Source organism: Triturus cristatus, chromosome 12 (assembly GCF_964204655.1).
Source record: "Triturus cristatus chromosome 12, aTriCri1.1, whole genome shotgun sequence".
Lineage (NCBI taxonomy): Eukaryota > Metazoa > Chordata > Amphibia > Caudata > Salamandridae > Triturus > Triturus cristatus.
The window spans coordinates 759,020,238-759,092,326 of NC_140595.1; positions in this window are offsets into that span (position 1 = coordinate 759,020,238).

Sequence of the window (72,089 nt, forward strand, 5' to 3'; positions counted from 1 at the left end):
TTCCTGAACCCTAGTTGTACACAATTTATTATAGCACTACTCCTTTAGAACTGAAACATTCTTGGAAATAGCCCCATATCTTTGATCTCCAAACATAGCCAACAGTATGTCCATTAGCATGCAGTCAATATCACAGTGGTTCCATGTATCAGATAAAGGGGTTCTGCCCCAATCCACTCAATACTGATTTACACTCTGGATAACCACACCAAATAGAACACCAACATTAATGCAGAAAGGTCCATGTTTCCCAGTTGTTATTCCTAGCAACACCAGATCATTCAACACCTCCTTAAATGACCACAGAACTCCATGGTCCGATTCACAAAAGTAACATACACATTTGAGTAATTTACAATTTTGAATATGTTTACTTCTTTTCGGCTAGTCCTAAAATCTGAGGATTCAGATTTGTGAACAGCCAGAAATGAGTAAACTTACTCAAAAGTATAAATTACTTAAAAGGGTAAGTTGCCTTTGTGTCTCAGTCCCACACATTGTATTCACGCGGGTAAGCTGAAAAATGTATGAATGTTATCTACACTATGGGGCAGATTTACAAGCCCCTTGTGCCGCCGGTGCATCACATTGCATGACGCACCAGTGGCGCAGCCTGCTGAGTGATATTTACAAGCACAGGTAAAGTCACCCTGCGTGATATAACCTGTGCTTGTAAATATCGCCCCTGTTCACGCAAAACGTTTGTGTTAGGTGCGTGAGATGTGTGTTGTTGTGGGTGTTCCCACGCAACACCCATGTCCACTGATGTATTTCCAGATTTACGAGATATCGTAAATCTGGAAATGTGTCAGAATGCTACGCCTCCTAGGGATGGCATAGCGAGGTGCAACGTGGAGAAATGTTTTCATTTTTCCTCGCTTTTTTCCTCTTTCAATGCATGATACATTCTACAGCACACATTGGAAGAGAAAATTACCTCAATTTATTGTTTTTGTGCAGGAAGGTGCCTCTTCCTGCACAAAAACAATCTCCCCACGATGCAAGCATCTAGGGTGCCTGCGCCGGTGCATGGCAGCAGTTTCTGCACCAGTGCAGGGGAAAGCACATAGATACAACATATTGTTGTAAATATCTTGCATCCCTGTGCTTCGAAACTAACGTAGAGCGGCGCAACAAAATGACTAGGGGCACCGCGCTGCGTTAGTTTCATGTAGATCTGCCCCTATGTTCCTTACATCTAGGACACAGACAGGGGGGCTCATGATTCTGAATTGTTCTATGAACCAGAGACCCATCAAACCTGTCTGTGGTGAAAACATGTTTTCCTTGGTAAAATCCAGCTGTACAGCACAGAGTAAAAATAATTGTATTTTTCCAAACAACTACCAGCTCTGCAATGTGCAACCTTTGCAGCCAGAGCTTCCATGCTAGGTCAATGCTGAGATGTTTCAAGTCTATAAATCTTTCATTTATTCTTGCACCTAAAACCTTGGTGTGAACATGGATACATTTATCTTTACTGTTTGTATAGTATGTTACATCCCAGAGTACCATGCACCAAACCTCCATGGGTGTTTTAAGGTTCTAAAACCTTAGGAGGGCAGCATTGAGTTCAATGCAATCCTAAGTTTCAACATCATCTAAGGAGGCCCAAGTACATTGGGGAAGCAGGGTACAGCATCACTTGACAAAAGAGTTACTTTTAATGAGCCATACAAAGAACACAAATATGACAGCAAAACCTTTGTTTTTAAAATGAGTACCTTTATTAAACTTGCCAAGGAGACAGCTGTATGTGCATCTCTTCCAGCTAGTAGGCCTTTAGAAGTAGAACTCCAGAGCTCATATGGAACTGCTCACTTGCATCCTTCAGATAGGTTTTTGTAACTGAAGTGGGCAGCAGATTGCAGGTGAGTAGCTGTAGAGAGATGAAACGTCTTTTGCTTAAAAAAATAGCACCTGATGTGGAGTACTGAAGTGAGGGATGCCATGAGGAAATATGCTGGCTTGATGGATTTATTGTAAACTATGGAGCATGTTGCAAAGACACAGGTTGCCTGGAGGGCTCCTATTGCAACATGAGTTTGCACATATTAACTAAAAGGGAACAAAGTAAGAAAGTACAGTAAAGATGCTTTGGAGTATATTTGGATATCGTGTCTGATATATTTTCTCCAGTGTGTGTGTTGTCTAGTTGTCGTATGTGTGGTGCTGTCCTGTGATATGTGTTCACCCTGCATTATTCCAGTAATTCCACAGTAAATTCTGGTTCACAATTGCTAGAGTAGGTTGTGGACCAAAGCCAAGTGGATTGTAAGTCCACTGCTATCATTTTCTGATATGTCCAGGGGATCTAAATAGAAAAGGGGCATGAACAAAGGTATGTGGAATTAGAATGGAAGACTGTCATTGAAAAGTGCTGAGCTACATCCTTCAGATGGGGTTCTGTAACTGAAGGAGGCAGCAACTTGGTGATGTGGAACTTCCCTGCCTGTGTTTCCTTTTGAGGACTATTGATTTGCCATTTCTAGAGAGATCTTTTCTAATATATCTTGAAAAAAAAAGTATGCATATTTACGATAGTGAATTACAGATTGGCCAGTCTTATTTCATAAAATCGCTCGGATAAGCATTTTAACAGTAACGGGCTAAAGACAAGCTTGGCTCCAAATAGAACAAAGAAATAGAAGGAAACATTTAACAGAGACTCAGTCAAGTATGTTCTTGTCGTCTTAGAAACATTTAGAGAGAGCTCAATAAAGCATAAACAGTAATTTAAAATAGGGTATTTTGTAAATTTGGCAATGCCCATCTAATATAGAATTCTATATAATATAATGTTATATTTGGTATTTTGGGTATCCTAGACTGTGGTAAAATTAATTTAACAAAAAATCAGAAACATCTTTTATTTATACTTATACTGATAGCAAGACGTGAAATTTGTCTAAAATGGATACTTCCCGTCCCTCCAATGATTCATGAATGGGTGGGGTCGGTACATAAATTTTGGTCTTTGGATAAATCTAGAGGAGTATGCAAACATACCGAGCATTGAGATCTATGGGACAATCTTAGATGGTAGGGTAGGAAGGGCCGGCCAATGATTCAACACCGCGATCAAAACCGCTGGCTCATAGATGCAGGAACCAACATTTTTGATCTATGGAATCGGTGGTATTGAAGCAAGGCCTCTAATTCTACTCCAAGGGTGCCTACACTGAAGAGGACCTGATTGCACTTTATTTACCAAGATCGCATAAATGAGGACAAAAGAAAAATAAAAAAAAAATAGTAATAATGAAAGTTTTGTTAACTATGAAATTCCTGTTGACTGTCGAACCTCATCTCCTTTAGCTACATCAATTACAATTGGTCTACATTTGAAATCAGCTTCAGTGATTTCAAATATATAAGACGAAATGTGACATATGGCTATTGTCGACAAACAGGACACATCTGCTCTGTTTTATTTTGTTCTTTCTTGTATTGTGCCTCAGATTCTACAAGCTGCTTTCAATGCAAATGGGACCAGTGGCCTAATAGCAGACAGGACCAATGCATCCCAATGATCAAGGAATTCCTTTCCTTCCAGGATCCTTTAGGAGTCATCCTGGCATCAATCAGCATCTTCTTATCAACAGTCCCTATCGCCATCTTGGGGCTCTTTCACCATCGCAGGAACACACCTATAGTAAAAGCCAACAACCGGTCCATCAGCTACGTGCTACTCCTGTGCCTCTCACTTTGTTTGCTGTGTGCCTTGAGTTTCATAGGTTACCCCACCCATGTGAAGTGTCTCCTCCGTCAAGCAGTCTTTGGAATCATTTTTTCTCTGTGTATCTCTTATGTATTAGCAAAGACCATCATGGTAGTTATTGCTTTTAAAGCAACCAAACCAAACAGTGATATCAGGCGATGGGGTGGGCACCAGGTGGTGTACAAGGTCATCAGTGCCTGTTTACTCCTTCAGGTTTGTCTGTGCATCTCATGGTTATGTATCTCTCCTCCTTTCTCACAATTCAACACAAATACTGAACCTGGAAAGATAATAATTGAATGCAACGAGGGGTCTTCCATTGCTTTCTGGTGCATGCTGGGATATCTGGGGCTTCTGGCCTCCATCTGCTTTATAGTAGCATTCCTGGCAAGACAACTTCCGGATAGCTTTAATGAGGCAAAATTTATTACATTCAGCATGCTCGCCTTCCTCAGCGTATGGTTGTCATTCATCCCGTCCTACTTAAGCACCAAGGGCAAGTACATGGTGGCCATGGAGATTTTCGCCATCTTGACATCTAGCGCTGCGCTGTTATTTTGCATTTTTTTGCCTAAGTGTTACATCCTCCTTCTGAGGCCAGAGATGAACTCCAAGCAGTACTTAATGGGCAGGCAATCGGGTGACAAGAATAAAGCCAAATCCTCTTAGGATCCACAGTTTAATTTAGTCCAAACCAATGTTCCTGCTATTAGATGTGCTGCCATAATTTGGAATCAGTTTTGAAAAAAACATAAAGCATAGTTAAGCACACTTAGGCCATCACGTCAGTATGAGTGGTCTATAATCCCCAATGTAACTTCTAACAGGCCTGTTACTGGCCCTATTGGAAATCATGAAGGTGCAAACTAACTATGGGCCTGCTATGTATACCCTAGGGATTTTGTCTGCTGAAAACAGACATCTATGGGGAAAACGTCCGGGGTAATGGGGAATTACCAGGGAAATCTGAGCCATTATTTCTCAAAGGAGTCTCAGGGTACAACTTGAAATCCCTGGTAATTTTACACCCCCTTTGTTGATAGGACTCCAGCATCCTTAACCTCAGGGCATGCAATTAACATCCCATGCACATTTATAATGAGAATCTTACTGTTTTCTATTTAGTGTTTATATTTGCACAGTGACATGATGCATTAAGCTGTAAGGCAATTGGCTGCAAAACAATTTGATTTGATCATTTTAGACTTAAAATGGTCAGCCCTACCAACTATCAACATGAACATAAGGGTTCAGAAAGAGGAGGTAATAAAGTGTAAGGAAACCACACTTATGGTGACTTCATCTTATAAATGTATAAACAAATGTCAAATTGAACAAGAATATATTTCTTTAACAGTTAATATTTGCTGAGTGTTGCACTAATGCTCAGTCTTGGATAGCAATTTAAAATTCAATAATTGTTACCTGATGAGGGGAGAAAGCCAGTATTTCAGGAACAATGAAAATATACTGGGCCAGGCCAAAACATGTAAAAGTGAAATTTGAAATGTACATTTTCTCCTGATTAAACTTTCACATTTTCTTTAATTCATAAATACTCCCAGAAGTACGCCTGGAAGGCTGTGTCATTCACAGGTTACCAGACCTATTATGTTGAATGTCATTTGACATTTACTGTGGGCTCCTGAGGGAAACATTGCTCCTGGTGCAAAAAAACCCTTCTCTACACCAAGGTGTATGAAAATGCCCCTTTTTGCATAATCATACCCTTTTTTATTAACTTATGCTGTTGGTATTTTGTACTCTGAACACTGGGACCCTACTAACCAGGACCTAGTGCATGTGCTTTGACAAATAACTTGTCAAATTGGTCGTAAATCCTAATAGGCACTTTTAACTTGACTATATGTCTCTAGTATGTGGTATTTAGTATCAGAGTATAACTTCACTTTGGGTAAACATAGAACCACGATTCGAGGACTAAATTCAATAGAAATTCAAAATCCAATCTAATTGTCAAGTCAGGTTTTTCACCCCTTTGCTGCTAGCCCCCGTGCTAAGCCTTTTTTGGCTATTTGTGGTAGCTTGTGTTTAGGCCCGCATAGATTTTGGTCCACACAAGGTATCCATGCCAAATTTCCGTTGTTCTTTTCCAACGTCCTGGGGATTCTAAAGGTACCCAGGATATGTGGATTGCCCTGGAGGAGGCTGAGAAATTAGCCAAAATACAGCCACATTTTGGGTTTTTGTGGAAAAATTGGAAAAAATGCTGCAGAAGAAAGAGTCTGTTTTTTCCCTTCAAAAGGCATGAACAAAGGGTTTGTGGTGCTAAAATCACCCTCTTCCCAGCTTTTCAGGAACAGGCAGACTTGAGTCGTGACAACCTAATTTTTCAACACAGTTTTGGCATTTTACTGGAACATAGCCCATTTCTATTTTTTGTGCCTTCAACTTCCTTCCAGTTAGTGGTAGAAATGTTATGTTTTATTGTGTTAATTCATTTTCTAAAGTGCTTTAATACCCAAGGGTGTCTTCTGCACAGGGATGTTATAGTTAGGCTCAGATTTGGGTCTGAAACTAATGGTGGATCCCGGAAAGTTATACATTTTTGAAAGGTAGACACAATTCTTAATTCAGGAAGGGTTCATTTGTATAGATCCTTCAAGGTTTTCCTATAGAAAGTAACTGTTGAAATGAGAAAATATTGAAATTGAGTTGGAAAAAAAACAGCCATTTATGTCTAAGTTTTCATGTGTAACTTCTTTTAAGTATGGCAGATTTTCAAAAGCAGCATACTGTTACGTCAGCAAGACCTTTCCGGTTGCAGGGAAATATAGGACTTGTAGGTTTAAGAAGTCGAGGTACCCAGAGTCAATATCTGAGCTGTGCCTTGCAATGGTTTTTAATTGTGTACCGCGTATAGAGAAATTAATTGGGTAAAATATAAAGGGTGGAAAATAGGTATCAAGGAAACCTATGTATTTCCGAAATGTGCAGAAGACATGGAGTTTAGAAGCCGTGGTTATTTGCACATATATGAATTTGTGGGTAACCATACTAACATGTGAATTACAAGGCATTTCTCAAAATTACTTCTTTCTTACACAATGTCTTACATTTGGAAGTTGCAAATGCAGAGTAAGACAATTGGTAATAATACTACTAATATCTACTACTCTGTGTTCCCCTAAGTCTCCCAATAAATAAATAAATAGTGCTACCTTACTTCTGTGGTTAGGCCTGGTGCTCGCAACAGTAAATGGCCCGAAACACAACATGGATGTAATGCAATTTTCCATTGAAAACTGAACTTTTTTCCCATGTGGGTAGCTCTAAATTTGGACCCCAGCTTAGACGATACCTATGGAAACCTAACCAACCTACATGTTTTTAAAAATAGACACCTAGGGGTATCCAGGGTGGGCTGACTTGCATGATTTTCACCACATTTGTTACCCAGAATCCGTTGCAACCCTTACACTTTGACAAACAAAAATAATTTTCCTGTTCTATGATGGAATGTTCTGTAATCTGTTGGGAGCCATAAACTTCCATCCACCTGGCATTACCCCAAGTCTCCTGACAAAAACAGTACCTCACTGGTGTGGGGGAGGCCCAGTGTCTGTGATAGGAAATGGCCCAAAATGCAACATGAAAGCATTGCATTTTTCAACCAAAAACCCAGTCTTTTATTCCCAATGTGGGCAGTTCTAGATTTTGAACCCTAGCTCAGCCGGCACCTATGGAAACCTACCCAATCTGTACACTTTTGAAAACTAGACTCCTACGGGTATCCAGGGTGTGCTAACTTGCATTGCTCTCACCAGTTTTTTTTACCAGAATCCCCTGAAAAGCTCAAACTTTGCTTAAAAAACAAATTTTCTTTGCATTTCTGTGAGGACAAGTCCTGGAATCTGCGTGCGTCTACGTCATCAGATTGCAGACAGGGGGTTGGTGGTGGCAGCAGAAAATCTTCCGCTGCCATCCCTGGTGGTTGGTTCAAAGGAGCAACCAGCCAAGGGAAGTGCCAGTGCTACCCCTTGGGTAAGAGCAAAGTCGGGATGGTCCCATTAACTGCACATGCCCACAGTGGCTGAGGACAGAACCATTTTGTCCTCAGCACACAAAGGGTTAATTACTCTTTTGAAAATGCCACTTTTAGATGATTGTGTACATGACAGAGCCCTTCATTTACACTCATATTACTGATGCACTGCTAAGAGCGGGAACAACTCCCTCCAATGTATAATTTTCATCCTGGTATTCCATAGTACTCTTCGTAATCAACGTATTTATGTATCAACCTTTGCTAACAGTTTCATCCTATTCTTCACCACAACGGAGACAGCTGGGTTCAATCTGTATTTTTTATTCAACGTTTCCAATACTTGCTGTATGCCATTCTAGGCTTTGTACAACAGTACGTTCAAATTGACCTCCATATGAAGTGAGCACACCATGTAGTGTCCCAATGCATTTCGAGCCCGGAGGGCTCTTCGTCAGGGGATTCTGAAACATGTAAAATGAACAGTTTTGACTCATCCAGATAATAGTAACACACGTAAAGTATCAAACTTAAAGAAACTTAAAAAATGGTGCTGTACATAAGAATACACTGTATTTGAAATACTCTCCCATTATCCACGTCACTGTAATTCACAAATGCTATTTACAAGCTGTCACCAAATAAATCCGAAACCCCGTGCTCTCCGTGACTCACACATATATTCCACCCCATTCCTCTCCCTTCTGTCCTTCAATCTCCTCCATTATCTTTCTACCTCAATGTTACTGCCCCCACTCCTACGCCTAATCCCTCATTATTGGTGTGCATGCTGACGCTGTTGTTACATCTTTCCAATCCCTCTACCTTTGCATCATTAATTTCCCTCATAATGTTTTTCTCGCTTCATCTACATTAGTGCTCGTCTTCCCTCTTACTATCCCTCACTAATTTCGTACAGCCACCCACATCAATCTCACTTACTTCGGCATCTCTCTTCAAAGAAACTCCGTCCTCATGCTTCCTCATAATTCCACGAAACAAATCCAAATGCTCTTCACTCGCATTAACCTAAGTACCTGCCAGACGTGCTTGTTAACTACCCACGTGACACCATCACCCTCGCTGCACTCCCAATGTGATCGCGAAATTACTACCGAAAACTCTACCTCAAAAACTCTAATCCCCACAATGCATTTCCCTACCCCACAGTGATGTTGGAATATCACTATCCACTTTTACTGTTCCCGCTCTTAGCAGTGCACCAGTAATATGAGCGTAAATGAAGGGCTCTGTCATGTACACTTTACAGTATTTGCGGTTCACGGGCGATCCGCATTTACTGGTTGCACGCACGTTTCAGTTAAGTCAGCAAGTTTAGTTTCGCTTTAAGGGAAGGAGTGCATCCTCATCAAAAAAGTTTTCTCTACTAAAAGTTTTCACTTTTAGATGATTGACATTTTTCTGCCTACAGCCTGTAGTATAGTTTTCAGAGATAATACCCAATTGTCACCTGGCAGCCTGGTAGGAAGTGTGAATAGCTCACAGGAAAGAGGTAAACCGGCCTCCTCTGGGAGGCACCTCCTGACAGGATAGAATAGGGGATTTGCCCACCAACGGTAAAAGCTTCAAAGGACATACCCTGTCGCAGGCATATGTAACTCACACCTAGGCCTATCCCAGCCATTATCCAAGTAGCCAGAGTGACAACATTCCCAGTGGGGGAAAACGCTGTTACAGAACTGGTTTGCAGGGGGAGCTCTTCATTTCCCTAGATACACATCAGGTTTGTGCCCAGAGCTCTAACAAGGGGAAAGAAAGGTTCTGCCATGTTAGATTTTGGCAGAGCAGGTCAGTGTGGGATTGTTTAGGGCGAAAATTCTAGGAAATTATATCAAATTGGGTAGAGATATCCCTGGGAACTCTTTCCTTACTAACCAGTGTGTTTTCCTCATGCACAAGCTTGTGCCAATCAGAAAAGTGTGACCCCTAGGTACCTTCTTCAGAACACCTCTTGACCCGTGAAAGACAGGAGAAGGACTGCACCTGCTGTTGAACCCTTGGAGGGAAATTCCAATGGTTGATCCTGCTCCCCACTTGTACCCAGGACTGAGAAGTGGACTCCAAGAGCTAGTTGGCTAGCCTTCTGTTAAGCTAAAGGAAAACAAACGCCTGAAGAAGCTCAATGAAAACATTTTCCTGGGCTCGATCTTTGGAATTTGTCTGCTTGCAGTGTTCTCACCTTTGGTATGGAGAGCCTTCAACTTCATACCAACACAAAATCCCAATGAGGTCCTGCACTGTAGTTGGTGACGAGAGATGAGTCCCTCTTTGGATCCATCTGGCTCTCCAATCTACAATCTGACTCATCTACTAGGATCAACTTTTGGCTTTGTTCTGGTCTTGCGCAACCAGAAACCTTCAGTTGAACATCTAAAACTTTGAAACATTATATCTCTGGTTCACTTTACACCCTTGGAGTTTTCCGCGGTCAACAATGACCACCCCAGCTTTCAAGCCAGCCTGAACGTTCGACTGGGGAGTAGGACTTTGTAAGTCTGCTGTCAACTAACTATTCTTCAGATCCAGCCTGCAACCCGACCCTTTCGATGACACTGTCAACAATAATATTTGTCCAAGAAAAAGACTAAGGGGCAGATTTACAAGCCCCCTGTGCCAGCAGTACGTCACTTTTTGTTACACACTGGTGGAGTATTTTACTGCTCCATATTTACAAGGGCAGGAAAAGCCACCCTGCATGGCTTTTCCTGTCCTTGTAAATATGGCCCCTTTACACGCTGCACTTTGCATGAAAGGGGCGTTCCATGGCTGTTGCTGTGGGTGTTCCCACGCAACACCCATGGAACCAGATATATTTCCAGATTTATGAGGAATCATAAATCTGGAAATGCGTCTGAATGGTACGCCTACCCAGGGGAGGTGAAGGGAGGCGCAGCAAGGAGAAATGTTTTCATTTCTCCTCGTTTTTTCCTCTTTCAATGCGTGCTGCATTCTAAAGCATGGATTGAAAGAGAAAAATGACTGTAATGATTTTTTTTGTGCAGGAAGGTGCCCCTTCCTGCACAAAAACAATCTCCCCATGATGCAGGCATCCTTGCATCATGGTGCAAGGGTGCCTGCACCGGCACATGGCAGCTGTTTGTGCGCCAGAGCATGGGAGAGCACAGGAATGCAACATATTATTGTAAATATGTTGCATTCCTGTGCTTTGGAACTTCCTCGTAAATCAGCCCCTAAGGGCCTAAGTACGAGTTAGGCAGTGCAGCCCTGGGTCCGCCGCGCCACCACACCGCCAATCACGTGATCGGGCCACCTGCCAGATTATGCGTATTTCTCATGTCTGGTGGGCTTTTTTTTCTTAAGTTGCCACGGCAGAGCCCTGAAAATGGGCACCGCAATGGGCACACTAAAAATAGTTCTTAGATGGCATGGACTGTAAAGTCCATGCCATGCAGGAACTGGAATGCATGCCCACAGGGGGGCACATATTGTGCCCACCTGCATGCACACCATGGCACAGAGGCACAAGTGGAACCTGTAGGGCCCCCTTTGAATCCTCTCCGCCACGGTTTCCATGGAGGAGGAACCGCCATGAAAACCGTGGTGAAAAGGAAACTCGTAATATACTTGGCAGGACCACTGTGGTCCGTCCAACCATATTGCAGCCTCTTGATTACCGCAACACCGAAAGGGAATTATAATAGGGCGGTTGGAAGTCTGCAACCACATCGACCTCACAAGTCTGGAGTCTGGCGGTCCGTGGACCACCACATTTGTAATTAGGCCCCAAGTCAGAAGGTAAATGTTCCACTGGACCAAACCTGGTAACAGTAGCCAACCTGCTCTCCATCGCAGTCATCTTTAACTTCTGACTTTGACCAGGTCTAGTTCAACCAGATGTGGTTGGCATTTTGCGCTTTTTGGTGCCATTAACATACAAAATCATATCACCAGTTCTCCATATCTGGTTTCTGTCATTTTGGTGTTCATTAATAATTTCTCTATTTTTATAAACTGGAGTGGTAATTTTATTGTGTTGTGGTTTCTACTTATGGAATGTTTGGGAACTGATAAATGTGGTACACATTTCTCCTAAGTTAAGACTGCAGGCTCTGTGCTACAGCTACCAAAGGTTGTGCTCAGTTTTAGAATATTGAGACCTAACTGGACCTAGAAAGGAATAGTAAGGAATAGTGCCATTATTACTTGCAGAAGACTGCAATCCACTTCAACTAATAATCCACTTTCTCACAGCAGGTATCTGTGTCTTGAGTGAAGGGGCTTACATTTCTATGATATATATTTTTAGGTAAAGTTAAAAGACTGGGAATTTAGAACGGCTTTCGACTGACCTGGCTCAAGTACATAGCACACGTGGCTATCTGTTTGTTTCAGATGGGTATTTCTTTATTGACAGACATGGCATTTTCTGTTATTTTTAGCCACAGGTAATAAGAGAGGGAACGTGTCAAAGAATTTCAAACTTCTTACCTGAAGCTATGCTATTCTGGTTTGTGGAAGGCATAGAACCTATCACATGTGAGTTACAATTCTCTCAAGAGACTCTTACTAACTGGCTTTTGTGGGCTGAGTAAGCTTCCCTAAAATGTGGGCTCTGCAGACAAGTGTCATTTGTTCTTGTGACCACTACAGTGAATTATTTAAGTTAGGATAAACAATCTGCAATAAAAGACTCTGAAAATGTGACTTCTGGAAGTATTGTTACCGGGGTTAGAAACTGAAACAATAAGAGTTGTTTCAAGAAAATTCTCTGACAAACAGCATTTAGGTCCAACTTTGTGTCCACTTGTTCCAACAACTGGAAAAACATAAACTCAGTGATGACTCACCTCTTCAGCCAGCCATTGCCAAAACTAGAGTGCTTCCAATTTTTATCATCCTAGACTTGACATCTCTGTGAATTAGAAATACAATGTAACACATTTAGGCATTATCAGAAGAGCTGTCACCTTTCTACCATGCTTGTCTGACAATCCATCATGGTGGTGACACTTACATGGACCGCAACATTTCTGAGTCTTTCTCTGTTGTGTGAGTTCTGAACTCAACAATTACCTGCACCCACCTTGATTGTACATGTGGATTTCAATTCCATGAACCACTTTTAGATTTCAATGCTGATAATCATTGCCAAATTGTACATGTAACCACAATAATTCACACTAGCCACACTAATCTTCTAAACATCGGCTGATCATTGCGTGTGTTTTCTTTTAGCTTTACCACACTCATGGCATTTGCTGTAATAAAAATCAACTACCAGGCCTTGGGTCTTGGTATCAGTGCTTGAGGTAAAAGTGTGGTTCAGGAATTTACTTTAGATTTGCAATTGTATGCCTTTTTTAAAGATGAAAAATCATGCTTGGATACCAAAAGCTACAAAGGCAAGTACCATTTCCATCACCATATCAACCAATATGATACCTAAGGTGAGATCCATACTTTCACACAAAGGGTGTATTGTGCAGCACCATATACTGATAATACACCTTCATTCAAAGCAATGTTTCTTCATTGCACCCAGACACAGTTTGAGTGCGTATATATTTATTTGAAAGTTCTTTAGATGTTATCTTATGTGTTAGAAGGCATTAAGTCATTTAGTCCCTTAATATATCTAGTTAATTAAAGTGATGTAACAACTCCGGTTAAATGTATATGGTTTAATGCTTCATGGCTTGACATTTCCTGCATGCTGGCATATGACAGACCTAATTTAGTGTATATCTATTTTTCTCACCCATTAGCACCTCATGGGAATTATTAATGATTTTTATACTCGCAGTAGGGCAGGGAGTTTATATGAAAGGGCTTCAAGAATGAGTTAGAAGCAAGAGCTTTCCATGAACCCTGTATGCCCCAAAGGATACAGCACTTTGGCCGTTTCAGACAGCTAACTGTGCTAACCACTCTCAAAAACAATGCTTGGCTCCTTGACTGATCAATCACACAAGATACACGCTTGTCACTATTAAAACACATAAGGCCGGATTTAGATCTTGGTGGTCTGACCATCATCCTGCCGCAGTGGCAGGACTGAGTACTCCACCGAGCTGACGGTCTTCTGCCCACAGTATCTAGAAGTATATGCAATACACAGAAGACCGTGGTAAACTGCATGCTGCCGCAATCTTGATGGCCGGGTCCCACCGGGCAAATTTGGATGTTCCTGTTAAGCTGGCAGTGTCGTGGCGGTGGAATACTCATGGGGGGTGACCATGGTTGTGAGGAGATAGCTAGGAAACATTTTGTTAAATATGTAAAATACATATATGTTGTGAATTTGTACATATGTGTATGTAGGTTATGTGTAGTGAGCATATTTTGTACATTCTGCATTTCACCACTAGTCATCCCATTCTACCAACTCAAAGTAGGAGGGATTCCTGCCAGAATTCATTTTGAAACATCCTAATCTGGAGGGCAGGAATCCAGGCTGGAGTCCTGCCACCACCTGCTGCAGTCCATCCCGCCATTGGGGTGGGAAGCAAAGTCCTGGCAGAGTTGGCGGGACTGCAGAAGTGTTCTGTCCCATTGCCAGCTGGCTTCTAAAGTGGGCGGGCGGATCGCCAGGGCGGCAGATGGAAAGACCCCAAAAAAAGACCACTCTGTTGAGGTCCTGCCAACATCTAAATCAGGCCAATAGTCTTGGTGGATTCTGATAATTAGGGGTGATTCAATTAAATCACATGTGCAACAACTTACTCAAATTGAAAAACCTCACAAAATTTCTTTCAAGTCAGCAGCCCTTCGGTAAACACAAACACAACCTAAAAAGTCTTCCGTTCTATGGATGAGTGGCAGATTGTGCTGCATATACACAAATTGAATCTGCAATATATATCAGTTAAATTAATAAACAAAACACACAACACATATTTAGTATGATTGGCAACAGTAGGTAGTCAATAATGAAAAATATGTTACAGTGACTCAAATAAGTTCTTCGGTACTTACTATTCTAAAAGAAGATGCAGGTTCTCTTTGAAAAGAGCCGCTATTAACTGAGCTATATAAGAGTTAGGAAGGACACTTCAAACTCTCGCGGCACTATGGGTCTGATTTATAGTTTGTCGGAGAGGGTACTCTCTTGCAACGATAATGGAGTACCCTCTTTGACAAACTGAAGGGTTGTCTGCCTCATTTAGAGTTGGGTAGACTTTCAGTATGTTGATGGTGGAGACTACTATATATCCACAACTGACATACACCTCTGGCAGCCTGTCTTGCCCAAAAGAGTAAGGGCCATCGGAGGTTTGGCCATGTGTCTGCCTGTCCTATTTCGAGTGGGTGGACAAATGACTGATTATTCCCTGTCTGTTGCCACTACAAACAAACTGGGGGCAAGGCATAGCGAAAACTGTAAAATGACACCCACGCCATAGGAGAAAAATCTCATGAAAACTGGGTCATCTTTTCAGTTCACACGCATCCATGTTTCTTCACACAGCCGTTTGTCACGATTTTTTGATACCTGCACACACGGTTTTCACCCTAACCATGCATGCTGCTCATGATTTTAATGCATTCTAATCTCTCTCTCGGTTTATCGTTTTTATATAGTCTTACTATCAACATGTGTGATTAACGTACGTGTTTCTCCAAACACTTTAATTTCTTTTCCCTGCATGTTTTTATTCTAAGACTCTTTTGCTGTTCATACAGATGTGCAATTGTTTAAACACATGGTGTTATCCAGGTTTCACCCAACTCATTGATTTACATTTGTTATAGATTTATGTCCCTTGATGAAGGTCTGTAATGAACCGCAATGCATTGGGCAAGGTTCACTGAAATAATGGATTGATGTTTTGAACATTCATTGGAATAATTCCTTGCAATATGAATAAATAATATAACAAGATTAAGGAATCAACATATAGTCTTGTGGCTATTTTATTCAACATACAAAGGATTGTGTACTGATCCTACAAATGTATACCCTATACAGGCTTCTTGCTGTGCTCAGGGCGACATCCCCTATCTTAGGAGACGCTACTTGCAGTTCATTTTTTTTATTTTCACAAAGAAAATCCAGCTTCTGGAAAGTTTGCCGCATGGCTCCATTGTGCTGACTGAGCGATTTGTGAGACTTTCAATGCATTTACAGGAACCGCTGTGATGGCGGTTCCTGTAAACGCAAGATGTGTCCTCTGGGCCTGCAGACATCTCAAAAGTTGGCAGGATGGGTACCCCCTCAAAATGACTGAGTACTTTATTCCATTGCCCTAGCTGAGTAAATTCCTGTCTGTCAAACTCTAAACCAGGCTCTTACTTTCTCTTGGACCTGACTTAACAACCTTGTTATCATTGCACTAACAAAGTTGCCTCATACACACTCTTAAAATTGAGTCAGGGATTTCCCACTAATTCTAGAGGAGCCTGGGTTCAGTTTACACATAGCAAACAGTAGTTTGCAAGGATACATCTGCATGGAACTGTTCTGTAATTCAAGGTACTTTTGCCCCATGTGTCTGGTCTGGTAAGTGATCGACAAAGACCCCAAGGGTGAATCTGGCATACACACCAACATATGAACCAAGACGAGGTAACAAAAAGTAATTTAGTTAAGGTGTGAAAACAGCACTCATATTTATAAACTTTTGTTTGTGTCTATGAAGTGCTTATGCGGAGTACGCAGTAAAACAATCAGTAGGAGTGAAAGTACAAGAGCCAAAATTATGTGTTCCTTGTTGAAACCGAGTCTTGGCATAGAGTCAAAGAATGGTCAGTACAAACTGAGGATTAATTTCTGTCACTGATGTCAATGTTTCGAATCTGTAACTTAAGGCACGCTGTCCTTGTCTCTCTTTAGGACAAAGCACACTAGAGTACATACTAAGTAGAAAAAAGTGGTAATGTGAGATTTTCACATGAACAAATCTAAAAGGAGCCAGAACTGTGGGGACTGAATTTACTCATATCAGGAATGTATCCAACAGTCAACATCACTACATAGATGAAGCAACCTAATTGGATGTATTAATTAAACACAAAGAAAGTAACTATAATCTTCCTTTTGTAAACATCAACCTTCAGAAAAGCATTACTACTATACAGAAGCCATCGCCTATGATGACTCAGAGATATGAGGGTGGTTTGTACTACATTAATGGATCTACACCTGACAGTAGGATGAACTGGCGAAAGTCTCTCAGTAATAAAATGAACTAGAGGGACACAAGGTGCACTGCAATAATGCAGCATGGTGGCAACATTTTTGGGGATGCCGATGAAGGTCTCAGGACCTGAGCATTGTGCTCTATTGCACAGACAAGGATTCTGATGTGTTATTTGGATTGGATTGTAATTGCATTTATATAGTGCTCACTACCCCTGACGAGGCGTTGTGGGTGATTCCATGGTGCAAGGGCTGCAGCAGTATGAGCTCAGGAGGGAGCTGTGCTCTTCCTCAATGCTCGGATTTCGCCATCATGGAGGTAAGAGAGGGGACTTGTTTTGGAGGCTGTAAACGCGGATCTTGCGTACATCAAGCCTAAAGTCATTGTTGCCAGGACCAGCACAAACAGCATTTACATCACGGTAACGGGGTGGGGTCGGTGTTGAAGCCATTGCGAGCTCATTTACTCGCTACAGCTGCAAGCTGAGCTCACTGCAGTGTGCTTCCTCAAGGTAATAGCCCCTCCCATTGTGGCTAAAGGAAGCCAGGAGAACCAGCTGCTGAAAGTGGCTCTCACCAAACTCCCCAGCATGCAGACTTTGAATCTGGATGTGGGCTTTTTTCACTCAAACAGGACCATCTCCTAACTTTTTGGACTTCCTGCACCTGATCCCTAAAGCCTGCAAACGTGAGATGTCCATGCACCTGCTGGAGGAAGCACTGCTCTTGTTATGTTATGTTATGTTATGTTATGTTATGTTATGTTAGGAGCTTTTATATTGCGCACAGCTGCCCCAGCTAAGGGGCGTCCTGGCGCATGACCGGTAAAACACAACTAACACTGAAATAGGAAGTAGAAGAGGGAGCCGAAAAAAGGGAACAGAGTTTAGAACAAGAGGGTTTTTATAGCTTTCCGAAACAGAAAAAGGTCATCCATCGTGCGAATCTCAAGCGGAAGCGAGTTTACCCGAAAAGCTCGACCGCCAACTCGACTGAGCTTAAACCTCGGAACTACAGCCAGCGCTTGGCCCATTGATCTTAAAGAACGGGTCGGAATGTAGCAGGTCAAAAGACTCGAAAGGATCTGGGGGGCTAATCCCCTCATAATCTTGAAAGCCAGGCATAAGACTTTAAAATGAATTCTAGACTTAACCGGCAACCAGTGTAACGATCGGAGAGTGCTTGAGACCGAGCAAGACCTAGGCAAACCAACTACGGCTCTTGCTGCAGCATTTTGAACCCGCTGAAGGCGGATGATTTCTGCCTGGTTTGTCCCTATCAGGAGCGCGGTGGCATAGTCCAGACGAGATATGACTGTTGCCTGAACCACCAGCTGCCTGGTAGGGGGGTCAAAAAACTTCAGGATAGGTCTTAGGCCCCGAAGGACCCCAAAACAGCAGGCTGCAGTTTTCTTGGTGTGCCCAACAAAGCTCAGAGTGGAGTCCAACCACACTCCCAAATTTCTAAACTCCGTAACCGGAGTTGGAGACGGCCCAAGTTCCGGAGGCCACCATCTCTCCCCCCAGAGTTCCTTACCCCTCCCCACCACCATAACCTCAGTCTTCTTAGCGTTGAGCTGGAGAGAGTTGGCATTCAACCAGCTTGCCACCGCTCTCAGACCATTCTGGAACCTAGGGGCATCCAAGTCCGCATCCCCGCTGATAGTAACCGCCAGCTGAGTGTCGTCTGCATATGAGACCATATACATGCCCCACTGCTTGGCGACATCAGCCAGCGGTCTCACGTAAATATTGAATAACGTGGGACTCAGCGAGGAACCCTGCGGCACCCCTAGGTCCAGGGGATGGAATTTGGACTGATACGGTGGTGTAGCAACGCAGAAAGACCGGTCGTCAAGAAAGGAACTGAACCACTGTAGGGCTAACCCACCAATGCCAATCTCCTCCAGGCGATGTAAAAGGATGCGGTGAGAAACAGTATCGAAGGCGGCGCTCAGATCTAATAATACTAGCGCCGCCGTCTGTCCCCCATCCAGCACCGAGCGCAAATGTTCAACCATGGCAAGGAGGGCTGTCTCCGTGCTGTGCCCAGCCCGGAACCCATTCTGGGTAGCATCCAGAATGTTAGCACGGGTGAGATGGTCGGCGAGAGCCTGGTTGACGTGAGCCTCCACCAATTTTGCCGGCCAAGGAAGCAGAGAGATGGGCCGGTAGCTCTCCAACCTTAAAGGATCCAAAGATGGTTTCTTCAGGATAGGAGAGACTACTGCACGCTTCCATTTAGCTGGAACGATGCCCGTAGCCAGCGAGATGTTAATCAAAGAACAAATCGTGGAACGACCCACAAAAGACTGATCCCTGAAAAGGGCAGATCTTACCGGGTCCAAAGGAGATCCAGATTTGACCTTCTGGGCCAGTTTATCAAAAACCTCAGGGAGGAGCAGAGGAAAAGAATCCAAAGTATGAGGAGCGGGAATAATATCCAAAGCCTCCGGGGGTGACCCCGTGCAACGAAAGGCCTGATAAATGCCCTGCACTTTCTCCAAGAAGAAGGATGCTAAAGCCTCACAATGAGAGATAGAGGCTATAGCTGGAGAGGAAATTCTTTTTGACAGAAGATCTTTAAGGGCCTTGAATATGGTTTTAGACGGGTTCTTGCTGTTGCGGAATTCCAGAGAGTAGAACGCCGCACTAGCTCTGCAGATGGCACGGTGATAAATCTTAATGGAGGCCAGATACACCGCTTTCTTAGCCGTATCATAAGACCTCCGCCATTCTCTCTCGGCCCGCCTACAATTCCCTTTCAAAGCACGTAAAGCGCTGTCGTACCAGGGATTCGACCTTCTGGGGCTCAATTTACTTATAGTAATTGGAATCAAAGAGTCGAGCGCCCTGGTAATCCATTGACAGAACCGGTCATAACCCATTTCAGCGTCATCCAGGGGTCCTAGCGGATCGATAGCCAGAAGATGATACAGTTCCTCTAGCCTAAGTTTACTCCAATGCCTTCTAGGGACTGATCTGACCAGAGGAGTAGGGGGACTATCAGGCAAGGAGGCCCGAATATCCACAAGGAAATGATCAGTCCATCCTACGGGTGAGATAGAAGAGACTGTGGCTTCAGTTAGATTCGTAAAAAAGGGGTCCAGTATATGGCCCCCTATATGGGTGGATTGTGCTACTTTTTGAACCAACTGAAGGGCCTCGAGATCCGCTAGGAAAGTCAAGACAGCCGGGGAGCTCTGATTATCAAAGTGGAGATTAAGATCTCCCAGAATCGAAAAATTGGCACAACCACAAACCAAGGAACTTACGGCGTCGGGGAAAGCTTCTCTAAACGCAGCATCGTTGCCTGGAGGTCGATATACCATCATCCCTGAAATCGAAAATTGTGGGCTGATCCTGATCTTGAAGGAGGCGCTTTCGCACCCAGCGATACTTAAAACATTCCAGCTGCAGGGGAAACTAGATTTGACAGCAAGGGCAATACCCCCTCCTCTAGTAGATCGATTAAGAGTGAAGATTGAATATTCAGGGGGGAAAGCCAGATTGATAATAGCTGCATCGTCCTCCTGCAGCCAAGTTTCCGTGATGGCGAATACATCAGGGGTCTCATCCTGCAAAAGGTCCAAGATGTCTTGGTGGTGTTGCACCAAGGACCTAACATTCAGGCTGAATATTCGAAGAGTACGCTCCGAACCTTTACTTCTGGCGACGAAAGATGAAGGCTTCTGCCGGGTATGAGCCGGAGAGGCAAGAGCCCATCTTTTGCAGGCACACCAATATGGGCCACTTAGAGGGTGGATATTTACCTGATCACATTTAGGAATGGACAGTCCAATGGTCCGCAACGTCTCGTTGGTGTATGCGATCATCGCGGCACATGAACTGAAAGTGCAGATAAAGCAACCCGCTGCGCCCCGTGCGGCCTAAGCGCTGACGGGCGCAGACGGGCAGGACTCTGGCACGACTCCGGCTAAGCGACGGCGTCCCACTGCGCGATCCCGCTGCGCGGGAGAGAGCGACTTTAAGTAGGCGTCCTGCGAGGCTAAGCGAGCGTAATTACGCTCAAAATGGCGCCCGCCGGAGGAAGCAGTGCCCAAGCCAAGATGGCACCCAACCCGAACAACCCTCGAGACCCGGACCCACCAAAACGGCGGTGAATTTCCTCAATTATATGCGGTAAGAGGGAGGGAGAATGCCTAACCGGATCCCAGTTAAAACCAGGGAAAAATATATAAAAATAAAGGAAATACAAAACAGGAATATATTAAAATATTAAAGCGCTAGCAGCAACGCAAGCGTAGGTAGGCTGTGCAAGTACCTTGTCTGGCAGTCCGCGATGGAAAAAACCACCTTAAGTAGGCGTCCCGCGAGGCTAAGCGAGCGTAATCACGCTCAAAATGGCGCCCGCCGGAGGAAGCAGTGCCCATGCCAAGATGGCGCCCAACCCGAACAACCCTCGAGACCCGGACCCACCAAAACGGCGGTGAATTTCCTCAATTATATGCGGTAAGAGGGAGGGAGAATGCCTAACCGGATCCCAGTTAAAACCAGGGAAAAATAAATAAAAATAAAGGAAATACAAAACAGGAATATATTAAAATATTAAAGCGCTAGCAGCAACGCAAGCGTAGGTAGGCTGTGCAAGTACCTTGTCTGGCAGTCCGCGATGGAAAAACCGCCTTCAGTAGGCGTCCCGCGAGGCTAAGCGAGCGTAATCACGCTCAAAATGGCGCCCGCCGGAGGAAGCAGTGCCCAAGCCAAGATGGCGCCCAACCCGAACAACCCTCGAGACCCGGACCCACCAAAACGGCGGTGAATTTCCTCAATTATATGCGGTAAGAGGGAGGGAGAATGCCTAACCGGATATCAGTTAAAACCAGGGAAAAATAAATAAAAATAAAGGAAATACAAAACAGGAATATATTAAAATATTAAAGCGCTAGCAGCAACGCAAGCGTAGGTAGGCTGTGCAAGTACCTTGTCTGTTGTCTTGTTTGACACCATTGTATTTCACTCTCCCTTCTCTCTATGTCTGTGGATTGCCTTAGGTTCTGATGTTTAGTACATAACCTAACTCTGTTATGTTTACACTCTATATCTGGTTTGCTCTCAAATGATATATACATGGCATGCATCTCCTTCAAATCTTCTTCTGAGGATTGACTTCTGTTTTGATATTTAGCACAGTTATTGGTTCTGTTACACTTCATACATCAGAGTGTTATCAATCCTTGCAATTCTGCCTTGCATCGCCCTTCAGTCTCCCCTTACTCCACCCTCTTCTCTCTTCTGTTTCTCATATGCTCTTATGCACGTGATGGAGCGGGTAATGCAAAGTTTTGTATACCTCCTCTATTCTCCATGAAAATACTAATTAAATAATCTATTAACTATATTATTATTAAATGAGTTTGCATGTTTATTAACCAACATTATTAATATCGAAATTACACGTGGGATTTGCATTTGCATGGCTAAATTAACCTATATAACTAAAATCTGTACGCATCTTGACCGTAGTATATGTGGTAAATAGAATACTGCATGATATATGTTGCTTTTGTAATGTTGCCCAAGAGGAGGAACGAAAGGGTGAATATAATGGTTTTAAATGTTGCTATACGCTAGATAAATACAAGCACATAGAGGGATTAGTAAGGGGTTAACATTAGATTCATTATTTCTATGTATTAATTACACTTTTGTGTTTGTTTCGCTTAAATTAGCATTTGGGCCTAAATCCAAGATGGCCGCTGACACCACACGACGAAGTGGCCACTGTCCCACGAGGCGCGGAGTGAGCTGCACATGCGCAAGAAATCTCCTAAACCTCATCACAACCTTTATGCACCATGTACTCGAACAAGGACAGAGTGGGACAACAGCCAAGACTAGAGAACAATTGACCTTACAATAAACCGGAACAAGCTGACTTTGGGACTATCTCATGACATCACCCCTCGAACTGAACTGAAAACTTAAACTGACATCGGACGATCTCAACCAGCCAATCACGACTGTCCTAAATTATTAAATTGTATCATCTTTACTTTTTGTATTATAAAAGGGGGTAGTAGAATAGAGAAAAAACCACGTTACCATGACACCACGTTGTCGCATTGCTGTTTGCTTCCTATTTTCCACGTTTTCCTGAATCCTTGAAGGTCTGCATGCTGCCCGATCATCTGATGACTGCGAACGTTTCCTAAATCTACGGGCAATGATAGATGCTTGCACGTCTCTGCTCCTTTGCCGATAGAGACTGTAGCGTGCTGAGCAGAGAACTTTGGCTTGCTTTCGGACGATTCATGACAAATTTATGCAGAGCCAATGAATTAGAGGACTCCAAATAGCCAGATTAGGTAAATATGATGTTCTGCGACTTACTAAAACTTTAATATGAAACTTTCTAAAACTTTAGAGATCTTCCATTCACTTACCACTGAAGACCCTTATATACTGTCACTCTCTGAAATTGGCTAACAGATGAACCCACTCCACACATTGTGTTCGCCTTACCCTATCACTATTATATCTTTCACTGGAAGATGGGTGGGGGTGTAGCAGCTATTTTTTTGGGGCATATTAAATTGACCCAATTAAAATGTGATCATATCCCAGATACTGATCTTTTGGATTAAAAACGAGAGCCATTAAACTAGTCCTTTATCTGCATAATTTTATACAGACCTCATCATTTTATTCCTTCCTTCTCCTGTATATAGTCTGATCATTTTCTCATAAAATTCAATTTTATTGCAGGACTTCAAAATCCCAAAATTGGTTCTGATATGCATCATTGCTTCAAATACTGCCGTCGGGTCAATAAGGACAACTTTGATATCACACTCCTCGACTCCATACTCCTTTTACGCAAAGATGTGTCCTCCTTAGAGAAGGACATTACTAACAGGCTGCTTAGAGCTTGTGATAAACACTCTCTCCGAAGAATTAGACCTTGCAAAGTTGAAGAGTCCCTTGCATCCATTGCATTTACAGAACCCACAGTCCCATCAGTTCCTGGAAATGCAATGAAAGTGTGCCTTACTGCTCATTCAGCATGACAGCAGCACACAGCACATTTTCAGTTTCTTTTTTGACCCACTCACCATGTTGTTTTTTAAAGTAAAGCCTGGCTATGTGTCTGCCCGCTCTAAATTGGATGAGCGGCCACACGGCCAAACTTTCAACAGCCCTGACTCTATTGGACTTTTGGAGGGGAATGGAGGCAGCAGAGAGCAAGTAGTCTCCACCATCCATATAGTGACAGTCTGCCCATCTGTAAATCAGACAGGAGGACCTTCAGGTTGGTGAAAAGGGTATTCTTCTTGCCAGTGCGATGGACTACTTTTCGACCAACATCTAATTCATACCCCAAGTCTCAGTAATGTCTGCCACTGTCACATCACCAAAGGCAATGGAGCCATTGTAGTCTCTTGGACCACATTCAGTGCTCTGCATAGGATGCTGATGCTCAATTTAGAAGACAAAGTGGTGTCCGCAGGCCACAAAGGAGCAAATATTAGTATGAAATTTGCCAGGTCAAGCAAAAGTAAAAAAGCCACCCTAATTTATCAAATGCAGAGCAGCAACATCTGGAGTATATTTCTGAAGTAAATTGTTTGTCCATTTGGAAAAAGTTATTTTATCTCCAAGGAGACATAGCCTGAAGTAACATTCAAGATGCAAGTACGGTCTGCTTTAATGATGGAAAATTATGTTGTCTTTAATGATCTCCCTTGCTGATTCTGGTTAGAACGCTATAAAGCGCAGGCACCTGGTTTCTCTTCATAAGTGCCTCTTCAGGAGCCAGAAGGAGCTGCATGAGAGGTTAAGTGGACACAAAGAGTCAGCTTCAGATCTTTATTTCATTGGGCACATTGGAGAATTGTTTCCTGGCATGTATGTAGGTGACTCCAGCCTGCCGGATCCATTCTGGAACAGACTGAGTTTGCTGGAACTAGAGTCCTTTGCAGAGTGCATTCTTCCACAGTGAATGTTTGTGAATCTTATCCTTCACAGCAGGGTGCGAGGGGAGCTCTTACTTTCTGTTCCTACAAGTCAGCCCTACTGCCACTTGTAGTGGCGCTACGACAGAGACAGAGGACCAAAGACCAGAAGTCAGAGCCTGTTGCTGTGAAATAACAAGCATCTTCTGACTCAAGTTCTTGACCCACCTCACCAGAGGCTGTACAGACTCCAACCCAGAGATCAAACCATGATCACCTCCTGCTCCCCACTCAAGGCAGTCTTGATTCTGGTAGCCAGCGGTGTTTTTGTGCCAAGATTTGTTAAACTTCTTCACATGTGCCACTTGACTCGCTACTTCCTGTTGGCTTGCTTGATGCCACAATGCATTGGGCGGTGGGTGGCACCTGGGTGTCAGCTTGACAGCGCTGAGGTGACCGGTGTGTCCAGGCCTGGCGATATCGTGATTGGAGGGTTCTTCCCACTCCACGTCGACCGAATAACCTCTCAAACCACATTTGAGGCTTTTGAAGCCAAGCCACTGATGATCACCGGCCGAATGTAAGACACCCAGTTGAAAGGTCCCCAATTGTATGGTAATATTTCTTTTGCATTTCAGAAAGAAAAGCTGTATAAGTTTAATCTATGCCAATAGAATCACTGGCAAAGGCAGTATGTCTGGCTTTAATGTGCTAACGCATGAAAACAGCATTTGTGCATGTTTGTGTTTGAGAGCTTGGCCAAGCCAGACTTATTGGCAAACCATTTTCACATGACAACATAGAAAATGAAGAATAATGGACCTGAAACGGAGAAAAAGGAAGGAAAATTAATAGAGGGAAAACAATGGGAGATAAATATGCAAAGTCAATTGGAAAGACAGAGTTAAAGAACCAAGGAAAAGATGGACAGCTAAAAATATGCACGACTCCTACCTAAAATATTTTTTTAAAGCATGCTAGGAAAAAAGCATTTATTTCTGTCGGCAATACAAGAATAAGATCAAGAATCGAAAGTGTGATGATTTAGTGTACAGGCCTTAATTTCCACCTGCGCAGTCAAGCCAGACCTAAAAACAAAACAGTTATGTACACATAGCAGACTCAAGGAAGATGAAAAATACACACTGTACATTAAAATAAAAAGTGCAGTAACTGAGAACTTAAATTAAAACGCAGAGTCTCAGAAACAAAATAAAAACTCCGACCATATATTAATATCTCTCTCATAAATTTAGCATGTACATTACAAGCACTTGCCCCCAAATATATTAGGACGTTAGAATAGTAAGAAAAACAAAGTCCAATTACAGGTGGGAAGTGGGATTGTTCTAGTTCGAGGAATTTGGGGGCATATTAGCAATGCTTTGCGATAACTATTGCAAAGCGCGCTTAGCGCTCATTTTTTTAATGCCGGCTATCGCAGGTTTTTAACGCGGATATATCGCGTTAATAGCAATGCGTATCTCCAAGGCAATAAAAATTCCTGCGATAGCGGGGAAATCACAGTTTTGCAGGGAACATCACTGGTTTTCCAGCGATGTTCCCTGCAAAATGGCAATAACCTTGCTGATACGACCCTGTGGTCATATCAGCATATTCCACCCCCTATGTTAGGGATAGCTAAGTCAGGATTTTAGCAGACGTTAGATTTTGGCGAAAACTGCCTTTTTCGCCAAAATCTAACATCTGCTGAAATCCTATGGGCTGCCTTGTAAATATTGCGATGTGAACATCAGCGATATTTTACAAGGTAGTCCATTTGGGTACGCCCAGTGACACCCACTTTGCATCTCATTAAAGATGCAAAGGGAGGCGTCGAGAAAAGGGTGCTAACATGCGATTATGCATGTTAGCACCCTCTTGTAAATAGGGCGATCGTTTTATCTCCGCTTCTTTGGCTTTTTAAGCCAAAAAAGCGGAGATAAAGCCCTTGTTAATATGCCCCTTACATCGGTCAATGTTTTTGTTTTTGGAAGAGAATGCCCCTGAATGAGAAATATTTGGCATCAGGCGTTTTCACGTCTACGTTGATCTGTGTTTACACCTGAAAGTCACCACTAAATCTGTGGCGAGGAAGTTATAAGATTTGACCAATTAATTATCAAATCTGCTTGAAATTCATAAATTCTGCAGAATGGGATGCACCAGCTCTGCCTCCCCTATGATTGATTCATTGATCAGTACAGCCAGAAAGCAGACTTCGATTATTGATCGGATTAAGCATTCGACATGTCAATGACAGTTCTGGATGTGGAGAGTTGAGTAAAAGTGAATAACTGACCCTGAATATGGAACTGGGACGGAAAGCCACCCAGGCTTTTGTGCAAGTTGGTGCAGTGCCCTTAACCTGTGCCTGGAAGCAGTATACTCCCAGAACACAGCACCAGAATGATTGATTGATTGATAAAAATTTATAACGCGCAAAACAATAACCCGCAGGTATCAAGGCGCCTAACAATACGATCAGAATTGAAGCAAACATCCTTACATATAGGCTTGCCGAAAGAGGCCATTTTTGAGGGCACTACGGAATTTCTGTAGGGAGGGTAGGGATCTGAGGTCCAGAGGAAGGTCGTTCCACCATTTGGGGGCCAGAGTGGAAAAGGCCCTGCCACCCCACTTAGCTCTTCGTATGCGGGGAGCTGTCAGAAGCGATTTCCCGGAGGAACGCAAGTTCCTTCCAGGAGTGTAGTGAGAGATGATGGAACCAACTCCCGAGTCGCTGTTTTTTGCAATGGCTCTATATGTCATGCATAAGACTTTGAACCGTATTCGATGTTCTACCGGTAGCCAATGCAGCGTTTTCCTGGCCGCCGTGGCCGAAGAGCGTCTGGGAATATCCAGAACAAATCTAGCTGTGGCATTTTGAACTACCTGTAAGCGCTGCAGGAGGCTCCTGTTTAGCCCCGCATACAGCGCATTACAGTAGTCTAAGCGTGAACCAATGAGTGCGACAGCTATTTGCTTTCTGGACTGCAAGGAAAAGTGTTTCCTAATCCTTCGAAGAGTGTGGATCAAGCCCCAGCAGGAAGAGATGGTTCTACTCACCTGTTGGTTCATGTCAGGGGCAGGGTCTATCATCACCCCGAGATTCTTAGCAGATGTAGTGGGGGAAGGACACTTTCCCAGCGAGTCAGGCCACCAATTGGCTGACCAGATGTTTTCTTTCCCTCCAAACACCATCACCTCAGTCTTCTCCCCATTCAGTTTAAGAGAGTTCTGAATCATCCAATGACCAACCGCCTCCATACAAGATCTAAACTTGGAGGCGGATGCCTTTATTGTGCTGTATCGCCCTCTTCTTCCACAAGAATGAAGGTTGGTGAGAGGTTGTGGCCTTACGGCCCGAGCTGTGGAACCAGGTTCGAGCCTCGGCTCAGCTTCCTGTGATTCTGGGCAAATCACTTAGGGGCATATCAACAACAACCGGCGATAATTATCGCTGAGCGCTCTTAGCGTGAGGATAATTATCGCCGGCTAGCGTGGATTTTTATCGCTGAGATAGCGTGCTATTAGCAACGCTTATCTCAATAGCGATAAAAATCTACACGCTAACAGGCTAACGTGAGATTATCGCTGGAAACCCAGCGATAATCACACGTTACCTTGTTGATAGGGACAGGCAAACTTAGCCATGATATCCTCCTTCCATAGGATATCATGGCTAAGTCGGAAAATTAGCAGACGTAAAAAAGCAGCGTTAACCGCGGTTAGCGCTGCTTTTTTTGTCTCTAACAGGGTTAGCGACATTCTTGATAATAGGGGAAATGTCGCTTAGCGACATTTCTCCTATTATTTTACTCTGGAACGCCCGCTTTGCATCTCATTAGAGATGCAAGGGAAGCGTAGAGTAAAAGGGTGCTAAAATGCAAATTTGCGTGTTAGCACCCTGTTGTTGATAGGGTGCTAGTTTTATCTCTGCTTTTTTGGCTTTTAAAGCCAAAAAAGCAGAGATAAAGCCCTTGTTGATATGCCCCTTAATCTCCATGTGCCTCCCAAAAAACGAATGTGTCCTTGTGTAAGGTAACTGGTGCTGATGCAAAGTGCTCCAATACCTTTGGGTCCAGTTCTCGCTATATAAATTGCACAAAAAAAAATACTGCGCTCCCAGGAATAAACACAGAATTTGGTTCCAGGTGGATACAAATGTCTAATAAATCTGTTCTAGAGACGTGGTGGTCGTGCAATACAACATCCGGTGGAAATATCCCAGAATGCTGTGCCAGAGCTAAGCATAAACTCTAAAGATAATGACTCCAATGCCAACAAAAGCGGGTGCAGGAGCACAGGGCAGCAGAAATGCTGTGCATGTTAGCTCTCCAGGGTGATTGTCCGTGAAAATGTACCTGTGCTAAATTGTGCTCATTGTAAATGGATTAACAAAGATAATATATGAGATGTCAATTTGTTTTCCACCAAATATTCCAGATATGTTTACCGTAGAAGCTGTTGGATGTATGAAAAAAATCTATTTCAAACGCAAAGAAAAAAGGTACAAAGGTGAGAAATTTCAATGTGATTCTCTCAGAATGGCTCCAACACCAGACGTTTTTTCAGTATTGTCCCCACTTTTGCAATGTCAGACACGAGTTCTGCACCTGCTTGGTACGCCAAATGTGCATCTTTTGATATCTGACAGTGGATAGTGATGAAGAACGCCCACCAACCAAGGTGAAATGATACAAAGTTGTCAGTATGTTGTGAGGCCTACAACAGCCCAGTGAGATGTCCCCTCACACAGAACTAGGGCTGTGAGAGGCGCTTGTAAAGGGCCAGCGATTGTTACCTATTACTGAAACTGGCTGCAGCACAAAAGGCATTCTGTATACAATGGGTACTCACAAACATTTTCCCTAGAGTCGCAAAGTGTGGTCTGTGATGTGACCGAGGGTCGCATCGATAACAGCAGGATGGAAATCTGGGGCCAGGTGGATGGGAGAGGAGCGCAGTAAGGTGGATATAGGGGAAGTGAATCATATACATCTAGTGGCTGAATTGCCCAATGAGAAACCAGAAAACCTGGGATTACTCACAGCTTCCCCACTTTACCAAATTGTGTGATCCAAGGGAATTGTTTAATTTCACTTTCCCTTTTTTTTCTTTTATTATCACATATTAGAGGACATCGAAATACATTGGTTCAGGATGTGCGCTAAACAAAATCTTCTGTGTTTGATTTAATAAGCTATAATGTTGTTCATGTGCAATAGGAGGTCATCCTAAGATTGCACATAACAACTGACTTGCCTCTTAGATAACTATTGGCATTGTCAGTGTGGGGGATGAATGTATGTGTCTAAAATCATATTTGAAAATTATCACTTAAAGGAATACTTCTCAATGCACTAATATAGGGGGTCGTTTGCCTGTACCCGTATGCTGGTCCGCTGCTCGTGGGACAGTCGGGGAGCTGTGGAACACTCTTCTCTCACTTGAGGAACCCCTGAGCCTCACCGGGTCTTCTGTTGCTTCCGCTGTTGCTGGGCTTGTGGCAGCCACACTATGGTGGGACTCGGTGTCCCAGAGTGCAATGCCGGCAATTACCCGCACTTGCTGAGGGCGGAGGCATTCACATCGCACTACAAAGCGCTGCCTCGCGCCCTGCAGTGCGGGAGGCGCCGGGCGAAGCCCGGGCCAAGGGAGGGCCCTTCTGAGCCCGTCCGAGTCTGACTGAGGCTGGGCTGGTCCATCCCTCTTGGTCTTCCCATGGATATATTTCTTTTTGTTTTGCTCACTCGATTCTACTGAGATAACTGTTATGAGATAGCAAGTTGGGGGGGTCCGAAATCTCCAAATTTTAAAGCTGGTGGAGCCTTAAGTGCCCTGTGTTCTGTGGTACCATAGAAGTTACCAACACTATAAATTATTGACGAGGACTGGTGAAGCCTGGATATTAAGCAACCATGGGCAAACGCTCACCCCTGTTGACAAGGCCAACCACCAAGCAGAAAGCTATTTTGCCAAATCCCACCTCTCAACCAACCGCAATTGACAAAATGCTTCAACGGGCTATTGGAGCAGTGTCTAGCGAAATTGAGCGCACCGAGAGACGTTTCTCCCTAACACCGATCCGCCCCCAAAGTTCATCACCTACGGAGCCAGAGACTTCGCATCTACCTCAAACATCAAATGTGCTCTTAATCTCGGAGTCCCCGCCTTCACCAGAAACCATAGCCCCTGGTAACACCACTAAGATCACTACGGGGGGTGGGGCGAAAAAGAAGGGTGGGAAACGAAAACAAAAAACACATAAGGGAGGTAGGCAGGTGAAACAAACTCCCAGGATGTTACCAAATCAGCCTCCAGGAGGACAAGTCACAGATGATTGCTTGCAGAAAACTACGGACCTCCCAATGTGGGCAACTCATATGCTAATGGAACTTAAAGCACATTTTTCCCTATCTATAAAATCTGAACTCGATGCTGTAACAAGACGCATTGACAATTTATCAACATTCTTGGACTCGCGGGGAAGTAAAGTAGATGCTATCTTTAACACAATCGAACCCATTACATCTTCAATTTCAAAGTTGGTTCTGCAACTAAATCAACCAACCTCACCTGCTCTTAACGTACACCAGCCCCACAAAACCAGGACCCAGTCAATCCCCAACAGAGGCTTTCCCTCTACATTGACACCATACATGACAGTAGGCATACAGTAATAACACCAGGCCCACCAAATAAACACCAAACACAAAGCAACCATGAGGTTAATACATGGATTAAATCACACCCTAAACCTAGGGAAACGAAATCCTCACTCCCCTGTATAGATTTGCCCCCAGCCTCCATTCCCTATGTTGTTATTCTAGCTGGTGTACCAGAGCTGGATATTGGCTGAGGGGAGACACACTTTGAACTTAAAAATAAAAAAAAATGTTGGTTGCATAAATATAGGCCTCTCCCCTACCAAGAACATAGCGAAATTCTATTCTATCAGGGTTAGTTGGCTTGAACGTAGACGTAAGGATGTTCTGGGGGATTGTGTCGTGATTAATTTTAGAGATATCCGGATGGTTCAACACATCCTTGACTGGGGCCATTCAAGGGAGATGGGGGGTATTATGTCTTTGCCTTTGGGATATTCCTACCCCCCTAGGCCTATGCATGCCTAATCAATCAATCAATCACTGCATTTGTAAAGCGCGCTACATACCCGAGAGGGTCTCAAGGTGCTGGGGAGGGGGGGGTGCTACTGGTCGAAGAGCCAGGTCTTGAGAAGTCTTCTGAAGGCCAGCAGATCCTGGGTCTGTCGTAGGATGGTGGGGAGAGTGTTCCAGGTCTTGGCGGCGAGGTAGGAGAAGGGTCTGCCACTGGCGGTGGTTTTTCAGATGCGGGGGACTGTGGCGAGGGCGAGGTTGGCTGAGCCGAGGCTTCGGGTGGGGGTGTGGAAGCTGAGTCGGTTGTTGAGGTAAGTGGGTCCGGTGTTGTGCAATGCTTTGTGTGCGTGGATAAGGAGCTTGAAGGTGATCCTTTTGTTGATGGGGAGCCAGTGCAGGCCTCTCAGGTGGAGTGTGATGTGCCTGTGCAGGGGACGTCGAGGATGAGTCGGGCGAGGCGTTCTGGATGCGTTGGAGTCGTCTCAGGAGCTTGTTTGTAGTTCCTGAGTAGAGGGCGTTCCCGTAGTCGAGTCTGTTGGTGATGAGGGCCTGGGTAACGTTTTTTCTCGTGTCGAGGGGGATCCATTTGAAGATCCTGCGGAGCATACGGAGGGTGTTGAAGCAGGACGCAGAGACGGCGTTGACTAGCCTGGTCATGGAGAGAGTGGAGTCGAGGATGACCCCCGGGTTGCGTGCGTGGTCCGTGGGTTCCGGGGCTGTGCCTAGTGACGTGGGCCACCAAGAGTCGTCCCAGGATGATAGGGTGGGTCCGAGAATGAGGACCTCTGTCTTTTCTGAGTTCTGCTTCAGTCTGCTGTCCTTCATCCAGTCGGCTACGGCCTTCATTCCTCTGTGGAGGTTAGCTTTGGCGGTGTGGGGATCTTTGGTGAGGGATATGATCAGCTGGGTGTCGTCGGCGTAGGAGATAATGTTGAAATTGTGTTGTCATGCGATGTGGGGGAGGGGGGCCATGTAGATATTGAACAGCGTCGGGCTGAGGGATTATCCCTGTGGGACGCCGCAGATGATCTCGGTGGTTTTGGAGCGGAAGGGTGAGAGGCGGACGCTCTGGGTTCTGCCGGAGAGGAAGGATGTGGTCCAGGCCAGGGCCTTCTCTTGGATACCGACGTCATGGAGGCGTGCTGATAGGGTGCGGTGGTAGACCGTGTCAAAGGCTGCTGATAGGTCCAGGAGGATGAGGGCGGCTGTTTCTCCTTTGTCCATCAGGGTCCGGATGTCGTCAGTGGCGGCGATGAGGGCGGTCTCGGTGCTGTGGTTGCTGCGAAAACCGGATTGGGAAGGGTCCAGGATGTTGTTAACTTCGAGGTAGCGGGTCAACTGTTTGGTGACAATCTTCTCGGTCACTTTTGCCGGGAAAGGGAGCAGGGAGATGGGACGGAAGTTCTTGAGGTCCTTGGGGTCTGCCTTGGGCTTTTTCAAAAGGGCGTTGATCTCGGCGTGCTTCCAGCTTTCTGGGAAGGTTGCTGTCTCGAAGGAACAGTTGATTGTTTTTCGGAGGTGGGGCGCGATGGTTGCGCTGGCTTTGTTGAAGACGTGGTGAGGGCAGGGGTCCGATGGGGATCCGGAGTGGATGGAGTTCATGGTTTTGATGGTGTCTTTGTCGCTGACGCTGGACCAGACGGTCAGGCGACTGGGGTGGTGGATTCGGTGGTGGGTGCGGGGGGGTCGGAGTTGAAGCTGTCGTGGATGTCGGTGATCTTGCGGTGGAAGAAGGTGGCCAGGGAGTCGCACAGGTCTTGAGATGGCGGGATGTCGTTGGTGTTGAAGCTGGGATTGGAGAGTTCTTTCACGTTGCTGAAGAGCTCTTTGGTGTTGTGTGCGTTGTTGTCTAGGCAGTCCTTGAAGGCGGTCTTCTTGGCGGTCCTGATGAGTTTGTGGTGTCTGCGGGTGGTGCTCTTGAGGGCTGTGTGGTTGTCTGGTGTTCGGTCATGGAGCCATTTCTTCTCCAGCTTCCGACAGGTGTGCTTGGAGGTCCGGAGGTCCTCGGTGAACCAGGCGGCTTTCTTGTTGGTGTGGTTGGTTGTAGAGGTCTTGAGAGGGGCGAGGGTGTTGGCGCAGTCGTTGATCCACTGTGTGAGGTTGGTCGCGGCGGTGTCTGGGTTGGTGGGGTCGGTGGGTGGCCAGTTATCACAGACGAACCACAGAACACACAGATTTTATCTAGGAACATAGCAGGCCTTAGCTCAAAATTGGACCTTCCAGATTGAGGAGAATTTATAGATAAACACGAGCTTTGCCTGTTCCAGGAAACATGGTCAAGGACAGAATTACATTGAGCGGGCTACGCTACATATAATATTCCAGCCGCCCAGGGGGCCAGGGGAGGCCCTAGGGGGGTTTATGCACCTGGGTCGGTATACACCTGGGATGTAATGCTAAAATGCTAGCGACCTCTTCCCCTGACATTCTGTGCATTCTCCTTTCTTTCTATAACTCCTTGAAGATTGCAATAATTAATGTTTACTCTCGACCAGTGAGTCGGGGGCACACCTCCCAGACGCTTGACAGCCTTGTCAAATTTCTCCACACTTTATCAGAGAATTGCTGTGTAATTATTGGTGGAGATTTTAATTGTCAATTTGAGCCCCTTAATGGCATCATTAGACCTATTACAAGTGAGGAAGACTCAGTGTGGTTGATCCCAGAAACTAACATCCAGTCAATAAGGGCATGGACTCCACTAGTCTTACAGATGAACTCAGTCACACTTGGCCATTCAATAAGAGTCTGTAACAGCTGATTCCTCTCTGATAGCCCGGGGAATTTTACTTTTAATAAGCCAGGACAGGCATCTATAATAGATTACATCCTGGTAGATGTCCAACTATGGCATAGACTAGGGAGTCACTCCTTGACAGCCTTTCCCTGTCTGAAAGGCCTGCACGGAAAGGCTGTCAGAATCCAACATCGTATTCCCGATGGCGGAAACACTGCCCATAGGGGATTATGTTTGTTTCTGACCGGCTGGTAGACTTTGAGAGCTAGTCGGAACGAGTAGGAATGACCGTCCGGTTTACATTCCGACGATCGACCGGGGTCGGAAAGTTTCCGAGTAGTGGTCGGAGGCTTTACGATCGATATCATAATCGACCCCTTAGTGTTGTTTTTGAAATGGCTGTAAAAGATATTGATGTTGATAATATTGTTTTGTCCAATATTGTTTGTAATTGTTAATTAGTATTTAATGTATTGTAGTGTAACCATTCTGATCCTGTCTATTACACCTCTACGTGTCTCCTTGATTCTCTGGCTAAAGTGATGGGGAGAATTTTGTTGAATCATCTTGAAGAGTGGGCAGAGATCAACCATATTCTCTTGGACCTTCAGTTTGGTTTCCGAAAAGGTCTACGGACCATCGAACTGGGGTTAAATCTTAATCTACTCATCTGTAAATATCCTGTTAAGAAGAAAGGCCACTGGTTAGCATTCATCGACTTATCGAGTGCCTTTGAATGTGTTCTAAATAGTACATTATGGCTATTTTAACAGAACTGGGGGTTAACACACAGATTATTTCACTTCTCATTGGCTTCATTCCGATCTTGGTCAATATAGGTAAAACCTCAATAAGAAAGTGTTGGCGGCAAATTAGGATGTGCAGTGACTTCAAGATAAATAATATTAGGCTGAGTTTAACACAATTTTTTGTTATTTGAGCATTTTATTTGATGATCGTGATGCATGGTACCCAACTGTTCGAAAGCAACACTTTAGTCAACCCATTCGAGCCCTGCTTAACTTCTCTACAAAGTTAGGCAATAAACAACTTAGTGAAGTGTTAATGATTCATAATTAAAAATGTGTAACTGTGGTCCAATATGGGGCAGGTATCTGGGGATTACACAACATTACCCAGCTCCAGATACTGAAGAACGCTTTCTTCAGGAATCTTTTGGCCATTCCAGTCAGTTGTTCTAACTTTGCCTTGTCATGCAGAACGCGTTGCCCCATTTTTTTCTGATTAGATTAATATTCCGTGAATCTTATGTTGGCTCAAATGATGGACAAGCAATTTTACCATTTTACATCAGTGGATTCTTAATGACTACCTAAAGCTGACCAGCTTTGGAGCATTTTAGTGGTTTAAATCTGTTAAATAATTTTGTTTGGAGATGGGTCATGCCGAATATTTTGACTCTCCCGGTGTTTTACATAGCATCAGTAGAAAAGACCTGAAACATCAATGCCTGTCTGTTTTTAAATAATAACTTTTTTCCAAGGAAATAGCTAAATGCAGTGTCATCAATAATCAGTTGACACTGGTCACAGACTACATTCAGCTATACCTAAATGCTATACATAATAATCAGCATAGATTTGTTTTAACACATTCATTTTTTATCACTTAGTCACTTTTCCTGTCAGAAATAACTGGTCTGAGATTCTGACCAGCTGTCCTTGTGACAGTACTTCTAGGCAATGCACTTTATGCTTTTTTGTCCTTTTTATGTTGTGCCTTGCAATAGTTTCATTTTTCCCATCTTACGCGACCATAACTGTAAACAATGTTGGCTATCACTAATATTTTTGTGACAGTTGAACACCTTACTGATTCGCTGCAATATTAAAAAAAATGTATGGTCCAAGATATGATTAAGGAAATTTATGTCTTCATAGAAATGATATTAACTTGTTCAAATGTGGTTATGTTCTATGTTTTTTGATAATTACATGTGTTTTATTGTATTTGTTTTTGCTTTTATGTTTTTTTTTTACGATAATCAAATAATGCTGATTATGATGATGGTATTGTAGTATGTTTGATTGTAGGTGATTGATATTTTTTTATTTGTGTTATTAGCAAAAAAATATTTCACATATCAAATTGTTACAATTTGTACTTTTATCTGTATTAATGTATATTTTTTATTAGCAAGAAACAGGGTTTTTAGGGGATAAGGGCGGGGAGATTTAACAAAATGTATGTGTTAAATTTAAATTGTAAGGTCATCATTTAAAAAATGTGCAAATTATTAATTATTGCGATTACATATTTTTAATAAGAACACATTAAATATTATAAAATATTAAACACATAACAAAGTAATTAGCATATTTAGAAATATTTCTTGTTACAATTGAAAAATGTAGATTTTTTTACAATATTTATAATCATGTAATACATTTTTCAGTAAAACATTGAATTTTAATCTTAAAGTAATTTAAAAAAAATCTAAATATAAAATGTATATATATTTTTTAATTAATGATTTTTAATTTTGATTTATGATGTTGTTTGTTTTATTGTTTAAAGTTCATGAATGGCAGTAAATATTTTGAATAATATATTAATTTGTAATAGTGATTAAAATAATAATTTTATAACTTAAATATAAATATGTATATAAATGTTTTCAGTTTAGATTACTGTGTTTTTGATAACAGTTCAGTTATTTTTATATAAATAAATATCTGAGAATATGGAGTATTGATTGTGTACGTAATGTTTTTAGGTTGTAATATGTTATGTAAAATGTTTTATTTTGACGTGGCTGTTGTAAATTTCAATTCTTTAGTCTAAAACACCTTCCTCTAATATGAGTAGATTGCAGTGGGAATAATAGTGTCCAACACCTTTCCCATATTAGTTTAGATTGGAGTGGGAATAGTACATGACCGCTTTTAGTGGTCAACACCATCCTCAAATTGATTTAGATGGGAGTGAAAATTGTAAATGCCTCCCATTTAGGGGCCAATAAGGAATCTGGCGGCCCACGGACAGCCAGACTCATGGATGCACGGTGGTAGCAGTCTCGCCTCGGTCCTATTAAAATCAGGGCAGTGCCTCTGAGACATAGGATGCATGCAGGGGGGCACAACATGTGGCCCCCTGTATGCATGCACCTCAGTTCCTGCACAGCGTGGACTTTTCAGTTTATGCTGTGCATAAACGGTTTTGCTTTCACATTACGGTGCCCATTATCAGGGCACCGCCGTAGGAATATGAAAAAAGCCTGCCATACACAAGAATAACTTGCATTCTGGTGGGTGGCCTGACCACGGGGTTGGTGGTATGGCAGCAGAGCGGACCCAGCGCCACACCGCCAAACTTGTAATCAGCCCCTTGGTGTCCAACTCCTTCCCCAAATTGGGCTACTGTGGGAATAGTAAAGTTCAACCATTTAGTGACCTTCTCCAAATTCTGTTTAATAAAGACATGTGACACATTTTTCTATTTGTATTTGTTTAAATTCTTTTGTTTTACATTTGGAATCATATCTACTTCAAGTAAAAAAATGTAAAGTTAAGTAACTAATTATTTTATAATTATTTTTAAATAATAAAACATCAGGCAAATCATTTCTATATACATTTGTTTGTTGTACATTTTCAAATCATATTTTTCATTGTTAACAATTTGTTAGCATTTCTTAACTCTATATATTTAAACATGATTTATTAGCATATATTAATTCGTTCTATATACTTTATACTATTATTTAATTAATATATTCTTTCCAATTTTTTCATAATTGTTTACAACTTTGTTTGATATGTTTTACATGTTTAATAGCAACAACAAACTTTACCTGATCATAAAACAATGGATCATTAAAGATACACAATTATGTAACACAACATTTGAAATTCAATAAAATTCAATAAAAAGGCACCACAGATTCAAGGAAATTACAAGATTAAAAAGTATTTTCCCACAAAATCAGTGTGTTATATAAATATGAGCCATAGCCAGATTCATGATTGGCAGCAATTCCTTGCCAATGGGAGAAAAAAGGCTCAAACCTAATAAAACCATTTTTGTCAGTAAAAATATGATCAATAAAAGAGGGAGATAAATTCTGCCATAAAATCCCCAAAATTCATAAAATAATAAAAGCAAAAAGCTGATATAGTGAGGACATGTATTGGTTACAGAAGCTTTTGTAGGAGTCCTTCCTAGAACATCACCAATTTTGATCTTCTAGCTGCTGTAGGAAAACCAGGGCCACTCCACATTTGCTGAACTTGTATCTCTGTAAGAGAGGCAATAACTACCTCCTGGTGAAGAGAAGATAATAATTGCAGAAGAATCCAAAGTGTAAAAGAGTTTGAGGGAACTGAACATCACATGGGCAAGTACAGATTTCCACAGCAGCAAATTGCCCTTGCATAAAACATAGCAACCACCTGATGGACCCAAATATGAACTGGCTCAATAGCATGCTTTTCCATGCATTCTGAACAAAAATCAAATAAGGAACAACCTCTACAGATGACTATATCAGGCACTATTTTCTGACAGCTGGTTTAATTACATTCAATTCTCTCACGTTGGGCCTGCCCAGGAGAGGCAGTGATGAATAATTGCCCTATTTAGTTCGGCATCCTTGTTCAACCTTATCAACCAGCAAAGTATCATCGGATCTAGGTTAATGAGGTCTTGTACATAATCTAAACCTAGTTCTAGGTGCAAAGAAAAGTGTGGGGTGGATGGAGGTACCCCCAATAGGTGACGTAAAAATCTATTTTCCTCCACTTGGATGGCACTTACATCTCTGGAGCCCAATACCCCCATGCAATAAGTAAGAGTAGGGAGGCATGTTCTCTGATATAGTTCTTTAATAGGTGCAATCATTTTTTTCCTATAGTTGCAAGTGAAAAAGTAGCCCCAACAGCAGCCAGAAAGTGTTCCAACCTATTCCTGTTGCAGGGAGACAAGGTGAAAACATCACCAAACACCAGCCCTAGATATGGGAAGGAGCTCACCCATTCTTCCTAATATATGTAAAGTATGGATTTCGTTGTTCTTTGGGACACATACCGTAAGGAAAGTTTCAAAACAATTAGTTTCCAAATCAAACCCATTCACGAACACCACACATCCATAGACTTTTTGCAACCCTGACCAAAAGCACAGCACTATCTTCATAGAGTAATTCAGCCACATCTTTATTATCAACCCACAGCACATCTGCCCAGCTGTCATCAGAGTCTCTTCAAGATTATTGATATACAGGAGAAATAATATATGGGAGAGAGCTCAACATTGGCGTACACCACAATTGACTTTAAATGATGAGGTGCACTGACCTTTATCCCCAAATCTGACTGAGGCTGAGAGGTCCCAATGGAGGTGCCGTAGAAGAGAAACCAAATGCGCCACAGGACCCATGGATTAAGATGGACCCCAATTTAGATCCATTAACACAATCAAAGGCAATCAATAGGTCCATCAATACCAACTGAATAAAGGTACCCTTTACAAGATAAAATGTGACCACAAGGATGTGTAAATTAAGACACTGCTGTATGATGTCAAGGCCCTTCCTGAACCCATATTTATCTGGGGATAGGATGTTATTCTTATTTAACCCAAGGAGGAGGCAATCCAAGATGACTCTCCCCATATTTTAGTAGTGGAGTCAAGAAGTGAAGTTGGCCCGTAACTCTTTGGATCGTGAACATTTCCCTTCTTGAAGATAGGTACCACTATCAAATTCCACCATGAAGTTAGGACCCCCACCTTACAAGCAGAGTTGATAACATTCATAAGCAAGGGAGACGAGAACCCAGGATCCTCTTTAAAAATATTCATGGGGATCCAGTTTCAGCTGGGAGCCTTCTTGGAGGGACTATTATAAATGGCTTTAAGACCTCCTCCACAGAGAAATGAAGTGGGCCATCTGCCAGCTGTATTCACTACACTAAAGTTATAAAGACCCGAGAAATGGTCTATCCAGGCATCAAGGGGAATGTGAACTCTAACTTTCTCTGAGGTGGGGGGCAGGAGCAATGCCCGCATGCACAGCTTTCCACAAAACCTGGGGATCTTTGTTAAGGCAAGCAGCTACAATGGCTTCCCATTTCTCGCTCCTTCTTTATTTGAGCACCAGAGAATAAGCTTTCCTACATGAGAGATAGCACCCTGGTCTGTAGGCATTTGGTTTGGGGCTTTAGCCGCTTTACGCAATCTGTCATTGGCCTTTCTCCAATCATACATTACAATATTCTTAATTTTTTATAACATTGCTTGATATGGCTTAATTGTTACATAACTTTTCACATTTTTTAACATTTCATAGCTTTTATATATCTATATTTTAACATTTGTTTTATTAGGATTCATAAAATAACTGTATATGTTTTATAATATTATTTAATGTAAACTTTACATTTTTTTCATAATTGATTATAACATTGTTTGATATGTTTAAAATGTTAAATTTTTGTTTATATATTTTTAAACATGTATTTAACATTTTAAAAATATTTCCCATTCATTTAATTTAGAATCTTTTTTTTACCGCTATCTACTATTTTGTAATCTTTTTGTGTTATTTTTAGTCTATTTTCCCGGAACCAGGTCACAGTAATGTGCTGCTGTTCCTTGGAATAGATAAGTTCGTTTTTAACAATTGTTTAAGAGTAGGGGATTTAGAAGGGAGGTTTGAAAGTTAAAATGTTGTTGTCTGCGAGCTTTTGGCATATTAGGATGCATTGCTGTTTGTGATTTTCACTAGTTTGTCATTTTGCATTTCGGCACATTATTTTAGTAATGTATCACTATGTTATTTTTACAGTGGGTTATAATTAATATTTTGATGAATAATTTAAATTTTCTTTACAGGCTTTTGTCTATAAATGCATTATTTGTGCATTTAGAGCTTATGTTTATGTTTAAAGAAAATCGGTTCTGGTTTATAATAGACCAATTGTTTTTACTTTTGATTTCTTTTTTTGGGGGTTTCCTGGGGCGGTTCTTCAGGTTTTTTATGTAACCTACATACTTTGGATTGCTTTGAGGGTTGTCAGTTGCATTTGTTATATTTTTGCATTTTTTAGGGGGTTTTGGTTTCATTTATTTCATTTATGGTGGATTATTAATGTTTATTAAACGAAGACAGAGAACGATCTACAGAACGATCTGCAGCTAGAGAACAGTAAAAAATTGTATTTGATTTATTTTGGGTGGGAAATGTGATATTAGTTTGTATAGGTAAAATGTATGTAACTGTTAGGTAGAATTGGTTGGATTATGCGTTGAATGATTTTACATACGGGATTAAGTTTGATTTGATCTATTTTGGTAGATGATGATTACATTGTTTTTAAATAATTTATATTTATTGTTATTATATCAGTCTTTAATACCATTGCAATTTTAAATAATTGTTTGACTGATCTAATAAAATATACTAAATATTATATACTGTATTTATTATTTAAAAAATAGATTTGGTAAGTTGGTTTTCAGTTTGTCATAGTTTTTGAAGACTTTGGTAGGTTAGGATTTATTTTATATGTTTTTGGCTATGGTTCCTAAGTAATCCACTCCCTTGTTATTTATGAAGAGTTTGACTTTAAATTGTAGCATGTTGATCATTCTTTTGGTTTGGTTTGTTTACTTAGTTTTAGTGCAAATATGTCTAAGATTGCTCCACAGAAAGCTCTTTGAAGCTTTGCACTTTTTGTAATGTTTGTATAAATGTGTATATTATCAGTTTGAGTTCTGCCTAGTCTTGATTGTAAGGCATTGTGCCATCCTTTCTTCCACTACATTGTTTGTTTTCACTTCCTGTGCCAAGGTGCTGTCATAGACATTTCACCATGGTATCCGGAGCAAAGCAGTTTGACAACCCAGATGTCTTCAAAATAGTACATCAACAGACTCAGTTTGTCTTCATTTTGTTGGTAGAAAAAGCTTTCTGTTAGTAAATTGTGGTGGTTGATTACCTCTGTGACAGAGACATAGGCTAGTGCTATCATTTCATTTTTTTTATTTCAAGGTCAAATTGGTTGTTTGTTGAATATTCTACACTGAGTGCAGATTTTTAGAGTTGTCTCCATATACATTGATTGAAACGATAGTAACAGCCCTTTGTGGCTTGTGAAGCTATATTTTTAGAATATTAATCATGGCCTGCTCAAAGTTGATTTTTTAGGGGTAGCAGTTACTTGTTTCATGTTTCACATGGTTTGTGAACTTGTAGTAAGTGCTGCTTTGTATAGTTGGTAGTAGGGCATATATAAAAGGGATATTTGTGTTTTGATATTCACCATAAATGGTGTATATTTTTAGTGAATCATTGGGCCAACATTTTGAAGGTGCCATCCATCATCCAAGTTTGACATCAGCTATGTTTCTTTCAGTTGTTTCCTGTAAAGAATATTAGGAGTTGTTTCTCATTATTTAATTTCCCATGTAAAGGAAAGGTTTCTCATTATGTGTAATTGTTAAATGTTCAGGTATATGTATGTCTTGGTGTCTTCTAGGGGCAGGTGGGATTTGGCTGGTGTTTATTTCATTTGTGCAATTCAATATTTTAAAGTGGGGATAGGTGTTAGTTGCCCTGTTATGGGATAGGGGACTCTAGGTAGTATATCTTTCAGGATTTTGCTTGTGATTCATGGGAGCTAGTGCTTCCCTCTCTTATACCTTGCAATATTTCCCTTACTTCTATTTCTGTCTCATTTGGTGCTTGTTGTGCTCTCTTACATGAATGACCACATCATCTTTTGTAGTTGTCCTCCCATAGCATGCATTAGAATAATATTCAGTACCTTTCAAGTTTATAGTTTATGTGGTTGCACTTTCTTGGCTATAGGTGTTGGCCATATGACTTAGGATCTTATTACAATGCCGGTAAAAGCATTCCGACCAACTCAGGTTTGGGGAGTCCGGCCGACTGGTTACGATGTTTCCGAACACCGTTCCGTCGGACTCCCATTGACTTCAATGGGAGTCTGTGTTCTGACCGACAACACAGACTCCCATCAGAAGACGGGGTGGTTGCGGGGTGGTTGCGGAAAACCTGCACCATGTAGCGGGCCATGGTGCCTGCCACACCGTGCATATTTGGAAAGAGGGTTCCCATGGGTAGTCCCATGGGCCCCAACCAGAGGCCTCTGGGTTAAGGGAGGCCTGCTACGGGCCCCCAAAGTCGGATTCTGACAGCCGATCTGTGTCGGACAAACCGAGTTGGAAAGGCTGTCCAAATTCGACATCCTTATCCCTCGGTCGGAAATACAGTCCATAGACCTGCACGAGTCGGCTCCAACCAACTCAGTTTCTTCGAATGCCAGTCGGAACCACGTCAGAAGAACCAAACGGTTACCCAACATTGTAATCGGTCAGTCAGAAATGTTTCTGAGTCGGTCGGAAGCACGGGTTCCGACACGGATTCGGGCAAACTGAATGCCATTCAGAGCCTTTCCGACCGACATTGTAATCGGCCCCTTAGTATCTGCTTTCCTTTCTGTGAAGTAATTAATTTGGTGGCCTCTGTCATTGTATCTGTAAGTAGTGTGAGAGTATAAATATATGTTATATTTTAACTTTTGCATGTTTGTTATTAAATTTATAAAAAAGACTTCTATTTTGCACTCTTACATGTAAGTTCTGTTCATTTGTATCACACTCTTTTGCAACTTTTCCATTGAAGGGGTTCTAATGTGGATCGGGTGTCTTGTTTTCTATTAAATTAAAACAAAATGTAAGTTACATTTTAAATGGTATTTTCTTGATAGTTTGTAAAGTTTGAGGTCGTTAGGTTTATTTTTGATCACTATTTGGGTGAGTTTACAATTTGTTATTTATTTATGTAAGCTTACTATCATATCTTTTGGCTGATTTGTTAAAGTAAAAAGTGGGAGTGTGTGTTGATATTTTTTTGTTATTTCACATTTGTGATTTTCATAACAGTTACATTTTGTTTAAATATCGGTATAACTTACTTGGTTATGTAGTTGTTGAGATGTATATATTTGTTATTTAATGATTTGTTGACAGAGTAACATTTAGTTAGTGTTCACTGAAGTATTTAGTTGTTTAAATTGGTGTGTATTTTATATTGTTGATTTAATGTTTGTTTGACTGTATTGGTTAAAGTTGTTTATTTTATTGTCTAATTTAATATAGTTTGAATTTTGTGTAAGCTATGTTTATCTAAAGGGAAACACTATTTTAGGTTTTTATATGTATAATATATAGTTCTATATTTTATTAATATTTAAGTTGGTGTTTAAATGTTTGCAGTTAATGTAAATGTTTGTGGGTTTTATTGTGCAATTTTTATATTTTTTGGGGAACGAATGAAATGAAATGAAATACCAGCATTTGTAAAGCACACAACAACCTCCGGAGAGGTGTCCTGGCACTGAGGGCCATCAGGAAGATTAGGCAAGCTATTGCCCAGAGTCACAAGGTGCTGGGTAACCTGCCGCTGGTGCCGGGGATCGAACTGTGAGCCCCCGTGTTCCAGTCAGCCACCCTGGCCGCAGCACCACACCTCTTCCAAATGGTTGATGTTATATATTTCATTTAATTTAAATATGTGTATAACATGTTTTGGGTTATCTGAAGTAATTGTTTTAATTGAAAAGGATTTTTTCATCTTTTTAATTATTCTTTCAATTATTTTGATGGTAATATTGCAGTCAACTTTGTGTGAATCAATATTTTTTAGCATATTATATGATTATTTAAAGGTAACTATATTTTTGTTTCCAATATTTCTGTTTCCAATATATGTAAAAATCTATATTTCTAGCAATCAAATCTGTGTTCTAGATATTTGTGTTTTTTATAGTTAAGTTGTTGTTGATATTTAATTTCTGAAATGTTTGTGTTCCAATATTTTATGGATCAATATTATATCTGTGATCCCTTAATAGATATGGAATGTTTGTTTTCTTCCTTTCACACAATGCAGCAAGTTGCTTCACTATGTTGTGTTGTATGAAATGTTAGTAATCTGTCTCTATGTGTATTTCTGGTCCTGAACTGGCATGGTCGGATGGAGGGAGAAGTGGAGAGATGTGTTGGGATGTGCATTTTTATTATCATCCCTCATCTGAGTGTCTTGGTGAGATGTAATATTTGGGACCTGCAGGGGTGGACTTTATTACCTCCAAATTGCCCAACAATGAGGAATATAACTAGTTATTCCATCCCTGATTATTTGGTGATGTTTATTTGTTTTGGCTGTACAGTCCTGGACAATTCTCACAGCAGATATGTGTTGCATGAATTTATTATGTAAAATTTACAAATTGCTGCTTAACACTGCATATTATGATCTTAGCATTATTGTTGGTAACAACTGCTATATTTGCAAGTACATAACTATATGATGCTACTGCAAACCATAGGTCAGCCCTTCTTGGGTTACCTGCATATCAAACTCAGTTTCCTGGTCGAGTTGTTTCCAATTCATAGGTTGTAAATTGACAATTGTGCTTGAGGGTGTGACTGTTTTCTGGACTCTGTTGCCAGGGTGTGGGTAGTGCAGTTAAGTATATGTTAGTGGGTGCTTCACATTTTGGCTGTTAGTTTATTCCAGAGCTTGGCGGCATCTACTGAGAAAGCAGTGCCTCCTACGGATTTCTTATGGTATGGTGGTATGATGATATGTGGTGGAAGCCTGGAGCACAGTGTTCCGTTCGATTAGTATGGCTTGAATCTAACTTGTGGCTTTAGATGGTAATTTCCTTGGGAGGCTCTGTAGACCATGCTGAGTGCCTTGAACAATGTATTCCTAGCTATAGGTAGTCAGAAGAGCAATTGCAGGTATAGACTCTTGGCATAGTGAAGCTGGAAGATTACGAGTGTAAGAATGGCTTGCAGTTTATGTTTGTATGCAGGCAGGGCTGGCTTTAGGGCTGTTGGCGCCTAGTGCAGCAACTTGTTTTGGTGCCCCCCATGACCTCCTCCACAGATTTCCTCACTACCACCCTCCAACAGAGCCCCCATCTCTGCATAGCCCCTCCCTCTTATATGCATTTCATTTGTTTCATAGCGCAACTCACACCAGTGTAAGGTGTAAGAGTACTTTATATCATGCACACATTACACAGAGACACTGAATCATACATGTGTAATCAGTCTACGGAAAATGTTACATAAGACAATGTTGATTACCAGGTGTCGTAATTGGTATGGAGAAGCACAAACTCAGGATTTAAAACGTCCCACAGTGGTTGGGATTGGCTTTAACAGTAGGAATGTATTTCTTCCCTAACAAACCATTTTAATCAACATTAAGGTAATGAAAGACAAGGGTAAAACATAATGTTCAGAGCAGTTTTCATGCATTTCTTTGATGAAAGTTCATAGGTCACTGTGCTATATAAGGATTGGACCTTATGAACTACAAGAAACATAAGTGTTTCTGTGACAAAAGTAGTAGCCCACTGAGCTATCCACAAAAAATACAGTTCTGTGATCTGCATGGTACACATTCTTTGCAGAAGGCATAGTAAACCCCTGTATTACTTTATTACGGGTCTAAACTGCTCCAATCCCTCTCCAGCATAAATATTAAAGCTTTGCATGCATCAGACGTCTGATTGCCGTCTGACGCCACAGTGCTCGTGTGCGTCGGATGGCTCACAGCCGTCCGCACACATGTCACTTGAAATCTCTCTGGTGCAGTCTCGGGAGCTGGGGAAGAGCTGAACTCATATCTCTGAAACCAAGTTTTAATTGGAAAGGGAAGAACCACCCCTTTTCAATAGTACCCCTCCCTTACAGATCCCTGCTTGGGGATCGCCACTGGAGGGCAATCCCCAAGCAGGGGCCTTTGCTCCCCCAATTTTTTAGGGCATATTTTGTCCTTCTGCCCCCACCTGAGGGCCAGATTGGGGTAATAGTGCCCAATATGCCCCACGGGGGGGGTCAGAAAGTGCACTAGGCACCAGGGATTTATTTTTAGAGCAAATGTTGGGGTGAGGGCTGCCCAAAATGGGCATGCCAATGCCCTGCTCCCCCAAAATTCCACAGTCATTCTTCCCATCCCGGGAGGCAGATGGGGCAATTACCCCTAACTTGCCCCCTAGGGTGGCCAGAAAGCCCACTAGCCACCAAGGTTTGTTTTTTATTAGGGGTGGGGGATACCCAAAATGGGCATGCCAATGCCCTCAACCCCCCCAAAAAATCCAGTCTTTCTGCCCCCCCAGTAAGCAGATGGGTGCAATAACCCGTGATCTGTCGGGGGCCAGAAAGCCCACTAGGCACCAGGGAATAGTTTTTTTATATGTAGGGGTGGGGGGCTGCCGAAAATGGGCATGGCAATGACCCCACCCTCCCCAAAAAATAGCCTCAGCCTTTATCCCTCCCCTGGGAGGCAGATTGGGTCAATAGCCCCCGATCTGCACCCCGAGGGGCAGAAAGCACACTAGGCACCAGGGATCTTTTAATGTATATAGGGGTGGGGGCTACCCAAAATGGGCATGCCATTGCCCCCACCCCAACAAAAAACACAGTATTTCTGTCCCCCCAGGAGTTGACCCTCTTTGCAAAACCAGGTTGTTTTGCGATGTACCATTTTTATTGGGAGACTTTGGGGAATGCTGGGTGGGTGGAAGTTTGTGGATCCACGCAGATTCCAGAACTTTCCATCACAGAAATGTGAGGAAAATTTGTTTTTTTGACAAAGTTTGAGGTTTCAAGAGATTCTGGGTAACAGATCCTGGTGAGAGCCACACAAGTCACAACATCCTGGATTCTCCGGTGTGTCTAGTTTTAAAAAATGTATAGGTTTGCTAGGTTTCCCAAGTGCAGGCTGAGCTAGGGTTCAAAATCCACAGCTAGGCACTTTGCAAAACAATGGTCAGTTTGCATTTGAAAAATGTGGTGTGTCCACGTTGCATTTTGGGCCGTTTCCTGTCGCACGCACTAGGCCTATCCACATAAGTGAGGTACCATTTTTATCAGGAAACTTTGTGGAATGTGGGGTGCATGGAATTTTGTTGATTCACGCAGATTCCACAACTTTCCATCTTAGAAATGTGAGGAAAATGTGTTGTTTTTTTTTTACAAAGTTTAAGGTTTGCTAGGGATTCTGGGTAACAGATCCTGGTTAGAGCCACACCAGTCACCACATCCTGGATTCCCCTGGGTGTCTAGTTTTCAAAAATGTATAGGTTTGCTTGGTTTCTCAAATGCTGGCAGAGCTAGGGTTCAATATCCACAGCTAGGCACTTTGCAAAAATGGTCAGTTTTCATTCGAAAAATGTGGTGTGTCCACGTTGCGTTTTGAGCCGTTTCCTGTCACGGGCACTAGGTCTACCCACAGAAGTGAGGTACAACTTTTATTGGGGGACTTTGGGGAATGCGAGGTGGGTGGAAGTTTGTGAATCCACACAGATTCCAGAACTTTCCATCATAGAAATATGAGGAAAATGTGTTTTTTGACAAAGTTTGAGGTTTGCAAGTAATTCTGGGTAACAGAACATGGTGAGAACCACACAAGTCACCCCATCCTGGATTCCACTCGTTGTCTAGCTTTCAAAAATGTTTGCTAGGTTTCCCTAGGTGCCTGCTGAGCTAGTGTTCAAAATCCACAGCTAGGCACTTTGGAAAAGAAGGGTCAGTTTTCATTAAAAAAAATGTGGTGTCCAGGCAACCTATCCTGGATACCCCTGGGTGTCTACTATTTAAACATGTATAGGTTTGCTAGTTTTCTCTAGGTGCTGGCTGAGCTATGTTTCAACCTCTACCATAGAAATGTGAGGAAAATTTGTTTTTTGGACAAAGTTTGAGGTTTACAAGGGATTCTGTGTAACAGAAGCTGGAGAGAGTCATACAAGTCAACCCATCCTGCATTTCCCTGGATGCCTAGCTTTCAAAAATGTATAGGTTGTTTAGGTTTCCCTTGGTGCTGGCTGAGCTAGGATTCAAAATCCACAGCTAGGCACATTGCAAAAAAAGGGTCAGTTTTCACTGGAAAATGTGATGTGTCAACATTGCGTTTTGGGCCAATTCCTTTCGCGTTCACTAGGTCTACCCACACAAGTGAGGTAGAATTTTTATTGGGGGACTAAGGGAACACAGAATAGTAGAGCAAGTGTTATTACCAATTTAATTTCTTTGCATTTCTGCCTTCCAAATATAAGATGATTTGTAAATAAATAATTCATTTTGAAAAAATGAGCTCTAATTCACATGCTTGTATGGGTACTCACAATTTTGGAGCTGTGCAAATACCCTCTGCTTGTTAACTCTATAATTTGTTCCCATTTTGGAAATAAAAAGGTTTCCTTGGTACCTATTTTTCACTCTTTATACTTTACCAGATGAATTGCTACATTCCCAGTAGACAATGAAAAACGTTTGCAAGATGCAGCTCAGTTAATGGCTCTGAGTTCCTCAGGTTCTTGGTGAACCTACAAGTCCTATATATCTTCACAACCGTAAAGGTCCAGCAGATGTAATGGTGCATTGCTTTAAGAAATGTGTCATACTTAGAAGAAGTTACAGGTGAAAAGAAAATGTTGATACAAATGGCTGTTTCTCTCAACTCAATTTCAATATTTTTTATTTTCAACTGTTAGGGGCATATTATCAAGAATGGCGTTACAATATTGCCGCTTTAGTGGCAGGAAACTGCTGCTAAAGCGGCGATAATGGGCTTGATAATATGCCAGAGAGAATTCCAATAGAAGCCCATGTTCACATTAGAACATGGGCTTCTATTGGAATTCTCAAGGGCATATTATCAAGCCCATTATCGCCGCTTTAACGACAGTTTCCTGCCACTAAACCGGCAATATTTTTAACGCCGTTCTTGATAATATGCCCCCAAGTTTCTAGAAAAACAACCTTGAAGGATCTACACAAATGACCCCTTGCTGAATTTAGAATTTTGTCTACTTTCCAGAAATGTATAGCTTTCCGGAATCCATTATTGCTTTCACACCTATTTCTACCACTAACTGGAAGGAGGTTGAAAGCAGCAAAAATAGGCTATGTCCCAGTAAAATGCCAAACCTGTGTAGAAAATATTGGTTTTCTGACCAAAGTGTGCCCGACCCTGTAAGCTGAGCAGATGGTGATTTCAGCACTACAAACCCTTCTGCAGCACTTTCTTCCCATTAGAAAAATAATAATAATTTAGCTGTATTTTGGCTTATTTCTGGGTCCCCTCCAGGGCAATCCACAAAGCCTGGGTACCTTTACAATCATCAGGATGTTGTAAGATAAGGGCGCAAATTTGGCGTGGATACCTTATGTGGGCAAAAGTTTACAGGGGCCTAAGTGCCAACTACCCCAAATAGCCAAAAAAGGATCAGCACGGGGTCTGGAAAGGCCTAGCAGCTAAAGGGTTAATTACTAGAGTTATCTCTATTTTTGTTGTTGCCTGAAAACTTGCTGGACATACAAGGAACTCTGAGGCAGGTGCTTGTAAACCTACAAGTTATTTCTAAATAAAGTGCCCCCAGAGGTGGCATGCTATGTGCTCTACAAGTGCTTAAAAAAGAAAAGGGGCACCTCCCTAAAGCACTCTCTGCATGCAAGGTATGGGAAGATGTGTGAAGAAAATGAAAAAAACAAAAAACAAAAAACAACTTCAGATATTATACCACAACTCTGTGATGTGGTAGAACTTTGTTATTATGTCATCTCTTTATTGTAGTCATATTGTAGGAGCAAACACGGAATTGTTTTACTAATACAGATTGTTGATTTATCAGTGCAGTTATGTTGGAGTAAATGGTCATTATCAGTTGTTGATACCCTTTTTAACATGACAATATGACATAAACAAATACATGTGTGAACAAAAACCATTCTAGGGGCCCTGTTATGGGAACATGATGCTCACTTGCAGTGCTAAGCATGTTTCAAAGGCTTTAAAGAATTGCACATGTGGGGAGAGAAGAACAGGGAGAGCATCATTTGCCCAAGATCAACCAATTTGGTAAGCCAGGAGAACTGAGGTTGCAACGCAGCCTTCACCCTCGCTTGGTGACTGATAACTGGTCAACAGGCAATGCATTTGAGAGGAGCTCATAAGATTATGGCAGCAAACGAGACTGTCTCAGCTTGCACCATATAGTGTCTCAACAACTCTCTGCAGCTTAAGGGAGCGTCTCAAGTGGTGGCAAATGGAGTATTTGAGATTGGCCTAGTCTCCAATTTTAAACTTAGGATCACATTTGTGCCACCATGCTGAGTAAGTCACCAAGAAAAGGTGCCTTTTTAGTCATAGTAAGAGGAGGTGGCCACATTGAAACTCGTTACTTTTAAAGAGGCAGTACATAGATATACATCAATGACGTGCATACATTGAAGAAAGGAATACGAGAAAACCAGCCAACACCTCAGATTAATGTGGCCTCGTAGTCTGACCAGGTCAATTACTTTGTTTTTTTACAGATGGTGCTTACTAAGGTGCCGATTCCGATCCGGTAAAACCCGGGTACGAATGGTCGTACGGAGCGTTTTTTCCATCCGACTCGTACCCGGGAAAAACACCTTACAAACTCGCAAGTATGATTCGCACAGAAATACCATTTCCGTACGAGTCGTAAAAAACACCGACCGGCAAAAAAATACATACAAATCTGATTCTGCACGGTGCATACGCGACGTCCGGACGAAGTCAGGCAGCGTTCTACGGACCAGCAAGTACGATTCGTGCCGACGTCACTCCGCACGCAGCATTTTTTACGGGAGCCAAAAACTGCCGGGAAATTGAGGACGACACGATGAAAGGAGCACCGGTACGCGACAGACAGCGATGGACCCCAACCTATGCGTCATCCCGGCCCTCATAGCCTACCACCTCGTGTACAGAAACCGACACAGATGCCGCAGAAGGTCAGAACAACCCCCAGGGGCAAAGGGGGGTGTGTGTGCAAGGGGCAGGAAACATAACCCACACCCTACAAAATACTAATACATTAATTACCTCCATGGTCTGGTCACTTCGGGGGGCGTGTCCACCAATCCCACGTCCCGCCACAACGGAAGTGGACGTGGACGTGTACCCGTCACCACCACAATGGTGGTACGGGACGTACCCACGCCCCCAGAGCGTGGGTACGGCCCGTACCTCCATTGTAGTGGTGATGTAGGGGTATGCGTGTACGGACCGTACCACGCGTACCCCTACATCACCGCCACTATGGTGGTACGGCCCGTACCCACGCCCCCAGAGCGTGGGTACGGGCCGTACCACGCGTACCCCTACGTCACAGCCACAATGGTGGTACAGCCTGTACCCACACCCCCAGAGCATGGGTGTGGGCCGTACCACGTGTACCCCTACGTCACCGCCACAATGGTGGTACTGCCCATACCCACGCTCTCCAGAGCGTGGGTACGGGCCGTACCACCATTGCAGTGGTGATGTAGGGGTACGCGTGTACGGAGCGTAGCCACGCCCCCAGAGCGTGGGTACGGTCTGTACACGCGTACCCTTACGTCACCACTACAATGGTGGTACGGGCCATACCCACGCTCCCCAGAGCGTGGGTATGGGCCGTACCACGCGTACCCCTATGTCACTGCCACAATGGTGGTACGGCCCGTAACCACGCTCTCCAGAGCGTGGGTACGGCCCGTACCACCATTGCAGTGGTGATGTAGGGGTACGCGTGTACGGAGCGTACCCACGCCCCCAGAGCGTGGGTACAGTCCGTACACGCGTACCCCTACGTCATCACTACAATCGTGGTACGTGCCGTACCACGCGTACCCCTACAGCCCCATTACATGATGGATACAAGGCGTACACATACCACGGATGTAGGTGTACAGCTTGGTGCAGCACATCAGCTGTAAATTGGGGGTGGTGTATGCCCAGGATAGCAGTGTACCACAGCAAGGGCGCAAGTGGGTGGGTGGGTGGGTGCAGAGGACTCCCAGCAGTACCCAGACATATGAGGGGTGTGTGCCTATCACTCCCAGCAGTGCCCAGACATATGAGGGGTGTGTGCCTATCACTACCAGCAGTGCCCAGACATATGAGGGGTGGGTGCCTATCACTCCCAGCAGTGGCCAGACATATGAGGGGTGGGTGCAGAGGACCCCCAGCAGTGACCAGACATGAGGGGTGGGTGCCTATCACTCCCAGCAGTGCCCAGACATATGAGGGGTGGGTGCCTAACACTCCCAGCAGTGCCCAGACATATGAGAGGTGGGTGCCTAACACTCCCAGCAGTGCCCAGACATATGAAGGGTGGGTGCAGAGGACCCCCAGCAGTGCCAAGACATATGAGGGGTGGGTGCCTAACACTCCCAGCAGTGCCAGACATATGAGGGGTGGGTGCCTAACACTCCCAGCAGTGCCCAGACATATGAGGGGTGGGTGCCTATCACTCCCAGCAGTGCCCAGACATATGAGGGGTGGGTGCAGAGGATCCCCAGCAGTGCCCAGACATATGAGGGGTGGGTGCCGAACACTCCCAGCAGTGCCCAGAAATATGAGGGGTGGGTGCCTATCACTCCCAGCAGTGCACAGGCATATGAGGGGTGGGTGCAGAGGACCCCCAGCAGTGCCCAGACATGAGGGGTGGGTGCCTATCACTCCCAGCAGTGCCCAGACATATGAGGGGTGGGTGCCTAACACTCCCAGTAGTGCCCAGACATATGAGGGGTGGGTGCAGAGGACCCCCAGCAGTGCCCAGACATGAGGGGTGGGTGCCTATCACTCCCAGCAGTGCCCAGACATATGAAGGGTGGGTGCCTAACACTCCCAGCAGTGCCCAGACATATGAGGGGTGGGTGCAGAGGACCCCAGCAGTGCCCAGACATATGAGGGGTGGGTGCCTAACACTCCCAGCAGTGCCCAGACATATGAGGGGTGGGTGCAGAGGACCCCCAGCAGTGCCCAGACATATGAGGGGTGGGTGCCTAACACTCCAAGCAGTGCCCAGACATATGAGGGGTGGGTGCAGAGGACTCCCAGCAGTGGACAGAGACATGGGGGGGTGTACATCATTATCAGATGACCACAGCTCCATGGGTGAATGTACGTATCCCTAACTTAGGACAATGATGATAGTGCCATAACAACACATTACTGACAGCAGTGTCCCACTCCCAGGAGGAAGGCGGTCTTACCCCCACTGCATGACACACCACATGTGGGTGTGAGGACAAATAACACATGCATACCCACCCCTGGTAGATGCAGCACAATACACACACTGAGATCATGCCACAAGACTGTATAGTCATGTCACTGCGTAAGAAACTAAGAGAGCCAAAGAGAACACACACTGTCACGCACATCCCAGGACTGATAGGAATGTTCAGGTGCTGGGCTAGCCACCAAGATGTTGTCTGTCATGGAAGGAATAGGGTGGAGTTCCCACAGATACAATGCCCATAATTGTGAGTCAGGTATTCAAATACCCAGCAGAACAAGTACCATATGTGAACTAGGCTGAGATTACACACATGCATTATGCGGAAAAGGGACCATTTATCCATGAAGGCATGGCAAAATACTCTATACACAAGTACAGTGAGTACCAAGGATGGCACATACGATGCAGCCGGACACATTGCTAAGCAGGCATGGCCAGAGTTGAAGGGACCCATCACCAACAAAGGACATGTGGACACAGGGCAACACAACAATTGTGCAACTCTCTGCAGGGGAGATGTCAGGTGGCACAGAGGAAGGAACACCCCTTGGGACAATGTCTCCAAACACAAAGAGCATACACGACAAAGAATCTTTGCAGAGATCGCGTGATGGCACGCAGATACCACGTTCCACCCCATGAGCAGCAGACCACAACATTTCCCAGAAACATAACACATGCCCACAACACCAACTCCTGTAGCATAAGCATCAACATCAATACCTAAAATGCAAGACTTTTCCAAAGAAAAAGAAAATGCTTTATTCAGCATGAAAATAATAATGTGTAAACGAGACTATTCACAAAGGCCAATGGCCAGTCCACATCATCAGTCCTTGGGGGGGACACATGGCCATGCGTCTCCCCTAGCTTGCCTGCACATCACAAGAGTGGTTCGTCGACTGGGGGGGGGGGCATCCCGTGGGGAAGGACCAGGCACCGCAGGGACAGGAGGGGGAAGGGTAGGTGTTATGGGTGCAAGGACGGATGACTCCACCACAAGGGGTGGGGCAGCGCCAAAGGTGGAGGCGAGCTCAGCGCTGCCAACTTCTGCCAGTTCTTCAAGCGTCTCCCCTGCACCCGGAGAAACAATAGGCCCCAAGGAGGAGGGGGGGTCAGAGGGATGGGTTGCAGTGCCACTGGGGGAGGTGGTGGACGGGCTGGGGGACTTAACTCCCCAACCCGTGGAGTGCCGTGACCGTTTGCGTCCAGGTGAACTAGTGGGGCTGAGCCCCAGCCCAGCAAAGTAGGCCTCCTTCTCCGAATCTGGGGCAGGGGAGCCAAGGGGAGTGACATCGGAGGGACTGGGGAGTGAGTCATGTGGATGAGGACTGTGGCTGAGTGCCTGCCTGTGTGCCCCAGACCCAGTGGGTGTGCCTGCTACCCTCTGAGTGTGCGTGTCAGGAGGTGTGCGCTTCCCCTTACATGGTGATGTGCTGCTTGTGTCTGGTGGGGTACGTGTGTGTGGATGTCTTGGTGTGCTTGGGACAGGCATGGGTGTTGGACTTGTGGATGGGCCAGGGGTAGGGGGAGGCAGCGCTGCAGGTGACTCGCTACTGCCGTCAGTGACGAGTCCAGAGACCTCAGCAACATCCGTTGGTCAGACGTCGCTGATGGCATGCCCTCCATGTACGACACCATCTGGGTCAGCAATCTGGTGTGGCCATGGAGGACAGTCAGGATCGATGTCTGCCCAACTTGCAACTGCCGCTGAATGTCCACAGACTCGGCAGTGATGGCAGCAGGGGGACAGGAGCAGGGGGTGCGGTGCCTGGCACGAAGGAGACACGGTGTGGCTTAGCACGGACAGAAGGGACCCGAGCAAGTGGGAGGGCGGTGATGGGAATGGAGGGGGTGGCGAGAGATGTACTGCTGCTTTCAGCTCTGGGAGCAGCCTCCGCCCCCTCTGGGAGCTCAGCCTCAGACCCGTCTGCCTCGTAGTCTGTGTTGGTACTGGGCAGGTCCCCCGCCTTACTCCCTTCACCCTCCGTGCCACTAGATTCCACCGACTCCACACTAGTGGTGGCACCACTGCTCGATCCCTCCTCCACGTCCGTGCCAGTGTCTCCCTCGGTGTCCTCCGATGATGCTGTGGGCAAGGTGAAGAGACAGGAAAAAATCAGTCACCTGTATACATCTGACACATTAGTCCAAACAAAATAGGCAACAGTGCATATCAGGAAAGGCATCAGGAGTAACATCTAGGATACTCCCCACATATGTAAGCCCTGCACTCCCCAGTTGGTTGACGCACCATGCCACTTGCAAACAATGAAAATTAGGACACAACAGCAAATAACTTGAAATCACAAGTTCATGAGAAGCTAGTGTCTGGGATCACTTGAGCACAGCAAGACTATGAAGGCATGCCACCTCTTGTTCACTGGGAAACAAACAGTAATGTCGCACCCAAGGCCAAATACCACATGCCAATGCAGAAGGTGTCCCCACACTCAGAGACCTGTGAGTACTTTTGACACCCCAAATAAATACATTGTGACTCCTGGAGAATCACAACGCTTTACAAAATGGACATGTCTAGCATGTGTGAATGTGGCACTCTGTGAACACAACACACATGTGTCAATATAGCAGAAGTCACACAAGGAGGTGCACACCAAACTACATGTACACAGTCATTGTCTGAGCTGCCAGACTAATTCAAATCAGCCACTGTTAGGCAGAAATGGCGTAGCAGTAAGTACATATACATGGCACCAGGGTGGCTGGATGACTTGACACTTGAAAGTTGGTATCAGCAACAACCAAGGACTAACCCAAATGCTAGCACACTGTGGGAACATGTATATGTATGAACTCCAAACAAGTGTTGTCCAAACTGTGCCTTACTTTCAAATGTCCCAGCGTGTCCCTGGAAAGTGTAAAGGTGGTGTCTTGTGCACTTCCTTGGGAGACATCTGTCATGCAGGCACATCATTGTCCTTCACAACCAAACAACAAGGTCAAGCATATGAAACATTGAGACATGTTGACAGGTGTAGTGAGTGCCAATGGACATTTTCCCAGAGTAACAACTTGAATAATGTCATTTGTCACATGGCTATCCGTCACCTGATCACACAGTTGGCTACACATATGACCTACTGACTGTCATCTGGAGTGGCACACATATCCACACCCAGGACAATGCATAAGCTAATGGGCCTGCAATTGTTTAGCAAAAAAGCCTAGCTGTACTGTGGGTTCCCCCTCATGGCAAGCCAGAATGTACCCACAGATGTCAGCACACAAAGTCACAACTGAACCACACACAGGTGCCAAAAATGTCCAAGCAGGATACATGATTGCCAAGAACTGACACAGGCAATGAAGCACCAACAGCAAGCACTGGCCAACATCACGGGGGCACTGCACAATGACTTTCTGTACTGCGAATCATCACACACAAGTCAGAACTGGCAATGAAACATCAGGGTTGAACATGTACACCCCTCCCGCGCACACCCACCCATACCTGAGTCAATGTGACTGATACCAATCAAGAAGTGAAAGCTCTTATTCAGGGTTACAATAACTGTGCTTGAAAACTAGCTTCATTAACACGACATCACCTTGTAGGGCTGGCAAAACATATTGGTCACAAACAAACATCAACAGATTCTTGTGAATAGCCACACAGGCACTGCCCAGTGTGAGTATGCACAAGCAAACTGCTGTATCCCTGTCCAGTGGGCAAATGTATCACACATGTGAAAACTACTACCTAGGCCAGGGAACAATGCCACAGAGGCAGAGCCATTATGAACCCACAGTGAATGTGCACAGTGTTGGATGACACACATGAGTAGGAGGGCAGGCTGTGACAGGGGACTGTAGTGTGCGCATTGCTCCATGGTCCTGGAATGAGCTGACTGTTACAGGAGCAACCGTCCCGCCACTATGTATATATCCCACTCATGCACATCATGTCTGAGGCCACAACATTGGTAATGCATGCAGGTAGTCTGTTCATTTGAAACCTCACACTCCTCTGTTGGGACTCAGCATCAGTGGTAACAAATATGCACCCCCTAATGACTGTACAGGACAGGGCACAGGCAGACCACCCCCACACATGATGCTGAAAGCAGTGTGCACCTTGACTGGCAGCCTAGATGACCATGTGCAATAGTGATCACACACAGACCAGGTAACACATGTCAAGGAGGGGAAGGGAGGAAGAACAGCATAGGTTGACTGTGGGGGAACAGGATATGCACTCCACACATATACCCTGGCAGTGTCTCCAGGCGACTGAGCAGCAACAAAAGCTGGCGACACACAACAAACACACATGTACCTACCCCCTTCCTGCTGCTGTAACTCCTGTATCCGCCTATCCAGGTCAGGGAAGACCACCGCCAGGACGCGCCGCATCTGGTGGGTCAGACGCCGGCGCCCGCCATGCTTGCGAGGAGCCTTCTCCTTCAGCATGACCCGGGCGATCCTCCGGGTCCAGCACCGGATGTCCTGCCATCTCTTCCTCACTTGTGGCAGGCGCCGACTGCGACCCTCCGCCGATTGCACGGCCTTGACGGCGTCCTTCCAGATCTTCCCCTTGTGGTAGGGGGATACCTGTGTGGATGACAAAGTGGGACAATATCACTACACCTGCACCATGTCACAGAGACACACAGTTGAACATCTTAGATTTGTAGAACATGGCATAGTATGCTGGCAAGTAATAGCACCTTAGTCATAGAGACTTTTTCCACTGGGGACGCAGCAATGCACTACATGGCATAGTAAGTACACAGGTGGCATGAGGGGTGCGAACCAATCCCTGATCATGGCACACACTGTGCATCCCAAGCAACACAAGGCTGATGGACAGCACCGCAAAGCAGTCACATGCCCCAGGCCACTGACGAAACATCAGCAGAGTACACAGACACACACAGGCACACATCAATCACCTGCCATTGGCAACAGCAGATGCAAACCTCACTCTGCACATGTGCCACTTGCCAGGGGGGGGTCACAGGTGTGGGGCTAGCTCAGCAAGTCAGACACACAGCACGGCTTACTTGACACATCAGATGGATTGAGCAGTTGCCTCCTCCATGCAGCTGTGGTGCAACACTCCACATAGACACTCATCCACATGACAAGAAACATTCACACATATCAATGTCCAGGGGGCGTACACATCATTTGGACACTCTCACCACTCTCACCACAGCTCCACTCAACTCTCACACACATCTGTGGGCGCAGTCACCTGTCACACCGGGGTGACCACTGAATCACCGCAGGACAATAGAACAAGAATGCCCAAGAGGATTTGACTGGCGGAATGTGCCATGCACTATGCAGTGAATGTCACAGTAAGCACAATGCAAGTGAGGAGTGCACACATGAACTACATCAAGCCCTGCATGAGAGACATAAGCCATCCCCCCTCCTGGGACCCACTCCACCCAACATTGCATGTCTGTCACACCTGGCCACAATGCCAGAAGTGACAGACACAATAAAGGTGCACAGGCAAAGGTACTGGAGTCAACACTCACCTGCTCCCCTGGTTGACCATACAGCATGGGGTACTGTGGGAGGATCACATCCAGCAGGGCCTCATTCTCCTCCTGGGTGAAAGGCTGGGCCCTCTCCACAGTCCTTGACATGGTGCCAGAGGGAGACAATACAGCAGCAGTGGTATCGACTGACATGTTGTGCAGGCAAGTGCCCTCTCATGGGTTCTGCCTGCCTTATATCTGCCTTGCTGGCCTATTTTATTTACAGGAGTACAGAGTGATTGGTCAGACTCATTTGCATCCTACATTTCCTCCAATCCCTTTAAACATACACCAGTGACAGACTTTGGATCTTTCGATTTTGCAGCATCATGTAGTCAACAACCACTTTGCAATAATGTTAAATGTGGCCAACTGATTTTTCCAGATCACATGATGTAAAATTTTGAACTTGAAACTTGGTATCCATGACAACCAGCATGCATTTAGGCCCTAATACTTGTCCCCCATGTGTCCCCATTGTAATTCTTAAATCCCCACACAGGTACGGTGCTTTTCACACGTACCCCTAGGGCACCATCACTACAGTGATATGGGCCGTACTCACGCGTGTACGGCCCGTATCACTAGGCCCTACGGTACCCCCACCGATAGTGATAGGCACGTACTCACGCATGTACGGGCCGTACACGTGTGAGTACGTGCCTATCACTTTCGTTGGGGGTACCGTAGGGCCTAGTGATACGGGCAGTACTCACGTGTGTACGGGCCGTACACATGTGAGTACGGCCCGTATCACTAGGCCATATGGTACCCCCAACGATAGTGATAGGCACGTACTCACGCGTGTACGGGCCATACACGCGTGAGTACGCGCCTATTACTATCGTTGGGGGTACCGTAGGGCCTAGTGATACGGACCGTACTCATGCATGTACGGTCCGTACACGCGTGAGTACGTGCCTATCACTATCGTTGGGGGTACCGTAGGGCCTAGTGATAAGGGCCGTACTCACGCGTGTACGGGCCGTACACGCGTGAGTACGTGCCTATCACTATCATTGGGGGTACCGTAGGGCCGAGTGATTAGGGGTGGGCGGAATTTGCGAAATTGCGTTACGCAAATCTCCGCGAAACGGTAAAAAATCTCCGCGAACACGGAGAAATTCCGCGAACACGCGGAATTGCTTGTTCGCGATGGTTTTTTCCTGTTCACAATTGCTGTTTGCGTGCTCGGGGAGAAATATCTCGCGAACACGCATTTTGAGAACGCGAACAAGCAAAAATTTCGCGAAATCGCGGAAAGCAGACTTTTGAGCAATTTCACGTTCTCCGCGGAACGCGAAATTACGCAAATTCCGCAAATTCCACGAGCGGAATGGAATTTACCGCCCAGGCCTACTAGTGATACGATAGTGATAGGCACGTACTCACGCGTGTACGGCCCGTACACGCATGAGTACGGGCCCTACACACACCCTCAGAGCATGTGTACTGCATTTCACAGCTTACACTGGTGATAGGAGGCGCACACGAAAGGAATGGAGGTGTCAGACTCGCACAAGGCTGTACATCAAGTCATTGTCAGTGCAGTCCTTCATGTGCAGGGCCTAGGTGTGTCAGGCAGTGATGTGGCACATGTCTCCTCATGTTGTGGCACAATAGATGTGTGATGAGCTGTTTACACATGTCATGTGTGATGGGGCACTACGTGGCACACTTCCCTTTCACATGTTGCACATGTGTGCATGTGCGACACACGTGTCAAGCACTGCACCACTGGTATGGCACAGTCAGCAACACCCGCAACTGTCCCCTGATGGCAGGTACACGGATAATTACACCTCACATGTGACTCCCAGTGTGCCACGATGTGACTATGTCATGTGTGTGTCATGTGTTCCCATGAGCTTTCCGTTGGTGTTCCGTCAACTCCATCTGCTGTTGCAGCTTCCAACATGTGTATGTGTGCATTTGTGCATGACACACATATACGCAAACCATGCCACATGTGGACTCACACGTAACATGTGTCATGATGGTTCGAAGATGACTTTCTGACATGAGGCAATATCTGCGTTGTATCAATGTCTGTGACATCAGTTTTTGACATGGACCCCTTAATGGAAATGTGTGTCATCTGTCCATTTCCAGATAACATGTGACCTGTGTGTCTAGACTACCGCCAGCTGTCTGTATGAGATGACATCCTTCTAATGCTGATATGTGGATGTCTGTCACTCATGTAATGTGTCTGGCTTGTCACTTACACTGGCCAACAGCTATTTCATGGCATGTCACGTCAACATTGCCATGCAACTATTGTGGCTGGCTCTTCGTACGAGTATCACCTGGCTGGCCCACGTGTCCTGGATGTATTAAGCAGATGTGTATTAGCTGTTGAACATGTGCTCACCTCAGTGACATTGGTGTGGTAATGTACCCACTCTTCGTTATTCCTTCCAAATCTCTGCAGGGAACCGCCTCTCCCCAGACGAATGCCAGACCTGGATGCCATGCGTGAACATGACTGCATACGCAGATACCGATTCTCGCAAGAGTTGATAGAGGACTTGACCCGCCGGCTTGCACCACACCTCCAACCACAACACAGGTATCCTACAGCTCTGACCCCCAAGGTGAAGGTGATGGCAGCCCTACATTTTTTTGCCACCGGCACGTTTCAATTGACCATAGCTGATGTCGGTGGCCAGTCCCAGACTTTGTTCAGCCGTGTCCTGCATGATGTTATAGAAGCCATGTTGTTGCACCTGGATGAATTCCTCCATTTTCTCACTCGTGAGTAGTTGACAGGTGTCAAGGGTGAGTTCTATGCCCTGGGAGGGATGCCTCATGTAATTGGGGCCATTGATGGGACACATGTGGCTTTGGTACCACCACAGGCACAGGAGGTAGCCTATAGAAACCGAAAACATTACCACTCCATTAATGCCCTTGTGGTGTGTCTTGCTAACATGCTGATTTCCCATGTCTGTGCACGTTTTCCAGGGTCCGCACACGATGCATACATCATGAGGCGTAGCAGGGTGCCAGAAATGATGCTGCAGCTGCACGCGGAACGAGCATGTCTTGTTGGTGGGTATACTCTGTTAGTCCTGTGTTCAGCGCTATCTTTGTATCTTACGGCATCTCCTGACCCACTTCTTCACATGATGTTTCCATGTAGGGGACTCTGGCTATCCCAACATGCCATGGCTGATGACGCCACTCCGCAACCCCAGAACAGCTGCAGAACACCGGTACAACGACACCCATGGGCAGACAAGGCGTGTGATTGAGAGGACGTTTGGACTCCTGAAGAGCAGATTCCGGTGCCTCCACAAGACCGGCGGCGCCCTCCCATATGCCCCGGTGAAGGTCTGCAAAATCTTCATTGTGTGCTGCATGCTGCACAACATGGCAGTGGAGAAGGCCGTGCCACTCATCCTTGATCCGGATGAGCAGGATAATCCACCCATGGAGGATGAAGGGCTCGGGCATGGGGCAAGTGAGGATGAGGATGAGGATGAGGACATCCAGAGTCAGCTTATCTGCAACTTCTTCTCATGATGGTGAGTCCCTGTGTCTGAGTGTGCACGCTTTGAGCCTTGTGTGGCATGTGTTGCAATGTGTGTGTTGAGCTGACTGTGTGCTAAGTGACTTGGAGGTGTGTTCTGATGTGTCATTCAAGTCATGATGTCATTCCACACATATTAGCTGGGACACTAAATTTGTTAAGGGCATGGTGACAACATCATTCCTGTAGAGTACATGTACATGTCTGCGGATTACTAGCTCTTCGCTGAATTGTTGTGTATCTGTCCTCCCCAGGTTCTTGCGGCTGTCGTCTGCTCATGTCATCATTGCCCTCCTGCTATTCCTCATGAGTATTGCCACGTGTGCTGGATCAGAGTTACATGCACAGACATGGTGAAAAGTCATTTGGGGTAAGGAGTGCAGCAAGGCATTTTGTGGGTGGTACGTGTTTGTGATATGTGGGGACTGCTCCTGTGCATATTGTGTTACCATGCATACATGTCGACTCACCATGGGCCACATGATGTGTTGCATGGCTCCCATGAATTGATGGTCACCCTTCCTGACAGTCATCTGTAATGGTGTGTGGATTCTGATGAAGGCATCAATGTGTGTATAACGTCTCCAAGGAACATACAGGATGCTAATGGTGGACCTAGTGTGGGACATCCCCATATGAGGCTCAATGGGGAATTGTAGACTCTCCGTGTGCAGCAAGGGGTGTTAGGCTCAACCCCTTCACTTGTGTGCCAGCTCAGTAGGATTTACACATCTGTGTGTTGAAGGGGGTGTCCAGTGTAGGTCACACATGGTCAGCCAAATGACCTGTGAGTCTGTTCCAATTGATGGATTTCCCTTAGTGTGAGGCTGAGTAATAAAGGTGTTTGTCACACTCCAAGGTGCCTCATCTCTGTCAATGCAGGTCTCTTGCCACTTTGCATGCGGCATATCTGGAATAGTTGTGGAAGATTATGCATAGGAGTCCATGTGTAGTTTAGCAACATGCATGCAGTTGCTCATGCGTTAGGCTCCCTATTGGGCATGAAGTACATGGTCGTGTATGTTTTTTGGCATGTTGGTCCGCACAATGGGCCACCAACAGCTGCTGGGGGTGTGTCTCCTGTGCGCAGGCCGGCCTTCAGTTTCCTGATCCGGTGTCATACTTCTTTGGTGATTGTGTATGCATTGTGTCTGGGTGTGCCATGTGACACTGGACACTCCTTACTTTACACACTCGCCTGTTGCAGTTGTCCTTCTGACATCCTAGTCTATGTGTGCAAATTCTGTCATTTTGCATGGAGATGCCGCCTGCTGCTGCGGCCCCTGCAGCAAGGGCCAACAGAGAATCCAGATTTTGCAACACACACGCCTCCAGGATGCTCCTCACTTCCTCCCTCCACCCATTCATTTTGCTGTCCTCAACTTGTCTATGCCACTGTTGCCGCCACGTGGTGCCAAAGGCTGGACCATCAGCACATGCAAGGTGCACATTGCACCACCATCCTGTCCTTGCATTACCCACATCACACTACAGTCTGATGTATCAGCCACACTCCGAGCTATGTCCATCCGCACATCTAACGCCTGCTGTCAGACATACCCTGGGTACACACACGACACCTTTGCATGCTGAGTGTGCAACTCCAACGGCCTACACTGCGCTGCCCCACCTTCCAGGCCCTGTCACACCAACCAGGTCACGTCCCTAATACTCCCCACCGGCTCTGTAGCCCAGCAAGGGCATGGGAGTGGGACTCAAGGCTTCAGCATGTAGTATGGTGTCATCGTCTGGGACATGGCACAGGTATCATCTCTCAGCATGTCAATCTACAGAGTGTCCAGGACCCCCCTCTCCACCATCACATGCGCACAGCACCTCATCATCAGCTCGTATGCCATTGACAGCCAGGTGCTCACCCTCAACAAAGACACAGACATTGGCAGTTCCATCATTCAAGTATGCATGAGATCTATTGATGAATGGCTGCACACGAGCCACCTGAAGCTGGACTTGTACAGGACTGAGCTGAACATCTGAGGATTGTCCCCTTCCAGCTGGGTCAAGTGCCTGTGTCCTACCCGCAAGAGCCCTGCACAAGCACCCAGTGGCCACACACACAAGATGGTGTGCATCATGTTTGGCTCGCTCACATTTGCCATGCTAGTCCACAGCATCTGTACCTCATGCTGCAACACCCTCTGCATTATGCACATGATCCACAGATAGATCCACTCCAAGAAAAGACAGACCATCCCCCAGGTCCATGACAACATCCGTGTCAAATACTGCCCTGCGCTCTACGGAGCAAGTACATCCAAACTCCCAGGAAACTTGTCCACATCCAGGGGGCATCTGCACACCTCAGATTCAACCCCCTGCGCCCCAGCCACCTCACCGTCCACCATGGATAGCTGCAATGGATCACTGTCTGCTGCAGGGTGACCTCCACACTCCCCACCCACACTCAGGAGGCCGTTCACAACCCCGAACCCAACCAACCTTGTACGTCTGTCATCCTAGATCCCGTTGGGCCATCTCCTTGCATCCAACCTTGCCCTGGCCACCGTTCTTCACATCCACCGTACTCCAGCATACAGGACATTATTCTCCCACCTTCCCACACATACCTGGGACTCCCTCCTCGTGAACCTCCACATGAGCCATGACCTCTACGCCTTGATGATGATCTCCCAAATAGGTCTCTCCGCACAGTTTAGCAAGCTCCCCCTCAGCAGCCAGAGGTCATCACAGGTGAGTGTTGTGCTCCATGCCTACATTGAATGATACCTTGTGACCCATGTGTGTCCTGTACCAGACTCTGAACCCAGGGTATGGATGGCTGGAGTTGGTTCAACACTCAGCCATAGTTTGACATTTCCACACACATATGTCGTTGAATGATGCAAAATGACAAGAACGTCTCATGTTCAAAGTGAAATATTTATTTACGGTGGGGTAAGTGGTTTGGTAGATGCAATTGGGTGCTGTACCGGGGGAATAGAATCCAAAGTTCACAGGGGGGGATGGTATCCTTGTCATTGGAGGTCATCAGAGTCCAGACCACAGTGTTGGTCATTATTGGTCAGACTGTGACCAGCAAGTCCATGTGGCAGAGAATGACATTGGATGAGGTGCTGCTGTTGCGCCAGAGGGCCATGTGCCAGGCCAGGTGACCTGGGAGATGGGGATGGTCCACTGACTCTCACGGTCTTTTCCGTGGACGACCCACCTTCCTCCAGGGACCCTCAGATGCAGGCCTTGACAATGCTGGGGACGCTCCGTCAGATAAATCCTCCTCCTCCTCCCTCCCTGTGTCTGGTGCTGGTCTACGCCTGGTGGCACAGGGAGGGTTTGCCAGGCTTTGGGCGATCTGGCGGAGTGATTGGCTCACGTCCCTGTGCACCGCCAGGAGCTCAGCCAGTCTTGCCTCCATCCTTCCTTGGTGTTGTTGATGACTGGCATGATGCTCGACCTGCAGGTTCTTAATGTCATCGAGGGTCCCCTGCATCTCGGAGAGTCTTGAAACGACCTGGTTGATGCCTCTGGTGTCATGCCGGTATGAGTCCAGGATGTTGCGTATGTGTGACATACCGGGGTCCTGAGCTGGCTGGTCAGGTTCACGCCTCCGCCTGCCTCCACTCCCACCACCCCTGCCCACTTGAGCCTGGCCTGCCCTTGTGGGCACATCGGGTCTACGGGACCCCTGAGGGATGGCATTTGCAGGGTTGCCTGCCTCCTCCTGGGTGCCCGGAGAACCTTGTCCCTCCTGGTCAGACTGGCTCTGTTGTTCAGTGTGAGCAGGGCTCCTGGGTGTGTCCTGGGATGTGGCAGGAATGGGGGTGGTGGTTGGCACAGATGTACCTGATGCAGGTGCTGCAGGGGCTTGGGCACCAAAGGGTCCAGGTTGGTCGGGGTCATCCACGGAGTGGTGAGAGTCGTCGCTGCCGGTGGGATCGTCTTCACGCGGTGCCTGGGACTGTGATTCTTCCCCCCAGTGTTGGGGGGAGATCGACGACATTGCCCTGTGTGTGAGAGAGAGACAATGTTAATGGTGTTTCATGCGACATCTATATTTCATACATATTCAAGTTGATACATTTCCTCCAGGTAGTTGGATGTGCCTAGCATTCCTCTCAATGTCCACTTGGGGATGGGTATGTTGCGGGGGACATATTGGGATGTTCTCCTGAGTGTTTGACCTGTAGATTGTTTGCTCTGATGCTTATTTGGCTCTGGATCGGTCTTGTTGTGTCACATGTCCATTGTGGGAGTGTGTAAATCCGTTGCCTGCCCCGGGTGTGTGTGCTTGTGTTAGGGGGGGGTTGTGACCGGGCCTGCTGTTGTGTGCAGTGTGAGTTGTCATTGGGTCTCCCAGGTGATGTGTGTGTCCCCTCATGGTGCATGCTGGCATGACAGTGAGTGTGAGTTCCTGTGCTAGATACCTGTGCTTGTGGAGTTGGTGTTTGAGTGTACAGTGGTCCCAGGAGGGCCTTGTGCTGCATACAGCAGGGCCAAGTGTCATCTACCTTGTCAGTACTTTGCCAGTCCCTGTGCATTGTGCATGGTTATGTACCTATGCCATATGGGCTGAGGGCATTGGTGTCTGCGTCTCATTTTCACAATGTGTTGTGTGGGGCCCACCCTCCTACCCTCCCGGACATCCAGACTTGTGTTTGTGGTTGTTGTAGGCTTGGACATGGCCTTGCCTTGATTTGTGAAGGGTGCATGGTGACGTTAGTGGCATGAGTGTGGTTTTTGAATGTGGTTGTTTGCGGTGAGTGCTTGGGGGAAGTTGCGTGCATTTGGTGTATATGTGGTGTGGACCCCATTGCCCCCATGTTGCGTAAGTTGTTTGTGTACTCACCAGGCTCTGCGACTCCTTCGACTCTGTGTACTCCCACCGGCGGTAGCAGGGCCATCACCTTCTCCTCCCAGGGATGGTAGTGTACGGGTCTGCGGGGCGGCCCACCTCCAGTGATGTTAGTCTGGGCATATTCTAAATTCATTTTCCTCTTGACCGCCCAGCGCAGATCGTACCACCTGGCTTGGCATTCATGTCTGGTCCTTCGGATAGGCGCAACAGCATTCACCTTGTCGACGATCCTCTGCCACATGGCAGATTTTTCAGCTATGCTGGTCTGTCTGACCAATGTTCCAAACAGCTGTGGCTCGACTCTGATGACTTCGTTGACAAGGAGGTCCAGCTCCGCCGTAGTGAACTTTGGATTCTTGTCTGTGGGCATGGTGTGGGGTGTGGGTGTGGGTGTGGATGGTTGTGGGTGTGTGGCTGTGAATGTGATGGTGTGTGTGTGAATGTGAAGAGGGGGATGTTTGTGGAGGAGGTTGTGTGAAGGTGTGTGAGTGAAGATGTAGTGGAGGTATGAGTGATATGGAGTGGTTTCTATGTGGAGTTGTTTCTCAGTGGGGTCTGGCAGCAGTGGGTCTGTTGCAAAGGCTCATGGGTTGTGTGTGTGGGCCCTTTTTATTGGTCCATTTTTGGGTGTGTCTGTGTTTGAATTTTGGTGGGTGTGTTATAAGTGGTGGTTGTGATTTGGGGCCTCTGTTTGCCTGTTTGGATGTGTCAGGTCAGTCATTGACATGTATTTTGTCATGTAGACGTGTTTTGTGGTGTTGTGCGAGTCAAATTGACCCTCCTTGTGCTGTTTTACAGTGTCCTGGTTCTGTAAGAGTCATTTTTGCGTAGGTACGATCCGTACATATGCGATGCTAGGTGAGGGTGCTGGGGTATGGTGTTGGAGTGCGGCGCGTACATGCGGTGGGGGTTCAGTGCGTACATGTGCGGCCCTGGGGTACGGCGCGTACATGCGGAGGTACGGCACATACATGGGGGGACGGCACGTACATGGGGGAAGGGGGGCGCGTACATGGGGGGAGGGCGCATACATGCGGTGGGGGTACGGTCCATACAGGTGCGGCCCTGGGGTACGGCGCGTACATGTGGAGGTATGGCGCGTACTTGGGGGGGTAAGGCGCGTACATGCCATGGGGTTATGGTGCGTACACGTGCAGCCCTGGGGTACGATGCATACATGCGGAGGTACGGCGCGTACATGGGAAGTAAGGCGCGTACATGCGGTGGGGGTACGGTGCGTACACGTGCGGCCATAGGGTGCGGCGCATACATGCGGAGGTACGGCGCATACATGCGGGGGTGATGCGCCTACAGGGGGGGTACGGCACGTACATGGGGGGGTACAGCGCGTACAGGTGTGGGGCTGGGGTACAGTGCGGACAGGGGGGGTAAGGCGCATACATGGGGGGGTACGGCGCGTACATGGGGGGTACGGCACGTACAGTTGCGGGGCTGGGGTACAGTGCGGACAGGGTGGTGTACGGTGCTGACATATTTGGGGGTGGGGGGGCTGTATGCCTCGTACACGGGCATGAGTTTACCCGTGTACATGTGTGCTACTGCGTTGGCTCCGTACAGGACTTTTTACGTGCGATTGTGTATTCGGACGGACGGTCGGGATCGTACTTGCGCGCTCGGACTTGTGTTTTACGATTTGCACGTACAATTTTCCCGACGATATTCGGACGTGAACACTCTCCGACGCACTCTCGTAGACTTTTCCCAACGCTATTCGTAGATATTTTTCACGGACGAATCGTACTTGGCCATTTGTACGGTGCTTCTCCGACTCGTACGTAAACAAATACGGATACGGGTCGTACGCAAATTATTTTTAACGGATCGGAATCGGCACCTAAATGTTTAGACATGGGGTTGACAGGTTACACTTTTTCTAGAACTCAGACTGATAAATCTCCAAATTTGGTGATGGTACGCTATTCACACTAATTAAAGCAGAAAATAGCCCCCCAATGTAAATCAACTACAAGCAGGGGGTAACAGCTGCGAACCCTTGCTTGCCCTTTGTTGCCCCCGGCTTCCAAGATCATGAAGACACCAGCATAAAAAGAAAGTAAACTGTGCTCTAAGACAGCTAACTACTGTCTGACATATGTGCCTCACTCCTGATTTAGGACTGTGGCTTGTAGTTTTACAGCAAAAACTTTGCATTAGTTTACTTTCCATCTCAGTTCTTAATTTGCAAAAAAAGATTGCTGTTGCCCAAACCTCTGCTCAGAAGCCTGCCCCAGCGCAACTAAAGGTCAGCACACCAGATATCAAAGCTGGAATTCATAAATACACCTCCTGCCTCTTTAATCAATTAACAGGCACGTCCTGCTTCTTTATCCCTCTCTTGCAAGTTTCTGTTTTCTTCCTTTGTAATAATTCTGCAGACGTTTTCTTCCTCAGTCTTTCCGATCTGTGTGTTTTTCCTCCTCCTGCGCCAAGTAAGTATCTGATGCAGAAAAAAATTGTTGGTCCTCAAGAAATAAGTACCAATGGTCCCCACCACCAACCACCGCTTTGAAATAAACACTGTTCTTTCTGTGTAAAACATTCACACCTACAATGCAGCTAAATGGGTTAATTAATCTCCCCAATGTATTTACTAAATGTCCGTCTTCTCTGGTCCCAAATATAGTCACACATGGGCTGTATTTTCCACACTATGGGCCTCAAATACTACGGCTTTGAAAATTAGCACACACTCTTATTCAGTAAATCAAATCAGAGGGTTTGTGAATACTTAAATCATTGTTGGAATCTGCCACACAAGTAGAGGTTCTACTCGAGTGGCAGCTTCCTCAATGCGAGCAGCAGGTTTCTCAATACGAGCTGTAGCACCCTGCTGCAACTGTCCGCCTTGAGAAATCTCACCTGGAGGTGGTCTAGCGTGCGATTTTTATTGCTCACGCTCACCAACATTGACGTGCTGGGTGAGAGGAAAAACTCTATGCAGAGCGTGGAGTGGGCAACACTCTGCAAACTCCGCATGCGGAGCAGAATTTTACACCCATGCCTAGTCCCCAACAGACACCTTCCCCCTTGTGAATGAGGACAGAAACATTGTTTGCAAGCAGGCAATTCTCCATGAGACCGTTGCCAACTCTTGAAAAATGTATGTAAAAGTTTTAATTTGTTTTTTAAATGTTCCATTCAGTTTAGGAACATAGGCTATATTTGCTATATTTAAAAGCAGTCAAAGACATGGTGATCTGTTGACCCCAGCTGGCCACCATGTCTATAGTTGTAGTCAATCATAGTGGGTGTGGTGGGCATGGCCATTCCGGCAGGGTCTCCCCAGATTTTTGCTTTACTCTGTCTTCCTTGTTGAAATCGTTTTTGTTGGCTTTTAGGACTTTTTCCCTGCTAATCATTGGTAAAGTACTTGTACTCACTCTCTAAAACATGATACAATTGGACTACACCTAATTAGCACACTTAATTTGCTTGTATGTCCTTATTAAATGGTACA